The sequence below is a fragment of the Gadus macrocephalus genome, chromosome 7, assembly GCF_031168955.1.
Source record: "Gadus macrocephalus chromosome 7, ASM3116895v1".
Classification (NCBI taxonomy): Eukaryota; Metazoa; Chordata; class Actinopteri; order Gadiformes; family Gadidae; genus Gadus; species Gadus macrocephalus.
This window is the reverse complement of record NC_082388.1, coordinates 5670605-5742693: the sequence shown is the minus strand read 5'-3', so window position 1 is coordinate 5742693 and position 72089 is coordinate 5670605. Positions and strand designations below refer to the sequence as shown.

The 72089-nt window shown below is 40.9% G+C and overlaps 1 protein-coding gene, 3 long non-coding RNA genes and 1 pseudogene across 4 annotated transcripts; 3 read left to right on the top strand and 2 right to left on the bottom strand.

Annotated features, from left to right (window-relative positions):
- Positions 1-15695: 15695 nt before the first annotated feature.
- LOC132461279 (E3 SUMO-protein ligase ZBED1-like) lies at positions 15696-17181 on the bottom strand. Its single transcript, XM_060056325.1, has 2 exons — positions 16983-17181; positions 15696-16801 (listed from the first exon to the last, which is right to left on the bottom strand). The coding sequence occupies exons 1-2, from the start codon at positions 17172-17174 to the stop codon at positions 16265-16267; spliced, it is 729 nt and encodes a 242-aa protein (XP_059912308.1). The 5' UTR covers positions 17175-17181; the 3' UTR covers positions 15696-16264.
- A 4632-nt stretch (positions 17182-21813) lies between these two features.
- Positions 21814-23340, top strand: LOC132461161 (coiled-coil domain-containing protein 106-like; annotated as a pseudogene).
- Positions 23341-27575: 4235 nt separating this feature from the next.
- On the bottom strand, positions 27576-28549 carry LOC132461278 (uncharacterized). The gene is made up of 2 exons (XR_009526590.1): positions 28128-28549; positions 27576-27915 (listed from the first exon to the last, which is right to left on the bottom strand). It is a non-coding gene; the product is annotated as an uncharacterized LOC132461278 (long non-coding RNA).
- Positions 28550-45836: 17287 nt separating this feature from the next.
- LOC132461277 (uncharacterized) lies at positions 45837-53644 on the top strand. Its single transcript, XR_009526589.1, has 6 exons — positions 45837-46087; positions 51750-51960; positions 52308-52422; positions 52602-52759; positions 53033-53165; positions 53277-53644. It is a non-coding gene; the product is annotated as an uncharacterized LOC132461277 (long non-coding RNA).
- Positions 53645-69074: 15430 nt separating this feature from the next.
- Positions 69075-70258, top strand: LOC132461106 (uncharacterized). The gene is made up of 3 exons (XR_009526530.1): positions 69075-69305; positions 69488-69811; positions 69980-70258. It is a non-coding gene; the product is annotated as an uncharacterized LOC132461106 (long non-coding RNA).
- Positions 70259-72089: the final 1831 nt, after the last annotated feature.

Genomic DNA, 72089 nt, shown 5'->3' with positions numbered 1-72089 from the left:
CGGATCATCACCCGCACCAAATCATCTGACCACATCACCCCTGTCCTCATCCAACTTCACTGGCTCCCAGTACACTACCGTATCCAATACAAAACCCTACTCCTCACCTACAAAGCTCTCCACAACCTAGCCCCCAGTTACCTCTGCGACCTCCTCCAAGAATACACTCCCTCCCGCTCCCTCCGCTCAACCTCTGCTGGACTACTATGTATCCCCACATCACGACTCACTTCAATGGGTGCCCGGTCATTCAGCTGTTCAGCACCCAGGCTCTGGAACTCCCTCCCCCCACACATAAAACAGTCAGACACCATTACAACCTTCAAGTCACAACTCAAAACTCACCTGTTCAAACTCGCACACAACGTCTAGCTGATCACTGTTTTGATTGTTTTTTAGTTTTGTCCTGTTTTTGTTTTTATTTATTTCTTATTGCTTATGTTTATTTATTTATTTATTTATCTTTTTCCACAATGTCTTGTTTTTTAAAAAAAATTATGATGACTATATGCTCTGTAAGGTTACCTTGGGTGTTTTGAAAGGCGCCTCTAAATTAAATGTATTATTATTATTATTATTATTATGTTTGTAGGGGGGGGGGGCACGTTCGACAACGAGAGTTGGTTTTTATTGAACGCTCGACAACGAGAGTTGGTTTTTATTGAACGAGACTTCAACACGGAACAGCTGCACGAAACGATGGTCACGTCACTCTCGGTGACGGTGTCGACAACAATGAACACACGAACAATGTTAATAGAACAACACACAACCACATAACATCCCGAACCCATCAACCCCACTTAATCCTAACAACAAAACAAGTTAACAAAAGCCCCATTTGTCAACTGACAACCCCAATTCCCAGAATCCCCCGCGGCTCCGGAACACGGCGTAGTTTATATTAATCTTTATTATCCGAATGGGAAATGCAATATTTTAGGACAGATACACCATTAAACGCGTTTCTAATGACATTTCTAGCGAGAAATGTACATTTTCCTTACATAATCTTCAGTCAGTGAATGTGTATGATCTTTATTAATCTTTATTAACTGAATGGGAAATGCAATATTTTAGGACCGATTCACCGTTAAACGTGTTTCTAATAACATTTCTAGCGAGAAATATACTTTTTACTTGCATAATCTTCAGTCAGTGATTGTGTCTGATCTTTAGTTTTATAGTTATTAGGATTTGATCGGATCGCTCGCATGTTTCAACGTCAGGTTGTTAGGCTGCTTTCGCTAAACTAGCAGTTCACGTGCTTCCTGCGTTTGTGTTATCAAACTGTTACTTTATGTAACTTTTAATGATATCATCTTGTTAGAAACACGTATATCTGAGAGGCAACCCAGTCGCCAAAAGCATTCGTTGACAGTGTACGTTTCGTGAACACTGGATTACGTCGCATTTCAACATAAAATAGCGTGTTATACACACACACACACACACACACACGCACACGCACGCACAGACACACACACACACACACACACACACACACACACGCACACGGTGCATTTCGCTGCTAAAACAACAACAATAAAATATTCCCTCAAATATTATTACTAAAGAACCGTTTTCCAAAGAACGAAATGTAAACCAATGCATTCTGAATGGGAGTGTTTCTCCGATTTTTCCATGCTACACAGAACGAAATGTAAACCCATGCAAATAAAGACTTCATGGTCATAATAATTTAAATATCATTAATCTCCGTGTGTTGGGTGGTATTCTATTTTTTTCAACGGGGCTGCATCCAGTCACTTGACCGTCATGCTGCTATGGTGGTTGCTATCGACCGCCCCCTCTAATCCTTCCATGGCTCTAAAAACCACGCGGCAAAGGAGCTGCCGTAAATTGTGTTGTTTTTGTCGTAAACTGGGGTCCGACGGTTAAAAAATAGACAGATATTCCGAGGTATCCTTAAAAGGCAGCTTGGATGTTTTTATTTTCTGCAGTTTAGACTTCTTCTATAACCTATTTTTGAAAGCAAAACACCAAGTTCATTGATTTAACGAGGCAGGGTTATTTGAAACAATTTATTCAATAAATATTTGTGAGAGGTCATTCCTTCTCCTGAGTTTGCTTCCTATTTATGTCTAGTGTAGGCTACACCCCTACTGTCCAAAAGCATCCCCCCCCCCTCCCCATATGGATTTGGAGAGTTGTTGCCACGTCCCAGTGGTGGAAGTATCATATAATAGAGGCGAGAACATTTAAGTAAACTGTACCTTGGGGTCTCTTATATATCAAAGGGGGTTTCAAAGGACGCATACGCTTCAACCTGTGGCTCCAGCCCTACAGGAAATGACTCAGCAAGTGCTCCATCTCGTTGCACCTGCACCCAGCGGCTCGCTTGCAAGATTTTGGCCTGAAGTTCTTCCCAGACCTATACCCTAACAGTCCAACATGCATATCTGAGAATCAGGCCTCTCTTCAATAATGACAAAATGTTATGAGAGAAATACAGATTCACTTTTTGTTATCTCATAAGCGGCGTGGTGCCGGCTCCTTTTGACCTTTTGACCCCAGACTTCAAAGACGTGGCCACAGGCCAGCTGTGTCTACACACATTAAGCCACAAATGTACACCTCCATCCCGCAAAAAATGGGACCTAGAAACTAACCTCTGTCTTATGTACATTGACTGTACTGTTGGAGGTCACGCCCCTTTTCCGGCCTTTTCGAGATAGCTAGGGATGCTAAAATGTGTACACACATTTCCCGGGGCCCCGAGAACGACATATCCAAGATTTGTAGTTCTAGCCCATAGAGAAAAAAAGTTTTCCTAAATGGACTGTCATTTGGACAAAGCCCCTTCAGAAGTGTTGCCTGCGAGACCTAATGGTTCAGAATGTGGTGGAAAAACAGTTTTTGAGATAGGAAGGTCCTACCACCCTGAAATTTGAATACCATATTCTAGGGCCTAACTGGGACCCCCGCACCGAAACTTGGCCCGGTCGGACCCCGAGTGCAGGAAGGGGGGGCCTGGACTTTCATAATCTTCGCTCGGTGAATGTAAAGGATGTTTGGTCGGATGTTATGACGAAGAATCATAATGTGAATGGGAATATTCTATTAATGTCTTGATATCATCTTTCGTCTCAACACTTCTGCTGCAGCCGCTTAAAGTTTCACTCCGAGAACCTTAAAATATGAATCAATCCATTAGAAGTATGAAAATATCTTCCCGGTCGTGCAACAGGTGTCCTTTGACATCTACGTTTCGAGACGATTGCAACAGTGCCACACATGATCCTATTTGAATATGTTTCGGGGTAGTAATTAGCTGTCGATTTTGGAGGCCTTTATCAATAATGACCAGCTATAGATTTGCTTCCCGATGGAGATTTTTGACAAATTACATGTTAATTAGCATCTACACGTTAAGCTGAGTCCAATGAGATCAAGCTCGCCCTCTTGCTACACCGAGATCATGTCCTAGACCTAGGTGTACCATGTAAAATACATGTTACCATTAGCTAGAGTGTCATGCTTGGTGTCATTGGACTCAGCTCAACGTGTAGATGCTAAATAACATGTCATTTGTCACAATTTTTTATCGGGAAGCAAATCAATAGCTGCTCATTATTGATTAAGGCCTCCAATTTCGACAGCTAATTACTACCATTAAACATGTTCGAATATGCTCATGTGTGGCACCGTTGCAATCGCCTGGAAGTGTAGATGTTGAAGGACACCTTGTTCGTTCTCCTACACCACCGGGAAGATATTTACATGCTTCTGATTGACTAATGAATTGATTCAGCTATTCCCCCAGAAGTCTGGGGTCAAAAGGTCAAAAGGAGACGGCACCAGCCCCGTTGAAAAAAATTGAATACCACCCAACACACGGAGATTAATGATATTTAAATGATTATGACAATGAAGTCTTTATTTGCATGGGTTTACATTTCGTTCTGTGTAGCATGGAAAAATCGGAGAAACACTCCCATTCAGAATGCATTGGTTTACATTTCGTTCTTTGGAAAACGGTTCTTTAGTAATAATATTTGAGGGAATATTTTGTTGTTGTTTTAGCAGCGAAATGCACCGTGTGTGTGTGTGTGTGTGTGTGTGTGCGTGTGTGTGCGTGTGTGTGCGTGTGTGTGTGTGTGTGTGTGTGTGTGTGTGTGTATAACACGCTATTTTATGTTGAAATGCGACGTAATCCAGTGTTCACGAAACGTACACTGTCAACGAATGCTTTTGGCGACTGGGTTGCCTCTCAGATATACGTGTTTCTAACAAGATGATATCATTAAAAGTTACATAAAGTAACAGTTTAATAACACAAACGCAGGAAGCACGTGAGCTGCTAGTTTAGCGAAAGCAGCCTAACAACCTGACGTTGAAACATGCGAGCGATCCGATCAAATCCTAATAACTATAAAACTAAAGATCAGACACAATCACTGACTGAAGATTATGCAAGTAAAAAGTATATTTCTCGCTAGAAATGTTATTAGAAACACGTTTAACGGTGAATCGGTCCTAAAATATTGCATTTCCCATTCAGATAATAAAGATTAATAAAGATCATACACATTCATTGACTGAAGATTATGTAAGGAAAATGTACATTTCTCGCTAGAAATGTCATTAGAAACGCGTTTAATGGTGTATCTGTCCTAAAATATTGCATTTCCCATTCGGATAATAAAGATTAATATAAGCTACGCCGTGTTCCGGAGCCGCGGGGGATTCTGGGAATTGGGGTTGTCAGTTGACAAATGGGGCTTTTGTTAACTTGTTTTGTTGTTAGGATTAAGTGGGGTTGATGGGTTCGGGATGTTATGTGGTTGTGTGTTGTTCTATTAACATTGTTCGTGTGTTCATTGTTGTCGACACCGTCACCGAGAGTGACGTGACCATCGTTTCGTGCAGCTGTTCCGTGTTGAAGTCTCGTTCAATAAAAACCAACTCTCGTTGTCGAGCGTTCAATAAAAACCAACTCTCGTTGTCGAGCGTGCCCCCCCCCTACAATCGTGTCGTCCCCCCCCCCCCTCAACAAACGTGTCTCCCCCCCCCCCCTCCCCGGTCAACAACAGTCTACCTCCCCCCCCCCTAAACAATCGTGTCCACAATTTGCCGCGAAAGCCGTGAAACCCAAACCCCGAAACCCGCCTCCACAGCGGCACGCGTGGATACTGTAGGTATAACACGCTGTTTTTACGTTGTAATAGTACGTCTCCAGTGTTCATGGAAACGTACACCGTCGACGTTTTTTCTTGGCGACTGGGTTGCTGTCACTTATGAGTCATTATTTTTGTCGGCCGTTGGGGGGCCCCCTGGCGGCTCGGGGCCCCAAGCAGTTGCCTGTCTTGCCTGTTCACAAGCTCCGCGTCTGCCTGCGGGTTCTGGAGAGGTGACGTCGGAGCTCTTGGGGGTGCTCCGGGAGAGTGGGCGATTACGGGATTATACGGTGAGAATTCAGGCCAGTCAGGATTAGAAAGTTGAAATAATGCATCAATTTGATGTTGACCAACAAAAAACTAGATCAATATAATAATAAATACTGTTTGTGTAAATGGTATAGTCAGGTCAGGGACTTGCATAGCTAAAAATAACTGTGTTGGAAACAGTAATGAACATGTCCGGGACATGTACAGCTATAAATACGTAAAGATAAAACTGGGTTTTACTTTACTTTACTAAATCGTCTGCACGTTTGATGTGGTATGCAAAAGGGAGCGCAATAGGATGTTGTGCAGAGAATAAGTCGTATGCACGTTTGATGTGGTATGCATAAGGTAGCGCAATAGGATGTTGTGCAGAGAATAAGTCGTATGCATGTTTGATGTGGTAGGCATAGATAGAGCGAATAAGGACAACACAGAGGGACGTGTTGGGTACATAGGATTGAATTAAAGTGTGGACAACATCAAATGCGAGCAATCGGTAGAATAAATGAAGATTAGGTCATCCAATTTAAATAGTTAGCGTAGGACAATCGGGTAGAATAATGAAAGGATTGATATTATGAGATACGGTTAACACAGAAGTGATATTGAACATGCACATTTTAATATTGACATTTTTCTTTTTACATCTCTTTGGTTAAGGACAACAGATGGATTATTGCTACATCTGCTGGGAAGAGAACCTACATGCTAGGTTCTCAATTTAGATTCAGAGGTAGTGGGTTCACCTTTCAAATGCCACTGCTACTGCTGTAACGCTTTGATAAAAACGTTAGCATTTGATAGTATGATATTTTTAACTCTGATAGGTTGCGGTATATAGGTATAGAGTGGCGAAGTCACGCCCCTTCCGGTAGAGCTCATGGGACCTATGAGATCGAAAAATATGAATGGGTGTCAATGGAGAGAAAACAATAATTTTCTGGTCCCAGTCTTTTTATGCCCTGGATTACACATTGTTTGTGGATTTAAATGATAATTTTTCATGCAAAGAAAACAAAATCTTCGTGAAGAAGTTTGATAATTTTAGGTTTTATGTGAGGCCGCTTTGTGAACTACAGCTCTTCGCTGCTCTCGACGCACATGATTTACGTCACCACACCCGCACTTGGAACTCGGCACAGAGATGGCGATCTCTCTGCTCCACCTCACCACTTTTTTTTCAAGGCGAGGATAAAAGCATAGAAAGAGGTGAAAACCACTATAAGTCGGGGTATGTGGAGAGTTTTAGTTATGTCAATGGGGAGATTGTCGGTCTTTTCCACGCCAGTCGCAGGGAGCGGCGTTACAAGGCATCGGTGAGTAATAATAATAATAATACATTTTATTTGTACAGCACTTTTCATAAAAATAATCTCAAAGTGCTAGGACTCCATTAGCTAAGTAGCCTGCTAGCTAGCCAATTGCAAGTGCTGTAGTATAGTGTAAATTAAGCTAGATAAGATTGTATGCACCAAGAGTAAATATAGCCAATCGTGTTGTTTTAACAGATCTCCCTGCGTGACGATGGCAGCATTTTGAGGTCCTCTTGTGAATGCCCATTGGGGGGTTTTAAATGCAGCCATGCAGCAACAATTGCTATTTTTGCAATGCGGGAGCTCAGCGTGACCGACGTTGAGTGTCAGTGGAAGAAGACTTCCGGCCCCAAAGTCACACTGCCGGTGTCGGAGCTGTACCCCCAGGTGGAGGACACCTACAATCCTCTGGCCAGAGATATCAGCATGGAGGATGTGGCCTGGTTCAGGTCAGCGCTCCAGGGTACGCAGTGCGGGATGGCATGGCTGTTGTCACCAGAGCCCCAGCCCCAGCATCAGGCTCTTCCCACTGTGCCTGAGCTGGTGAGGGAGTTCAAAGGTCAGGGGCTAGAGAGTCTTCTTGCTGCATTGGAGCTCACTGAGGAGCAACGTCTGGCCACCCAGACAGCCACCGTGGGGCAACGGACAAATCCACAATGGCAGCGGCACAGACAGGGACGATTAACAGCGAGCAATTTTGGAGCTGTTCTTTCACGGCGGTCTGCTTCTACCTGTGAATTTGGATGGTGTGCTCTCTGTGAACTGGGGGGTTATGAATGAGCAAGAGGGGGTGAAAGCCTTTCAACAGGCTTGTCAGGTGGAGGAGCTTGACTGTGGACTCTCTGTGAGCAAATCAGGCATCCTGGGAGCGTCACCTGACGGTTTTGTTGGACCATCAGCCCTGCTTGAGGTGAAGTGCCCGTACAGCCAGCGCAACACCACCATCGCTGAGGCTGTCGAGGTCCCATCTTTTTGTCTGTTTGTGGAGGGGCAGGGTTATGCCCTCAAGAAAACCCATGCGTACTGGCACCAGGTCCAAGGTCAGCTTCACCTAACTGATCGGGACCTGTCCTACTTTGTGGTGTCGACCCCGAAGGAGGCATTGGTCATCCCAATCCCCAAAGACCCTGCGTGGGGACAACACCTCGTCGTTCTGGAGGAGTTCTACCAGCAGCACATCCTCCCAGTATTGTTCAGTAGAGAGGACTGAATCTGTAAATAATATGTAAATAGTTGTTTTTATATTCAATCAGTTATTTTGTTCAGTTCATTTTGGGAGACCGTGGATCAGCGTTCACGTCGCGTTTCCTGTCAGTACCTGTAATCAGGGAAGCCAATGATCCAGGGAAAAACTAGGTGTCGTAAACTAAAATATTTTGGAATATGTGGAAAAACTTTGAAAGAGTTATTAACGTTTGCATTACGTTATACCAACTAAATGTAACATAAAGTTACTGTAACCCAGGTTAACTGACCTAAACAAATAAAAGGTTAAACACAGTAATAAATGTATAGTGGGTATCTAATATAGCATGTTGTATTAAGCCAACTACAATTTAAAAACTATAAACATGGCTATAAAGTAAAAAACCTTTGTTGTTATTATATTGTACCTTTGTGATAATATAATTGGTGTATTGCCCTTTAGCGAGTGCAACCGTAGACAACCATTCAGAACGGTGTAGCGTCACTTGCGAGTGAGTGAGCGCGAAAAACCGGAACGGACCTGTTTGATGCGGTAAAGACTAGCGACAGACAGACAGAAAAACTTAGTAATAAGAGGAGAATAACAAGAGGTAAAAGAGAATAGAGAAAAGCGAAAACCAAGCAAGGTTTTAAAGAGCATTGAGCCTAATTTTTTCCCTTTGTTTTTGGATTACTTTATTTTAACGTTCTATTGGAGAATTCTGTGATACTTTTTTCTATGCCACGGGACTCTGTTGTTATTCGGTTGAGTTCTGTGTTATTTTTTTCTATGCCCCGGGACTTTGTGTTGTTATTCGTTTGAGGACTCAGACGTTTATTTTTATGAGGAGGAGATCGTTTGGTAGAACAGAACCGAAGAAAAAACAAGATGGCGAGCTACCCATAGAAGACGTCAATCGCGAGCTGTAGCACTCATGCTGCAGGACCACGCTCCTGTTCTTGGATAACTGAGGAGTGTGGTAAGACAAATTAACTTTCCAAAAGTGTCTGCAACATGCAGTGGAGCTTCAACTGAAGTGAAGGATTTGACAAAAGGACTGATTAGATATTATGTTCAAAATTGAAGTGTATTGATCCCAGATAATGCTAGTTTTATTTTCTTTCTTTTTTTTCTACTTGATGGAAAACTGACCCTTCATGGTCAGTGTGTTATCATTTGTAGTAAGTGGTGTCAGTCCTATTGTAGATTCTTGCGTATGTGTTTTGTTTTAATTTCCCCTTTACACTCCATTTAAGTGGTGTGTCTGAAGATGGCTCTGTAATGTATCCTATTCAGTGATTTTAGTTGCCATGCACAGCAGTTAAATCAGAGACCTTTATTAATGTTTCTTAAAGAATGCCGTCCATAGGCAGCTGTTTTTTAACAGGGTTATCATTGAAGATGGCTCTGAGGAGTTTTTTTTTTCTCTTCTTTGGACATCAGCAAACATCTCATAAGAGACATACCATGTGTGACATGGACAAGACATTTTGTTTTGCGAGTCGTTTGTCCTACACAGTAATTCAATCTAAACCAATTACGCTTTATATCATACTTAAGCCATTGAAACATCAGTAGGATTTAGGGCTGGCCCGAATGCCATTTTTCAGGCTTCGAATACTCGTTGGTTTTTCCAAACGAATGTTCGAATACTCGTTCCAGAAAAAAACACATAACTGATTGAATATAAAAACAACAAAAAAAAACAGTTCCTTAGTTTTTCCCCGTGAAAGCGAACAGCTGTTGCTCCGTTCCAAATCAGCTGTTCTCTGCCATCTCTGCCATCGTGCATCTTTTCAGGGAATTTGTACAATAAATCCATAACAAATACCGAATATTGATTGTCTTATGTGTCCATATTATATCCATTATATTGACCGGGTATTCCCAAGACGCTCACGCTCTGCAGCAAGCCAGTCACAGTTGATTGGCGCGGCGCTGTACAGCGAACGTAAACAAACAACAAAGGTTAGCATTTCGCTAAGTATTACTTTTCCTCCAGAGATCCCGCTAATGTTGTGTTATAAAGTAAAGGGAAACAAGATATTTCCTCCACCTCTCTCGCTTCTCTGCTTGGTGTCGCTGATGCTTATAGTTTGGCTCCCTCGCTCTGGTAACGTCATGTACGTGGAAAAAACAACGAAGCTCCGAATACTGATTTAAGCTTCGAATACTAATTTTCCGAACGAGTATTCGAAAAATTCAGGCCAGCCCTAGTAGGATTTTTACAATTGAGTGTGTGTGGTGATAAAATATAAAATCATAGCCCATACAATTTATCTGAAATGAATATTGAACTTGAAGATTTGAATAAAATCTAAGTTATAAATACTAACGCAGGTAAATGATTCATCTTTGCAGCATTCTTCAAAGAAAGTAGTCCAATCCGGATCGCATTTTAACTTACTTTATTTGTTAAAGTATTTCGGTATGGTAACTATGGAGCAAAAGGAGGGGAAGCGTGTCTAAAACGTGCTGAGTGACTCCCAGCTGATCAAAAACCATAACCCTTATGCCCCGTGCCCACTACCTCCGTCCGTTGACTGATCCCCATTGACTTTGAATGGGGACGAACGCGCAATGCATTGTGGATCCGTCCGTTCCGTTGGAGCCTTCGGCTCAGTCAAGAAGTTGAACATTTTTAAACTTTTTCGGCAGCGACGGATCCGTCATCCAATCAGATCACGTATGCAAATTTAAGCACTGTGACGCGACTCGGGCTCTGACGATACTGGAAAGTGGGAAAGCGGGTCATCTTGCATCGCAACAAGCAGGAAGAAGCGGGAAGAACCCGGCGAAGCGATTTGATTGCAAAGACGTCTTTGCAGATTCCTCTGCAAAGACTACTCCCCCATCAGTCAGCCACACCTTCCCACGTCCGTTGACTGACGGAGGTAGTGGGCATGTAGGGTTAGTCTGGCCTGCCGGAAGTTTCTGAGGTCCAACCTCTCTGTAGTCTGTTTTGTTCAAATCCACGCGGCCTTTGTGAAGTGGGCGAAGCCGGTGTGACGTATTAGCCTCGGCTTCCTCACTTGTCTGAGGTGGTGTCTTCTGTGGATTGAGCAGCTATTGCAGCCTTCAGTAAGGTCCTGCTCCCCTTGTGGCTATGTATAGTATTTACGGCTTATATGTTTGGTCCTGCTTCCTAGTGGTTCTGTGGTGGCAGCTTATATTCTTAAAATACGTAACATCTTTCATATTGGGAATAAAGTAAACTTGCATTCTGTTAAAGTCTGTCTAATTGTTTTTTAAATACAAACGTTTAACTCAAAGAAACACAGCTGAAGCTCATAATTACAGTCAACTTAATTTATTTGAAATGGTATACAAATCCAACACACTGGTGCTGAGGATAGAAGAAAATAGAAAACATAAACCTGACTGCGAGACTCATGGATTCTGCCCAGTTGGTCACCGTTAAGTTTTAAAAACTGCTGTGTAAGCTGACACTAACTGACTGCTAACTGATGCAGTAGAATTAATAAAACATGTCCTGAAAATGTCTGTGTCCGTCAGTCCTGGTTGGGGGCTTTAGCTGTTCCTGCGAAAAGAGAAAGGGAACATGAATTATTTAAAGGAAAGAGTAAATCCCTTTTATTGATTAAATATTTGAAGACTGATTCACAAACGGTTACAGTAATCATACAGACATGTGTATGTTATTGGACAAATTTACCCCTCAAAGCAACAAACAATCCAGAATAATTTCATGCAAGGCTGGCTGCTGATCCCTTTCGACTCTTTTGACTCTCCCTGATCTGTCTGATTTTGATTTTATTTTATTTAAAAGATTATATAAGATTACAAGAGTGGATTAAAAAGGAAAGAAATGCATGTTATCATTACATGTTGCTCACAACCTTTCTCCACCACCTTCATCACTACTCTGAAGTCAAGTTACTCTTACACAGTTGGATGAAACGTATGGCTATAAAACAATGTGCACCCTTTGGAATTGTGTGGTTTTCTGCACTGATTGGTCATAACATTGTGACCTGTGTGTATCTGATTGTCACCAGGATCGCTGGCTTGAGGGTTTCCAATGAAGACAATTTAAGCGGGACAATTTTTCTCTTGTGCTAACATGTCACCTTGAGCAATTAACATCTGCACCATCATACCATGCAGAAATCCACACAATTCCAGAAATCGTTAAAAACATATCTCTTTACCTGATCTGTTTGAGCCAGCGATTCCGAGTCTTCACATCGGACGGGAATCGAAAGAAAGAACAGCCGTACCTGCTGGAATGGGTACATTCAGGAACAAAACACACCGGCATCTTGATCTAATTGATTGGCACTGAATCGCTGTGAGGATGATTGAGTCTGATGACGTGACGTCACATACGCGACATCAGGCGATGTGTAGTCTCTCTCGTTGTGTTTTCTCTACAGCCTTTATCTGAACAATTGCACAATAAACGGTCAAACTCTTTGCATGAAAAATTATCATTTAAATCCACAAACAACATATGTGTAATCCAGGGCATATAAAGACTGGGACCAGAAAATAATTATTTTCTCTCCATTGACACCCATTCATATTTTTCGATCTCATAGGTCCCATGAGCTCTACCGGAAGGGGCGTGACTTCGCCACTCTATACTGACGCATGTAACGTTTTCGGTTTAGTGCATGACTTTGGGAACAGTGTGGTTTCAAGACGGCTATATCACCAATATCGACCTTTGGTTTTGGATATACTGGTTTTCATTTCTCTTCCCAATAGATTGGTTTTATTTACAGATAGTTAAGGAAAGGAACTTCAACTTGGTTGCACCAGCGACGTTGTTAGGTTTGGTTATCATTTAATGCGCATGGCTGAAGCAATGTGCAAGGAGGGAAGTAGTTAAAAATTAAATCAAGGTTGATACTGTAATCAAATATTTTGACTACAAATGTCATGCCAAGGTTGAAATTAGCTCAAAATATGGAACTCAAAACAAAAATCTAAAATCTGTGCAAGCACTAAATAGATTTTGTTAGATGCACTATCTATAGCACTACTGAGTTATCACATGCAAGCTAATAGAATGACACAGCTAACCTTGCACAAAATGCTTAGGGTTAGATTCATGCTTTCACTTACATTTCAAGGGTCCCATAAGGGACTTCCCATTAGAACAATTAAAAATAGAAGTAAGGATATATGTTTTGGAACAACTAACTGATGTACATGAGTTTGTATTCCAACAAGAGAAACACAAAGTTCCAGAGCCAGATGCAGACACACCTGGAGCCTACCAACTACTTCAGGATCAGATCCAGCCGAGCAAGGAGTAACAGCCACAGGATGAAATCAAATAACGGCAGGATTTGAATGGGTTCTGTTTTGGTGTTCCACCATTAGCAAAAATGTTGTTTGGATAAATTACATATATCATAATCAGCAACATCCACATGAAGCAATCGAATAACGGCAGGATTTGAATCGGTTCTGTTTTGGTGGTCCACCATTAGCAAAATGTTGTCTGGATAAATTACATATATCATAATCAGCAACAGTTTGTACAGTTTTCCACGATAAGGTTAAAGGAATATATAGATATGGATATGTTATTGACACAGCAAAGAGGGGTGTATGGGATGATAGGCACAACATGTACTTTTATCCCCAATAACACAGCTCCGGATGGGTTGGTGGCCAGGGTGCTGGCACGATGACAATCCCTCACGTTCGAATTGGCAGAGAACTCCGGCATTAATGACCCTTTCACAGGATGGATGGAGAATATGGCTGTGAGGTGGAGAGGCATGATCCAGTCAGTGCTCGTCGCGGGAATAATGGTAGTAGCCGAGTTAATTGTAGTCGGCTGCTGTTGTGTTCCCTGCGCACGAGGGCTGCTGCATCGGCTGATCACCACAGCAGTGGGTGCTACAGAAGCGCCAGGTGCCATTCAGGCTTACATGGGGATCAGATATGATCCGGTGAGAGTGAACGAGACATCACCTGAGGGGCCCGACCCTATCCAGCTGTAATATGTAGAATAGTCAACACCAGTAGTAGCGCCTGTATCTAAGATAATCAATATCCCGGATTTACTTGAATAACAAATTATTAAACAACCAATGCGGGTTATGTTTGTTATTGTGTAGTATTGTTTGGTTGCGAGTGCAACCTGTTATTTCTTTATCACTGCACTGATAATGGGACTGTTGATTTTCTTTGAGACAATTGTTTAAAGCAGGGATTCCCAAAGTGTGGTACTCGCACCCCCAGGGGTACTCGAGCTGCCACCAGGGGGTCCGCGAGATGAAAAATGTAATGGCGGTCTGGTGCAATATTACACAATTACAGTGTTGTTTTATTAAGTGGGATTTTTCGATACAATAAAAAAACATGAACAGTAAACATTTCCTTTGTAATCCCTTTTTATTTTAAATCAAAAAACTATATTTTAAATACGGCTGCGCACTGCTGTCTTCTACGGACTGCCATATGCGCGCCAACTCGTTTCATTCATTCCTATATAAATATGCTTAACTGGCTGAAATCAGGGAAACTGTCAAGTGGGACGTCTTATGATAATGTTGTTATTCACGAAGGAGGAGAGGGAGGAAAGAGAAGGGAAGGAGATGGCAAAAAATAGATCATGAGGGTGAAAACCAGACAGGGAAAAAAAGAAGGAAATATGATGACAATTCCCCTTATTCACCTCGAACGGAAGTAGGAGCCTGAGGGGTACACTTTCCACTTCCGGGAGTTTTCACAACGCGATGCAATGGCTCCTCACTGCTGTGTTCCCCAATGCATTTCATCACACAGGAAGAAATCTAACAGAGGACAAACTTTTCACCGTTTCCCCAATGATCTGGGACTACGTCGAGAATGGATTATTAAAATCAAAAGAGATACTGGCTGTCATTTTAAGGTACGTTTTATGATATGTCTGGTGCTGTAACCCGGTCTCCGTATCGCCAGCAGTTAGCCAGGCTAGCAAGAACTTGCCCGTTTTAGTAGATAGATTAAGCCAGAGAGCACAGTTGTTGAAATGTACATGTATAAAATTAAACATGTAATGTTTATATGATTACGTTTTATTTGCTGATGCAGATAAACACATACACAAAAGTGTGCTCGGAGCATTTCCTCCCAGACTGCCTTGTAAAAACCAAGACAAGCATCACCAAGCTGAAACAGGGAGCTGTGCCGACTGTGTTTGCATGGAGTTCTTTCAGACCAGAGAGAAGGAGTGTTGTTAGAACTGCAAGGTAGTATTATGAGTTAAGTTACTAGTTCGTAATGCATTTATTAACTGTGTATTGACAGTATTTCTCTGTTGGTGATTTCCAGCAATGTTTCCACGGATCATGGTGTGAATGTGTTGAGGTACGTAAAATGTGTAATTGGTTACATGCATTGAGCATTCCTTGTAAAAGACCTAATGTGTCCATCAATATGTTTCTCTCATACTTCCAGTGAAGAGACGCCCCCTCCGCACCCAGACCACGAATATGCTGCACTGCCTCCCTCCCTTCAAGATCAACTTGAGGAAGCCCGAAAGACCATCGCTGATCAAGAAATTTTAATTGCAGAGCTTCAACAACTGTTTGGGGTTTCAAATTTTCAAAGTGATTTTATACAGGGTTCCCTGTAGGGATGGGCATTTGAAGAAATTTCCTTGATCAAGCATCGCTAGAGTTATCGATCAATTATCGATTAATCATTAACTTTTTTCTATAGGCTATATTGAAATTCCCGTTGGTAGAAAAATACAAAATGCAGCATGTTTTTATCAATGAAATCTTTATTCCAACAATAATGTATGGGCCAACATTAATGCAATACAGTTAACTTGAAGACCTACAACTGTTTAACAGTTTTAAAATAATAAATACAGGCATTATAGGTTATAGGCCTATGCGGCGCTCGTAAAGTCCGAACAATGCGCCTACAGGCGCTCTTAAAGGTTTGGAAACGATTCAACAAGACTAAATCTGTAGCCTATTCCAATTACAATAAGTAGCCAACTTATCGGACAACAATAATCAAACAAAGGCAGTAGGCTAAAAGTGGGCATTAAACTGTATAACTGTTTTGAAAAAAAGGGGGAAAAAAGGCTGACATATAATGCCTATAGGCTGCAGCCGGCACGCGGAAAAGGCTCGCAACAAAAAGATGAGCCACCCATTTACAAACAATTGCATGAACTAATCTATCTAAAAGCAATACCTTATTGAACATATATAAGGCTGAACTTGTTGCTAAAATATCACAGTTTTGGCAAAATGTAACGACTCCAAGAGGCACCAAGCCGAAAGAAAAGCAGAGCGAGCACATTAAGAAAAAAAAGAGCGACTCACATACGGTGGTGACTGTCCCTACTGTCCATAGCATACAGTAACTCTAGCCTACATATTTTTGTTTAGGAATATAAGCATGTTAACATGCTCGGGGGTCAGACGCGAACGCAGCCTTGTAACTGTCAGTCCAGCAGCAGAAAACACCCGCTCTGACGGGACCGAAGTTGCGGGGATGCAGAGGTATTGTCGCGCTAACTTTGACAGCCTGGGGAACCTTCTTCCATTCCCTTTCCACCAGTCGGCAGGGTTGCAATCCAGGGGTGGGGGGGTATCCTTCAGAAAGTTATTAACCTCTGTGTCAATGCCAGTGTCCAGTATAATGGAGTACTGCTCCCAGAGGAGAAGTGCCATAGCGGATGCCTGTGTGGCGGCTGCGGCCGCTCCAGTGTTTGCGCTCCCTTCGTCCGCGTGCCCCCCAGCCTGCTCGATAGCCTCCTGGCCTGTCTCCACTGCCTCTCCCAGTTCAACTAATTTCGCATTAGCAACTACTGTCTGTGCAGGTGTCAGAAAGCTCAGGTGCTTGTGACGAGGGTCCAGCATTGCTGAAAGCATGGGGGCCGATGATACAAATTCAGCAGACTGAACCTGAAAATACATGATGCGGGGAAATCAATAATCAGAAATAATTGTGCATCTATAATGCTAAATGGAAAACGTATCTAGGCTATCCAATAAGAGGCATGTAAGTATAGGCTATGTTGTAATTCTTATTACTCGTAACATTTTTGCTATTGGGCATATTGAAACTTAACTAAATGTAGCTTACATTCATTCGGGTGCTGAGGGAGGACCGCACTTTAGTTTTGAACTCGATAACCTTGGGCCCGTCTCCTTCTTTGCGCATCAGATGGGCATTGATGAGGCCGAAGGTGATGGGATAAGTGTTGGAGATGGAGATGTCCTTCTCCGCAGACATGACGGTGGTGGCACACTTTAGTGCTCTCAGCACAGGCTGCATTTCCTCCATCAGCTGACAACGCTCAGGTAACACTTTATAATAACTATCCGTTATAACTAGTTAATAGATCATAAGTAAACTGTTAATTAATGAGTTATTAATGACTTGTTAAGTGTTGGTTAACAGTTTATTAAGGATTTATAATGATGCCTTGTAGATAGTTAATATATCATTAACAAACTGTTAGTTAATGAGTTATAAATGACTTGTTAAGTATTAGTTAATAGTTTATATATGTTATTCTAAAGTTGCAACTATTCCTCATTTCTTAACTGTTAGTAAATGAGGAATAGTTGCAACTTTAGAATAACGTCCCAATAACATATATAAAGTATCAGTTAATAGTTTATGTATGTTATTGGGACGTTATTCTAAAGTTGCAACTATTCCTCATTTATTAACTGTTAGTAAATGAGGAATAGTTGCAACTTTAGAATAACGTCCCAATAACCTACATAAGCTATTAACTAATACTTAACTAATATATTAACTCACACTTTACAGATCAGTTGTTAATAGTTTGTTAACCATCTACTAATACCAGTGAAACTTTGTAGAACAGCAAATGGGTGGAACAAGTTCAAGGTACAGAAATTTGATGTGATATTTAAAATATCTAATTTTTGTACCTCAACCTTGTTCCACCCATAGGCTTTTCTGTGTACTGTATTTGACCAAAGAAACACCACAGATGAAATGTTGAACATTGTGTTTAATGTATAGAAACATGCATACTGAGCCATCACATGGCAGAACAGCAGTATACAACAGTATACAAACACATGAGGTTTCTGCACTTTTTGTGCTAAACACTGGATAAACAGAATTTCAGAGGGACATTTAATGTCCATACATCACAGCAATGTCATGGATTGTCCGTCCTAACGGCCCTTTGCGATGCTTTCGGGCAAGCCACTCATGCCATTCAATAACTCTGAGATGGTCTACCAGTAACTCCTCTGTACGATTCCCCCTGAGTCTCCACACATTTTCCTTAACCGTTCTCCAGGCCCTCTCTATGTGCTGAGTATGTGCACCTGTTTGGGCATCGACATATGACACACTGTGATTGACAGTGAAATGGGTATAACCTAGCTGAGTTAAAGCATTGCGATAAGCCCGCCACTCATCACTTATTATTGTAGATCCCACTTTAACATGGTGAGCTAAAAGTGGCACCAGATCTCTCCTTCTTCTTCTCTCAACTAAGCGAAGAACAGGCTTTGCATGTCTTCTCCCTCTCCTGTTCACACCTAGCATACCAAACACCCACTTCTTCCTCTTCCAGCCACCAGCCATTCGTCCCCGTCCGTACTGATGAAAAAACATACAATATTAGGAATTCTTCTTCTTTAAACAAAATGAAGTCATTCAATGGTAATTTGCATTACTATCTTGATAAGATACTATCCTGCTTGCCTTTCTTTTGTGTCTGAAGTGGCTCTCATCAATGGTGACAAACTGCTGCCGCCCCCCAATGTGCTGGCCTCTTGCTTGCTGATATCTGTCCATCGCAGTAGTGCACACATCTCGCAGCTTTTGAGCCATCTTGGACAGGGTTGCTGAGCTTCCAGAAATGTCATCATTGATCATGTCCACTTGACGTAGACGCAGGCCTTGTGCAAATATGATGGAACAAGGCAAATAAATATTATACCACAGTTCTTTTGATCTTTTTGGTTTGATACACAAAGTTTGCATCTACTGCACCCCGGGATATGAAAATATGTCCACTACGGTGTAGACAAAAACAGCAATAATGATGGAAAATATGTTTTGTGGTATTTTCTACAGAGGTCAATATATTTGGAACTAATAATTCTGTAGGATATTTGTAAAATCCTATTTCTAATATTAATTGCCAGAGCCTATAGATTGAGAGAGCCAATTGCCATTGAGCTTCAAGAGGCAGTCATGTTGCTCCACCAGGCCTAATGCTGACCAACACAGCATCCCCTAAGTAACAGCAATTAAACATATTTCGATAATTGTTAAACTGTTAAGAATTCAAGCTGTGAATTACACTTTTTAGCTAAATAAATCACGAAAGTGAAATAACTTCAAGCACCTGTTATCATCATGAGCCTAGAGATGCTCCATAACATAATAATCACAAACTTTACTACATAGTCTCCAGTTATTGTTTATGACAGCATAGTTATACAGTATTTATATTGAAATAAACACCTTTCATCATAGACAGACAGGCTAAAATCATATACCTATGCCATAGCGTACCTGTACACAAAGCGCATCCAGTTGAAGAGGGAGACCTTTGAATTGCTGAATATAGATTTGTGTCTAATTGACCTCTTCAGTTTCCTCCCTCTGTGGTTATGGTGTTTGCAAACCCTGAAGATATATACAAATAAAGATAAGAATGACACAGGCCAGGGTAGAGGCTAGAGCAGTAATTCTCAAACATTTGCATGTCAAGGACCCCCAAAGTAATGTGTATTTGGCCATGGACCCCATCTGGAAATATTTTGTGCCAGGAACCCCCATAAAATTTGTGTAAATATGTTTAAAAAAAGTTTAACCCAATTTTTCAGTATTTCTGTCTGAAAATAGCAGATCTATGAGCTCACAACGTTTTGACGTGTTGGGATCTTGTAGATTAGTATTAAGTAGTGTAGTGTATAGTAATGTATTTCTAGAAATTAATGTTAACATGAATTAAGAAGATATATTGTGCACTCTTATCAGCTCACAATTAAATAGATTTAATTTTCACTAAAATTCTGAACCAAAATACCCATGCATGGGTAAAAAATAAATAAACTTACCATGCATAGTTGTCCACACAAACTGATTCCTTGAATTTCATCTTGTGTTTGCATTTTTGGCATCTCATCCATCTTCTTAGAAGCCTTTTCTTCTGCATCCATTTGATTATTTGTCTATGTCTTCTTTTAGATTTAGTTCTGCCTTCAATAAGCTCTCTTAGCTCAGTGGCTAAACCAGGCATTATTTGGCTTCGATGTGACTAGCTCCCGCCAGATTACGTTTGAATTGTATTCTAGGTCGGGGTGACGACAAGGGTGAAACAAGCCAATCATAAATGCATTCACAGGCTGAAGGAGGAGCCATCCGGCCTCCTCCATCATATTGACTGGTTGTCAACTTGTCAATCACCTCGCATCACCGCTGTACTTTGATGAGTGACAACCGGTGACTGACAACCTAGACAGACACGCTCACTCAGCAAGCCTGCATTGGCATTGATTTTAAGGAATGAATACACGGTCTGGTAAAATGTCCGATACCAGTGTTCCCAGCGGCGATGCGCAAAATACCGAGATAAACCCAGGTAGGCCTACTGTCGGGACTCGGGAGAAAGAAAAAGAAGTCAACAGCGGGTACTTCCAGTAAAAAGAAAACTACACCTGTGGACCATGCTGTTCACATTGACACCAACGGTGACGGTAAGCAAGACTGCGTGTTATCTTTTCATTAAAGATGTTTGATCAGGATAACACGGACTGATAGATTTGTGCTACATAAATCAACCAGATTGGTAGGGATGGGAATCGAGAACCCCCAGTGAACCAATTCCTTGGAATCGTTAGCATGCCTGCTTAACGATTCCGCTTATCGGTTCCAAACTCGGAACTTTGAATCATATTCGAAGTTTGTTTGTTTATTAATATTAATATTCGAATATTTATTAATAATATTTTGACCATTAAATGCCTTCAGCAAGACCTATATGGTATAAAGCTCGGCCAAAAGCCGAGCTCCGAGGGTTTGTTTACCAGCGTTGCTACGGTTACCGTATCACACCAAAAACTGGTGTGATTGTTTGCATCAAAACTTTAATTCAAGGCTTACTGTATGTTCACACCGCACATTGAAACGTGTCGCAGGGCGACAAGAGCCAATCAGTGTTCACTCCCTGTGGGTAACGTGGGTGAAGTAACGTAAAACAGCCAATCACCGACCAACCGGCTGGGCCAACCGTTCCCTGCACTCCGAGTGAACTGCAGCTTGGAGGAGAAAGTGATTGTTGCCGTTTGCGACTCCCGAAGCTCTAAATATAATATAATATGTTATAATATATATAATGCTCATGGCTCAGCTGCTCATTATTTTATTTTACCTTCACCTTGCTTTTATGATTAGAGCTTTTTTAATTCTCTACCCTATCATTCCAGATACTGCGGGAACTGTAGCTCCAACAGCATTTTTACATATCAGGAAGATGCAGCTTAAGCTCCGTGAGGCCAAGAAGAAGCTGCACACAGTCACAGAAAATCAGTGACCTGACTAAAGGAGAGAGACTCCCTCCGCCAACAAGTTGGTCAAAGTAAGTAGGCCTAACACTTTCTTGGGAAAACATGTTTGCACACCTGACAATGATACTGGGGTGCTTTGTAAAATATATATACAATTGAGTGGAAGAAAGGCCAACATTTCACGGTGACAAGACCATCAGAGCATGAGCGTGTTATTACCCAAACAATACACATGTACAGTTAATACCTGGAAGATAATATCTGTAGCATTGATTGACAGCAGACACATCTGTCCAACGGATGAGATCACGATTTGATGAATCAGTGAAACTGAAAGTCTTAATAAATGTAAATGTTGATAAAAATGTATGTGAGTTCAATTGTATCATCATAGTTAGTAATGCATTTGGTATTGTATTTTGTATTATGTTGTAGATACAGATGACGGTGGGACAATTGACACATCTTCCTCGGCAAACTCGTCTCCTGGTGCATCTTCTCTCTCTTCATCCTCCAGTCCATCCAACTCCTCTTCATCCTCTTCATCCAGCTCCTCATCCTCAACTGATTCTTCAGATTCAGACAATAAGAAAAGACGCAACAAGAAAAAGAAGCACCACCACTAGAGTCACAAGAAAAGAGACAAGAGGAAGAAAAAAGAGAAGAAAAAAAGGCAACATGGCAAGCAGAGAGGTAAGTGTAAAGAGAGGAAGGCAATAAGGCAGCTCCCCTCATGTGTGTCAGGCATGTAGACATCACAACGTCTCTCTCTCTCTCTCTCTCTCTCTCTGTCGTTTATTTTCCAAAATGAACTTCCTGGTGGGTATATTATCTTGGACCCTCCAATAATTGCTCTGTGCCCATGTAATCTTCATTACTTTTTGCAACCGCACTTTGCATCTATGTGTGTGTTTCCCTGTGTCGATTCAGTACTTCACTACTCCTATGTTTGTTATACTTAACTACATTTCTATCTGTTTCAGCACGTCATCCTGAGGAGGTCATCAAGAGATACAGGAAAGTCCTTAAAGCGTACAAGAAAGGAAGAAAGCTGAGTGTGGCATATCGAAAGGTCGGTGTCGACCGAAACACTGTCGTCGCCAATGCCCCGATCTGTGAGCTGGCTGTTGTGGCCCCGAAGAAATACAAGGAGTTGCTGGTTACTTATACACCACAGCAACGACTGCAGGACTTTGCAAAAAAATGTCTGGAAGTGTTGATTAATGATCCAAACCTTTTCAGGGATGTTGAGCATCAAAAGAAAAAGGTAAAACTGATTCCACTGTCTAAGAAAGCTTAGGTGTTTGTGTCACTGTGGGATGGTGCCCTAGAGCAGTTCGGTTGTAGCTCAGGTCTGGTTCACTAAGTATAGAGGCTCCAAGTTGTGCTCCAAGTTCATATCAATAATGCCAATGGCTTGATTTTGATTTATTTTGTTTTCTGCCATGTTTTCTGCCATGTGATGGCTCAGTATGTGTGTTTCTATACATTAAACACAATGTTCAACATTTCATCTGTGGTGTTTCTTTGGTCAAATACAGTACACAGAAAAGCCTATGGGTGGAACAAGGTTGAGGTACAAAAATTAGATATTTTAAATTTCACATCAAATTTCTATACCTTGAACTTGTTCCACCCATTTGCTGTTCTACAAAGTTTCACTGGTATTAGTAGATGGTTAACAAACTATTAACAACTGATCTGTAAAGTGTGAGTTAATATATTAGTTAAGTATTAGTTAATAGCTTATGTATGTTATTGGGACGTTATTCTAAAGTTGCAACTATTCCTCATTTACTAACAGTTAATAAATGACGAATAGTTGCAACTTTAGAATAACGTCCCAATAACATATATAAACTATTAACTGATACTTAACAAGTCATTTATAACTCATTAACTAACAGTTTATTAATGATATATTAACTATCTACAAGGCATCATTATAAATCCTTAATAAACTGTTAATAAACACTTAACAAGTCATTAATAACTCATTAATTAACAGTTTACTTATGATCTATTAACTAGTTATAACGGATAGTTATTATAAAGTGTTACCCAATGCCAAGGGCGTCAGTTTGTTTTTAGAAGTGGTGGGGACAATAACCATAAGCTTGAGTGTGGTTTGAAAAGTGCTGGGTACCCTTATGTAAGCTATTCATCCATTCAACGCTGCATTATATACAATATGCTCTACAGTGTATAGTCAGGTGTTGAAAATCCTATTCGAACAATAAGTTGAAAACACAGTTTGTGTTTTGGCTTGTTTTGCAAAACTGCGTTGGAAACACCATGGTATTGGCTCGGGATATGTAATACTAATACACACAGGACAAAGAACAGTGTTGGCAATTTAACACTTATCTTGACATCAACAAAGTTTACCAGACAAACAATGCCAGACTGTAAAGGGGGTACGAAATGAAACGAGGTACTGAGCATCAGCCTTTTGAAGACGAGCAAGGGCTGCTGGTAGCATATGTTATGCTGCATAAAAAAAAACAAAAAAAAACAAGCGCCCAGAGGAGAATTGCATCTGCCAAATCCTGACCACCAGTAAACACTTGCGAAGGACCAATGTAGACTTCACTCATTGCAACATCATTAGCAAATTGCCCGCAGATAAAATCCCCTACAGTTTAGGATAATCACACAGGTTATGCGAGAACATATTTATGTCAGGATAGGCCTACCAGGCTCCAAGTCGTCACATATCTCAATCAGACAAAACAACTATAACCACATTGGCATAGCAATCGCACCGTGTGTAGCTGCTACTAGCTGCAATCTATACAATGCATACTAGCTGGAGCCCCAACCAGAATCAGATCACAATTGCTTAGGACCGTGGGTAACCTTTGGCCAGGTCATCATGAGCAAACAGAACCAGCAGCAAAGTTTACGTAAACCAATTTCTTACCTTATGTGGCCCTCCACATGCAGGCTAAATGATGTATCCATATCGTGTCACAAACATGCTTTTTACAGGAAGCAAAAGGACCGGCTATTTTCTGAATAAAAATGTCAATTTTGGCTGTCTATCTTGAAACTTCTCCAGTGCGTTCACACCAAACGCGACGGGGCAACAAGATCCCATACAAAGTGAACGTATAGACGCGTATCGGGCGAATTTTTTGGATTTGTTTTGATTTGTCGCGTGTCCCCCCCGTCCCCCCCGTAATCGACGCCTATGCCCAATGCTCATCTTTCAGCTCCAGGATTCTGGCGTCCTGGAGCTTGGTCACGGTGCGGTCCGACAGGACAGCAGCAACAGCCCACCGTTGCTCCACCAGCCGATCGAACATTTCACAGACCGAGTTCCAACGTGTTTTACATGATTGAATAAGCCGGTGGCTTTGTTCTTGTTTTTTTTGCAGCGCTTTGCTGGCAACTGTGCTGTGGTTAAAGTGACCAACCAGTTTGCCAGCCGCGGAGACTACCCGATTCAGGTAAAGTGCAAAGCCGTCATTTATGGCCAGCTGGAGGGTGTGGGCAAAGCAGGCAGGGAAACCCAGCTGACTCTGGTTGGATGGTTAGCAGCGACTATATTGGCCGCGTTATCATGTACGCAGGCGATTACTCGGCCTTCAATTCCCCACTGCTCCACAGCCCCATTAAATTTCTCCGCGAGACAGTCGGCTGTGTGACGGCCTGGCAGGCTTTCTGTTAACAGGACAGCCGAGTTCATTTCCCAGTCATCGCCGATGTAGTGGCAAGTGATGGTAATATAGCTCTCAGCTGTTAAAGCTGTCCAGCAGTCTGTCGTGAGCGCAACACTCTCAGCTGTGGCCAACTTTTTAAACAACTCCTCTTTTCTTTCTTCATACTGCGTTTCAATGAGTCTGGTGACTGTGCGCCGTGATGGAATGTGATAGGCTGGTTCCATTATATCCATCAGATTCCTAAAACCTTTGCCTTCAACTACACTTATAGGCAGCATGTCTGTCTGAATGAACTTGCAGGTTCCTTTAGTAATTTTATCTGCCCGCTGTGAGTCGCAGCTCCTCCTAGCTAGGACCGAGGTGATGGTAGGTTGAGAGGAGGATGAACTGCCGGCCAACAAGGTCGGATGTGCGTTGTTCAAGTGATACATCATAGTAGTCGTCGCGGAATTATACTCGTACACGGCATCACAGTGTGTACAGTGAACGTCTCCGTTTTTTAAATCGAAGTGGTCCCACGCAACACTTCGCTTGGACCGCTTCATGTTTAGGCTAATCTTGCTTTGCTGGCAAGTTTCCAAATGAGCTGCGTCACAAGTCAACTGCCGCTCATTTGGCTGTTCCGTTTTTGTCCTTAGAAATAATAAAACATCGCGCCCTGGTGGTTAGATTTGTTATTTCTCCCACATAGTGATATTCAATTAAATGCTTCAAGACTCACAGTATGCAACACAACGTCCTTTTGATCGATAACAATATAAATTGATCAACGCATTTCTTAACGATCAATTATCGAGCATCGATTAATTATGCCCATCCCTAGTTCCCGGATTATGCTACATTTAAAGCTGTGTTTATGGCCCTGCAACCTACTGCAGAAAATATGGTGGGATGGAGTCAGGCTCAGCGATTTAAACATACTAGTGGGGAGGTATTTCGTCAAGGCTTTAGTGCCTCTAAATTGTCAACTATGGACCATTTTTTTCTTCTCCTTTGTAACAGACCTGCAAACTCCTCAGAGGAAAAAATGTGACTTTTTTTTATTGTAATATGCAAATGACACTAGTGAGCGTGACTTAACAAAACTCGGCATCCTTTATCAAAAATCAATGTCAAAACATCCTTGAGGCTCATAAAAAATGTTTTATTTACAACTGTATCAATTTTATTTTTTTGCCTCTTAAAGGCCCCATCCCCACGAAGCCGAAACGGGCGAAACCTTTCTGGTTTCGATATATCCGGTTTCGGAGTATCTCCGTAAAGACGGTCAAGCGAAACCGGGTAGATCTGTAGAAACGCTGTAGTACACATGCCAGGCCCATAAGGGGCGCTGCTTCTGCTACAGAAATCCAGAAGAAAATTCAATAAGAAGAAGAGGCGAGCATACCTGTCTGTCTGTCTGTCTGTCATCTCATCTGAACATTCCATGGCCGCAAAATCCGGCGGTTGTTTCCCTGGCGATGCCTTGGTTACCACGGAGACCGGCGGCCGGACAACCCTCCGCGACCTCCGACTCCAAGTGACTTTTGTCAGTGACTTGTATACAGGTTCAATATCTGACAAAGAAATTACCAAAAAATCCAATATCATCCGACTGCAGACACAAATGGGCGTTCTCGTTCAGGCAGACTAAAACGCCCCCCCCCCGGCGTTCTCGTGTGGTGGGCGTTCTCGTTTACGCAGGCTGGAACGCCCCGTTCTTCTTCGTCGATCTAGTAGTATGGGCAGCATAGAACTGACGTTAGCGCCCCCTTCTTCTTCGATCTCGTAATACGGGTACGTTAGCCAGCTAGGCCTACAGAATGTTAGCTTACATTTATGTGTCGGATCTCGGCCCACACTTTGCATCAAACTTGATGCAACACGATCATTACAGGGAGGCTCCATGATCTCATGTTCATTATCTTCTGGGTTAGTATAGGTAGGGTATTACCGTATTAGGTATAAGTGAGATGTTTGATATAGTTGTTTAAGAATATGCCCAAATTAAATAATGAATAGATTAAAATAACACTTGGGACATTATGCAGTTCAAATCCAGTTACCAGACACTATGAAGGCTCAAACAGTAGGCCATTTGACTCCAAGTGTTCACTTACTTTTCCCACTGAATGTTTTCAATAAAGACAAAATACAGTAATTGCTCTGTAACAATTAACCTTACAACATACATCGTAGGCACAAATGTATCTTATAAATCGTAGGCACAATGTATGTTATACATCGTAGGCACAAATGTATGTTATACATCGTATAGCATTTGTCACAAAAACAAAAAAGAAAGGAGTAATAAAATACCAGCATTTCTGGGCAGATACATTTACTACAGTAGTATGTACATTTACAAATGGAAGGGATTGCAAAAAAAGACGTCCCAAATAAAATGAAAAAGGAGTGATAAAAGAACATTATGCTAGGCAGACATCTTTTATGACAAACCTGCCACATGCAACGTTCCTCAGTACCAGGGGTGCGCTTGGCCAATTCTTTTTTGAGAAGCCTTTGAGGCGTAGCGCAAGGCCACTGCCACAGCCTGCATTGTTGTAAATCTTTCTAACCGTTATGTATATGAGATTGTCTTTATTAAGCTTAATGTCCCCTGCCAAACTGTCATTTATATATATGGAAGGATGGAGAGGCTTGATTAGTTCTCGGAATGTGTTTGAAACCCTGTTGAACACGCCAAGCATCGCCATGTCCAGTCTCAGCGTCTCTTGTACAATTTGCTGAAGGACTTCGGGTGGTAAGAATGGCCTGTCCTCTGTTGTGCCAGATTGGAGCGTGTGGCTGAGATGGGGAGATGCAGAGGGTGAGCTTGGTGTGCCAGCTAGTCCTGCAGGGCTAGAGAGAGCGAGAGCCGAAAAAGAGTGAAGGAGAGCGAGAGAGAGGGAGAGAAACAGGGATTATAATCAACCTTCAATTCAATCACACAAGCCCAGACCAACACTACCCACACCATTAAACAAAAAGGCAGTCACTGATCGATCAAAAGTCTGAGAAAGAGCAAGAGAGAATATATGTAAATAGAAAAGTATGGACATAGTATGTAATACCTTTCACTGCTTAGTGATTGGAAGGTGTGACTGAGATGGGGAGATGGAGAGGGTGAGAAGGAGCCAGCTAGTTCTGCAGGGCTAGAGACAGAGAGACAAGTGTATTGGCTACGATCTTCGTGAGCACCAAAAATAAGTAAATAGCAACATGGACACAGTATATAAACCTTTCAAGTATAAAGGTCTCCAACAGCTGTCCAACCACCACCTCCTGATAGAGAGCATGTCCCCCTGAAAAGTAAAGTTATGCTTTAAATGACTTCATAGCCTAATACAAATCCATGTTACAGTACTGTTTAGCAGTGTACTATGGCAGTGTAAATTATTGTGAAGATGTAGCCATCTCCTCCCGTAAGTGCAGTACCTGAAGACAAAGTAATGTGTATGACCTATGATGCATGTTAATTGTAGCCTCCAGTAAGGATGACTTATTATTAAAAAGCGAATTATTAAAAGCCTTATATTTCATGCTACACATCTGATTGAGATTTGAAAGAACTCACCTCACTGAAATCATATTGCTTTTGAGGGTAGAATACATTGCGTACTGAAATTAAAATACAAATGAGTTAGTTGTTTTACAAACTAGTCATCAGTCATAATTTCTGAAAATAATGCATCTCACCAGCAGCATAAACACCCCACAGCTGTTGCTCTGATACTGGTGAGGTGCGTCCTGTGGTGGTAAAAGGGGAATGTGATTTGTCAATGATTCTTATTAGTATATAATGCCTATAAACTATAAAGTGATATCCACCCTCATTTTGTAGCTACATACAAAAAGTGCACAATGCACTTTCAACAAGCATTTAGCAGCAACCAGGGCCCATCAGCGTCACATAGGAACACTTCATTAAATCATAATAAACAATCTAGAGGCCTGCCTGTCTACCAGTGAATGCTACTCTACGAGATGCAATGAATCGTGCGCCAGCCACACGTTTTACCTCGTCAGCCAAGTAAAGTCCCTTCCATGGTCCATTGGACAAAGCATGTGCCAGGGTACTGAAAAGGTTTGGAAGACGTGTAAGTTGCAATTCATATGCATCATCATCAACACGCATTCAGTACACACTACGCTTCGATTTCACCCAAGGGTGAATTAAAAGTACATGTTTTCCTAAACGTTGGTCATCAACGAGGAAATAAAGTAGTAACTCAGGGCACATCTGTCATCTGTTTTTCAGAGTGCTAACGATCTTTATTCATTCGTTGCGCAGCGACCGAACTGACAGAATTCTCTGATATGCCATGCTTGTAAACATACTAGTTAGTTTAGACATACCAGTACGTTTACATGCACAGTTTAATCCGATGCGTGTGTCACCACAACGAAGCAGAGTGGCCGCGATTTCATGCCTCTTACCATGCCAGCTGACACCTTAACATCCAACTTAACAATGTACTTTGGTAATGTTAACCTTACAGTAAAATAATCGGCAAAGCCTTCGCTGCGAACTTTACCCTCTACCTACAAACCGTCTTAAACGTTGCTGATTTCTGAATAGTGTATGCAACGTTTATGGACGATAGCATAGCATTCGCTGCTACCGAACCATGCTTGTCACGAGTATTTATATCGGATTCGAATTCGGATACAACGATACCACAGCTAAATCAGTGATTTAAATGAGAATACTTCACAGCCAATGTTGTCAAATAAACAATATCATACTTACTGACATAATCTCTCATCATAACCCTTTCGTTTTTCTGGAAAGCTACTACGAGGTAAAACCACCAAAAAAGGAAGGGTAGCATACCCAGCATGCCTTGCGAAACTCACTCACCTCTTCTTGATTGATCGATGAAACGCTACAGGAACGCCTGATGGGCGTTTTTGTGTCATCACGGGAACGCCCGATGGGCGTTTTTGTGTCATGACGGGAACGCACAAGCCTGCAGCTGGACCCTTCTCAAAAAATCAGGTATCCTTTCTTTGCTTGAAGAAGGAAATATGGTATTGGCCGATAAAGGCTTTCTCATCAAGGACCTTCTATCTGAAAGACAGGTCTCCCTTGTAATCCCTTCTTTTTTAGGCCCAAGTGGACACTTCACTGCAGAGGAAGTTCGAAAGACTCAAGCGATAGCAAGACTGCGAATTCATGTAGAAAGTGCTATTAGGCGGATTAAAGAGTACCATATTTTTGATAAAGTCTTACCCATGACACTGGTGGGTTCCGTTCAGTGGAGGCTTGTCCATTGAGGAGAGGGAGGAAGATCCTCCTTAACATTGTTGAGAATATAAAATGTAGATTGCCCAGACTACTGTAATGAATTAATGCCCTTAAATATGCCTTTGAATATATAATGTTCGTTTCCCCGGGTAAAGGGACATTAGCACCCCCTATCGCCTTTTGACAATTACTTCAGGGAGGAAGGTCCTCCCTCAGCCTCCTTTGACTCCCATTCATTTCCCAGAAAGTACTGGCGGCCGGTGAATAACATGGGTTTCAATGGGAGAGAGGAGGAAAGTCCTCCTCTGAGTGGGTGTGACCTTACAGGCGTCTGATTCGCGCAAAAATCTAGTCGCGCTGCGCTATGAACCAATCAGAAGGATCCCTGGCTGGTGAGCAGTGTTGCCAGATTGGGCAGATTTCCCACCCAATTGGGCTACTTTTAACCACTTTAGGCTGGTGACACAAAATTATCATTGGGCGGGAAATTTACCCAATCTGGCAACGCTGTCGATAACAAACAAACCCGCTCTGCCTGCATTGCAGCTCAGACAAAGCAGGTGAAATCATCTGAAGGATAACGAGATTCTAACATTTGCGAATAAAGTGTACAATGGAAACAGAGGACATTGTTCATGTTTAATTACACAAAGCATTCCATTCATTGAGTTACAGTGCTAAGTTAGCGACCAAAGTAAAAGGTAGAACACTTCGCAAAATCAAGATCACCAAAAGTAATGGCAACGTCAGTGTTGTGGGTACTACATGGTATGCTAGGTAGGGGAGAGCCGGGTCGATTGAAACACTTTTCAGTTAAACGTCTTTTTCAAAGTTGACGTTACGCATACAAATAATTTTAACATGTGATCAACAACTCACAGGTGTGTTCTCTTAATTACAAGTGAAATTTAATACATATGTTGGATGATCGAGCTGTTTTCTCATTCACTTTCAAAGTTTCAATAAATGATAATGTAAAATTATAGGATTAACAGTAGTTGCTCAACACCACAGGAACAGTTAAAAGAAAAAAAAAAAGTCTTAACTCACGACTCCAGAGGTTCACGGAACGAGAAGGGGGAGGAAGGATGGTGAACTTGCATGTTAGTAAAGGCAGGCGCAGGAAAAAAAACTGTTCAGTGTTCTGGGGACATCTTTAGGACTTTGGGAACACCTTTAGGACTCAAACCTCTTCACCAGCATCTGAATCAAATAAGGAAGAAAGATAAGAGACAGAATTAAAGCAACATTCATTTTTATGATAAGCTTCCAAATGGTTTTCCAGTATAGACAGAGGAGTGCAAACCCATCACCATCACAAGGTGACAACAATACAAAATGGTGCCAAGATACAATCCTATGCAAAACAATGACATATTTTGACCTAAAAGGCTACTGTTTCCTTAAAGTGACACATTTGCACATCAAACTTCATCTTAGACAAATGGGGTCTTACATAACTAGGTTTCTTACCTTCAGGTTTCTTCTTGAACTTGTATTTCTTGTTGGAGCGTGCAGCATTGAGAAGAACCTTCTCTTTCACTACATAAGTGTAGAAGTCCTTGCAACTGAATGTGAAGTTGGTCTTCACCTGGATTTCTGACTTGATGAGGTTTACCGAACATCTGTTCCTTGTGTCCTGTCATCAGTGAAAAGACCCTCTCCACTGAAGCATTGGTGATTGGTACACTCAAGAGGAAAGAAGCTAATGCTGTCATGTTTGGTGTGTGTGTGTGCTTGAGTAAGGTGGCCCACTTCTCCACGACTGGAGCTCCAGACTGCACGATGGCCTGTTGGTGTGGCAGAACGACACAATACTCATCATATAGCGCATCCATGTCCAACTTCTTGCTTAGCTGCAGGACCTCTACAGCTTCACAGAGATGGGAGAAGTTGAATGGGCTCTTCTTTAGTGCCAGGCTAGCCAATTTCTTCTGGTAGTTGGAGTCAGAGAAGTCATAGCGCTGCTCCAGGTAGGTGAGAGAGGACTGGTAGAAGTTGCACATGTCCTCTCTGAGCACAGCTGCCTGTCTGTCTGGAAACTGCTGGAGGAGTACATCCGTCTGGGCCCCAAAGAAACCATCACTGTCGTAGCTGTAGCTTGGTTTTTAGGGTGAACATCATATCGTAGAGCTCAAAGACAGTCCCATCTTCTCGCTCCAGCACCAGCACAGTGTCGTGGAAAATCTTCAGCGCATTGCTGAGGAAGGACAGGTAAACCTAAAAGACGTAAAGAGAGTCAATGATCCTGTGTGCTGGCACTGTTTGCATTATCATAATTTCTCTAATCCCTGTTTCATGTAATAATACTTGGATGAAAAAAAAAAGTTGAGTGCAATTAAAATGAATTACCTGTAGATCAAGGGGGTTGCCTAGACCATTCTGGTCATCCTTGAACAGCCGCCATAGTGACTTTGGGCACCCGTCCTCTCCCAATGAGAGAAAGTAGGTCTTGATAGGAGCCCAGCTGTCGTGAAGCCTCTTCACTGCAGGCCACAAGCTCAGCCATCTTGTGGGTACATTTCTAAGGAGGGACTGGTACTCTATCTCCACAAAGGTGTGAATTGACTTAAGTTCCTCAGTGCGTTTGGCAGATGAGGAGAAGTGGCTAAAGGTCTTGTTAACGACATTTTCAATATCAATATTTAGCCGATCTCCTGCGTGTTTTGCACTGTTGTGAACGATGTGGGCCACACAGTTTGCCTTCAAAATGCAATTGTTGCAATTGTCTGTCTTCCAGTTTCTGGAAGACAGAGTTGTATCTCCCGCAATTTACACTAGCATTGTCAGCGGAATACGCAGATATCATGTCTAGTCCCAGTCCGTTTTCCTCCAGCTTGGTGACTATCTGGTTGTGGATCGCGGCAGATGTTTCATCACTGTCATCATAGAAATCAGGGACCTTCGTCTGTACTCCCAAGTCTGGCGTCCAGTAACGCACTGATAGTGGGAAGAGCTTGGTGGTCCCATGATTGGAGGCGTCTGAAGCCACTGAGAAGAATGGCGTGTGGGCTGCAGAGACACACACAGATGGGGTGAACTTAAAAGAGATTCTCTAAAAACAGATTATTATAAAAAAAATACAAGATACTGCTTTACTGTTTTGATCATTATTGATTTTATATAAATATTATCTATAGAAATATTTATACCTTTTCAAAAATTATAGTTGTTTTGTTTGTTTATTTTGGGAGATAACGAATAGTGAAATGTTGCTCACAATCATGTAAGGATACACAGAGCCTGGTTTCACAAAGGCACGGATGAGCAGCATTATGTTAGCTTACGAATTTAATTTCAGTGAACTGAAGGAAAAGTTGACTTTTAACATACCAGCAGAAGAAGATGATTAGCTAACATTAGCTAGCTAACGTTACACAAATAGCTAACACACAACAATGTTGCATCCATGATCATAACTTTAACTTTACCTTTGGTTGTTGCTCATTCAGTGGTCTTCTGAGGACTTTTAAGCAATCTTCGACAGAGGCAGGGGCAAGTACATCCGTGACAATGGCTTCTGCCTTCGTCCGACCACAGGCCATCCTCTTGGCAATGTCCGAGTCTGGATAAATCGTTGTGGCTAGCTTTGCGCCACAATCTCCTGCTCGATATGATGTAGCGTGTTGGACAGTGTGATACACGCTCGTCACCTCTGCAGCAGTCACTTTGTCAGCTAGAAAGTCGTTTTTAGGTCGGAGGAAAGCATCCATAGATTTGGATGTCTCTTTCTGTTGGACACGTTTCTTGTGAGTCTCCGTGAGTCTGTGTCGTTTGACATCGTATTCCCCTCCATGTCCGATTGAGAAGGACGTTTTGCAAAGGTCACAAAAAGCCCTCTCGGTATCCCCCTCAACACCTTTCAGCCACAAATATTCATTCCCCCAGTCTTTCTTGTACCCACTTTAACCAAGTATCCTCCCCATTGAATATTTCACTTGCACAACAATCTTTCTTTTGGCACAAAGATGACATTATCGCCCTTGCAGTTGTGGAGATATACTCTATTTACTTTGGGTATGTTCTTTCCTGAAAAAAACGTTTCCCCTGATATCGAAAATGGTATAGAATATCGATATTTTTCCAGGTATAGTGTCAAAGTTAGAAAATCCAGTATCGTGACTGACAACACTACTAGAAACGCGATTGTGATTATTCAGTTAGAGCTACAAGAAACGTGAAAGTTAAAAAAGACATATCTTTGCTACTACCTCTGACATTTAAGTACATTTGCATGAAATCATGCAGGTCTACATATAACTTGGCGATAGCTTTAATAGGTTGCAACCGTGGACTGAAATCACTTCAAGGCACGATGTGAACGCTCGATAAATAAGTAAACAAAGGGAAGTTTCTTATTTTTTTAAAGCTAACATTCAGCTTCAGTCTGAGCTAGGATGATTTTTCTGAGCCCCCCCCAAAACCAGGCCGCGTGCCTGGCAAAAAGAGGCCTGTTCAAGATTCTGATTATAATTTGGGCAAGTGAACATCACATTCGGGCAAGTTGAACCTGACCTGTACTTGCCCGATGGGCAAGTGCTTTTGAAACCTTAATGTCAACCCCTGCAATAACATCCCCGACTAACAGGAATAATCAGATTAGTCCCGAAATAAAATGTTTGGCCACACTACGTTATTTAGCAACAGGGGAAATGCAACTTTGCAATGCCGACGATTTAAAATTATCGCAACCATCAGTCAGCCGTGCCATAAACTTTCCTTTGGACATTCAACAATTACACAGGATCAAAGCCAACTTCATGGCAATTGCAGGTATGCCCGGTGTGGTCGGTGCTATTGACGGGACGCACATAAAAATAATTGCGCCATCAAAAGACGAGGACGTGTTCGTCAATAGGAAGAAACTGCATTCCATCAACACGCAGGTTGTTTTTGATGCAAATTTTAACATAGCCTACTGGATGTTGTTGCAAAGTGGCCTGGATCTTCAGCTACCCATGATTCGCGCATTTTAATGGTGAGCGGTCTGAGGCAGCTTTTTGAGATGTACCAGTTGGGTGTCACTTGCTGGGTGACATGTGACTATCCATGCAAGACGTGGCTCTAGACACCCTACCTCAATCCAGGGCTGTTGAAGAACTCTGCTTTAAACACATCGTATTGGCTCTTTCACGCCTTTTATTTGTTGAATCCATAATTATTATTATTTACTGATTTCTTCCATATATGCTAGAGCACACAAACATACACGAAATGTTGTGGAGAGAGGAATTGGGCAGATGAAACGTCGGTTTCATGTCCTCCACGGCGAAATACGCCTCACCCCAGAGAGGGCAAGCACAGTAATCACTGTATGTGCCATTCTACACAACCTCTGCAAGCGGAGGAACATTCCACAGCCAGACGATGATGATGGCGATCAACATGACAAGGAATTTGGCCGTGTGGAACCGAGTGGACAGGCATTTAGGGATCACTTTGAAAACACATTTTAGGTAAACACCTTGGCACAAATCAGTCAACACTTGGGTAGTTCATAACATTTATTTTCTTTTAAAATTTACGCATTTTTATTGTTTGCTTTCTCTCTCTCTTGAACGTGCAGGCTACAACGTCATTATCGTGGTCTGCACAAAATTGTCATCATGCCTGTATTCTGCTAACTGCACTATAACTACTTAATAGGAATTAATTTCTAGCCTAGGCTATTTCCTTGTTTTTCGGTGATTCAGTGGGCTCGTCTGAACAACCAATCACCGAACTGACCGCTTCTAAACTCGTGCACGAGAATTGACGTAATCAATAGCAACGGCGCGTCACTCTTAGTTCACTCTTTGTGATTTATCCTTAGTAAGAGTAGGTCTCAGCGGCTTTGTGAATAACTTTTAAGAAAAAATGTTTTAGCGCGAGTTAGGAGCACTCCTAGCGGTAAGATAAAACCGCTTTGTGAATACGGCCTCAGTTGTCCAGGATTTGTAGATTGGTGTGAGCGGTCCTTCCTACAGATGAACGTTTCCAAAACAAAAAATATGTGTGTTGCTGAGTTCTTCGAAGAAAGTAGTCCAATCCGGATCGCTTTTAACTCACTTTATTTGTCAAAGTATTTTGGTATGGTAACTACGGAGCAAAAGGAGGGGAATTGTATCGAACACGTGCTGAGCGACTCCCAGCTGATCAAAACTCTAACCCGCAAGTCTGAGCTACCAAAAGTTTCTGACCTCCAACCTCTCTGTCGAGATTGATAGGGTCAAGTGGCCTATGTGAAGTGGGCGTGGCCGGTGTGACGTATTAGCCTCGGCTTCCTCACCTATCTAAAGGTGCTGCCTTCTGTGGATGGAGCAGCTATTGCAGCCTTCAGTAAGGTCCTGATCCCCTTGTGGCTATGTACAGTATTTACGGCTTATGGGTAGATGACAAATGGGGGTGAAACAGCATTTTTTAAAACAAAGTTCTAAATTTCTTGAGAATTGTATGAATTTGTAATGTTCAAATACTGTAGTTTTTGAAACTGCTAGAGGTTAGCAGATTTTTTACTCATTATGTAATTTATTAAGCTTTTCTCACAGCTCCAGACAAAATATGTCCTGCGGTGTGAAATGAAATTACAATACAATTCTAATATTTAAATATTGATTTCAAATACAAATCAGGTATGTTTTAAGGTTAAGAAGTTTTCTTAAGGAATGATCATTACAATTCTGCATATGTATTTTTTCACAGCTATTTTTGGATTCTATTCCTTACTTGTGCCATCTTTTATCACTCGCTCCCGTGGAAATATTGTGTAAAATGAGAAAAGATATTTGAAAATGTAGATTTTTTTTCTTTTGATAGTTATATTATGCAATGTTTTCAAATGAACATAATTGTTAAAGCTAGTTAGCATGGTAAATGTTATTTAATTGTGTTTGAAGTGATGTCACACCACAGGACGTGCCGTCACACCACAGGACGAAATGAGACACTCTATGAACATTTATGGTGAAATTTATTATATTTTTGTAACAAGAGAAATTGGACATTCTGGAGGCCTCACTTACAGAACAAATGATCAGACCATAATGACAAACTGTCAATCAGCCAATATTTAAAATAGGAGGTAGAAATTATTTAAAGGGACATATTATACCACCAGGTTTGACTGTGATTAGCAGTTTTGAAAATGTGCAGCTTCTGACATCACAGGTGGGCGTGTCCACCTAGATGTGTGCTGGATAGATCAGTCTACCAGCCTACCCAGTGGACTGTAGCAAACGTTGCTTATCTATCCGTCATACATCTAGGTGGACACACCCACCTGTGATGTCAGAAGCTGCACATTTTCAAAGCGGCTTGTAATGGCTAATCACACTCACACCTGGTAGTATAATAAGTCCCCTTTAATTATTTGAATGATTTAGGAGAAATGGCAAACTTATGTGTTAAACATGAGCCAGTCCAGTTTGGTTAATTTGGCAACTCGACCATAGGGCTCAGGCTCTGAAATTGTACCAAATATGTCACTCTGAGAGTAGTAAATGCTATCCTCTTTGTCAGGCCACTGAAAGGCATTCTTCTTTCCGTGTTGAACCATACAGTTTACCTGTATTTCCTCTCCCTGAATATTCAGCACTTGGCCCACATATTGCTTCTCATCATATTTCACAATGGTTGCAAAACTCTGAATGGCCGTTTTGGTGTAGGCAACCACTGTATGAATGGTTACTTGGTTTCTATTTCCACCAAAGTGGAAAGATTGAATTTCGGTATTCAGTTTGCATCCATCATTTTCAGAGAAATCGACATGCAACTCCAAATCATTTTCTTTCAATTTCTCTTTTAACTCCCTCATTTTGGCTGATTGGTGCATCCAATTGAATTGATGGGATGCAATTGACTCCAGATGATGCTGGAAGGTCTCTGCCAGCTTTCCCAGCGTTCCCTCAACCCCTTTCTTAGCCCAGTTGGTGAACACCTTTTCCCCTGCAGTCACCTTCACCCGCTCCCACTGCTCCCACCTAGCGAATTCAACAGGATCGTGAGTGTTGAGACGCACCTCATCAAAACAGCAGTTGGTGCACTGCCTGTGCATACATTCTTGTTCCTCTGTGTTACAAGTAATGGAAGAAAGAAGATTAGACAGACTTTTGGTTGAAATCATGCCTTTAAAAACCAAAGAGTCAATCAGCAGGCGCATGTTGTCATGCTGGTAGCATGCGCAGGTATTTCTATCTGTTGGCCTGGCCTCTGTTATGTGCTTGGGCCTGTAGCGAGCAAACTGCCGGTAAGACATTTGCTGTGTGACGCTAGATGCTTGGTTGTATTTGGAGTGTAGCTCACTCAAGGTTTTGGTTAAAACCCGCCGCTGCATTTTGTTATTTTTCCGGCCTATAGTATCCCTTTTTCCTGCCAAGAGCCTGCTATTTTCATCCCTGGAAAGAAAGTTGGTGACTTGCTGTTTTTTTTGTGTCGCGGATCTTTTCGGCGAAGGTCTGATGGTAGGTTGACGTACTTTCTTAGCTTTATTCCAGCGATGCTTTTTTCATGCCATCGAGCATTGCTTTTAGCTCCTTGTTTTCTCTTTCAAGCCTCTTCATTTTTGCTGTCAACTTGGATTGAAAAACCTTTTTGGGGGGACTTGGAATTGCGGTAAGATGAGCAGGAGAAAGATGAAATGGACTAAAGGACTCATCTTGTTCTTCGTGTGATGGCATGGTTCCCACGGGTCTTTCAAAAGTCTTAATTTGAAAAGTTCAGCATCCGTGGCTAGTACTTCACATCAGACGGCGTTAACCGGCCTTGTGTCACCACCAGAAACCCAGAAGGCGGAGGTATTGTGGGTTCTCCACACGGTGAGCAGACATAATTCCTTCAAATCGAACGAGGACATTAGGAACGTCTTGGCTGCTATGTTCCCAGATTCTGAGTTTGCGAAGTCGTTCACCTGCGGTGAAAACAAAACGGCCTATCTTGCCAAATACGGCATTGCATCTTTCATAAAAAGAGAGCTGTCATGCAGCGTAAACGATAAACAGTACGTCCTCATGTTCGATGAGTGAACAAAACCACTAAAAGCATGTGAGGTACTGGCCCACGGACGACACCGACAGCCATGTCTTATCGCGGTACTATGGATCACAGTTCATGCTGGATCATTTTAATGTAAGTATTCCAAACAGTAAATTAATTAAATTGTGTGACAGGCTTTGACTTTTGCCCAAAAATCATATTTGAAGTTTGTTTGTTTATCAATATTAATATTCAAATATTTATTAATAATATTTTGACCATTAAATTCCTTCAGTAAGACCTGGATTGGGCTTCGCGGGGTTTGTTTACCGGCGTTGCTTTGGTTACCGGTCCTGCGTGTTCCGACGGTTTATTAGGTATCTAATAAATCGCTGTCTAATCAATACTTCATACAATGCCTCTACCGTGGTCATTACAATATTATGAGTAGACTGCGTCGGGTTCTCCGACGCTCTCCCTCTTGGCCTGCCATAACAGGTTTGAATATTAAGGGCTGCCTAATATATATATATTTTTTTAAATTGTATTTATTAAATTTTCCAACTTGTACAACAACATACATGAAAATACATATGCTTAGCAACATAGAAGGAAAATACTTTTTGGATAAAAGACATCAACAACAAACAACAACAACAGAAACAAAACAACATTAAAGAAAGAGAAAGAAAGACAAAAAAAATAAAACTCTTACAATACTGTCAGAAAGTTAAAGTATACAGCCTATACATCTTGTACATCTTGTTGACTTTCCAAGAAGTCTGTAAATTGTTCCCATACTTTGTAGAAAATCTGTAGCTTCCCCCTTTTAGCATAAGTCATTTTTTCCATGGCCAGAGTATTGGACAGGGTCTTGAACCAAAAATTGACAGAAGGTGCCTCCATAGCTTTCCATGAAGTGGCAATACAGTATTTAGCTTGTAGTGAGCACATATATACCATCTTTTTATCTGTAATGGATAACCTTAAGTCTGTTGGGACAAGTCCAAGAATGAACAGTTTAGGACATACGGGCAATCTGGTGGAGCTTATGTCAGAGATTCGTTCTATTACCTCTTCCCAAAATTCCCTTATTTTAGGGCAGGTCCACAGGCAGTGATAAAGTGTGCCCTCTTCAAGACCACACTTAATGCAGAGGTCAGGGTTATTGTTATTGAAGCGGTGCAAAAGGGAAGGAGTTATATATGTGCGCATAATCCATTTATACTGTATAAGTTTAAACCTGGTGTTTATAGTTTGAGTCTGTGCTGTGTGACACACCTTTTCCCATTCGTCCTCAGAAATGTCTGTATCCATGTCACTGGACCACTTCATTCTCTTGTCATTTGAAGATTCATTGGAGTTTTCCACAATTAAGTTATAAGTCACCGAAACCTGACCACGACTATGCATATGATTTAGTATAACCTCTTCAAGACTGGACAGTGGTGGTTTGTTTATCTGTTGTTTGTATTTTTTCAAAATAAAACTCCTAATTTGCAAATATTTGAAGAAGTGGTTCCTGGGTATATTATAAGCACCATGTAATTCCTCAGAACTATACAATACCTTATCTGCATTATACATGTCCCTGATTTTACTAATACCTTTCATTGCCCATGATTTGAACCCTGAGTCGTTTCTTCCTGCTGGGAATTGGTGGTTTCCCCATATTGGGGTGAACCCTGATAGGTCTGAATCAATACCTAAATGTGATTGCACTTTGTGCCAGACTATGATGGAGTTTTTAACAAAGGGGTTGTGTGTGTTCTTTAACAGGTTCTTTAATGAATCAGAAAATAAATATAACTTTAATGGCAAGGGGGATGTGGTGTAATTTTATATTTCAACCCAGGAATTTTTAGGTTCATTTGAGAACCAGTGCATTATTGCCTTGATCTGGGCTGCCCAGTAATACCATAGAAAGTTTGGCACTTGTAGGCCCCCTCTATCATATGGCAGATAAAGTAAGGATATCCTAAGTCTTGAGCGCCTGTTATTCCAAATGAAATTAGTCATTAATTCCTTCAGTTTAGGAAATAGGGTAGGTGGGGGGCTAAATGGGATAGATTGAAAAAGATACAAGAATTTTGGTAAGATATTCATTTTAAGTATGTTTACACGACCAATCAGAGATATGGGAAGATCTGACCATCTCTTCAGAGTATTACTGGTAGATGATAGAATTGGGTTATAATTTTCTGAGATTATATCTTGAATTTTGGGGGTGATCTGTATCCCCAAGTACTTAAAGCCCTTGGATGCAATATGAAAATCGTTCCCTACTATTGGATTATCTCTCTCTTTGTCATTTAGGAACATAATATTAGACTTGGTTTTGTTGACTTTGTAGCCAGAGATTTTTCCAAAGGTTGCTATTATGTTAAGAAAGGCAGGAAGGGATTGTGTCAGATTTTTTAAAAAGAGTATGATGTCATCTGCAAACAGGCTTATTCTGTGTTCACAGCTTCCTATTGTTACTCCCCGTATCAGAGGGTGTGATCTAATTGTTAGGGCCAGTGGTTCTATGGACAATACAAACAAAAGGGGCGACAGTGGACATCCTTGGCGTGTTCCTCTGGTAAGTTTGAATGGTTTGGATGTCATGGAGTTTGTCAAGACTGCTGCAGTGGGTCCATTGTATAATAACGAAACCCATTTAATAATATTTTGTCCCAAGCCAAATCTAGGGAGTATATCAAATAGATATGGCCATTCCAACCTGTCAAAGGCCTTCTCACAGTCCAGGGAGAGTAGGGCCACATCGGGGGATCCATCTTCTATATTGATAATATTTAAGACTCTTCTAAGATTGTGAAAAGCTCGTCTTCCTACGACAAATCCATTTTGATCTTCGTGAATCAGACTAGGTAGGACTTTCTCTAATCTCCGTGCAATGACTTTAGCAATTAGTTTCGTATCTGAGTTTAGTAGGGATATGGGTCGGTAAGATTCACATTTAGTAGGTGGCTTGCCAGGTTTCAATATTGTAGTGATGAGGGCTGTAGAGAAGGAAGGTGGTAAGGAGTCTATTCTGAAGGCTTCTTCAAGCATAATGAATAATTGGGGTATCAACATATCTTTGAAGGTCTTATATATTTCAATGGGCAGCGAATCTGGGCCAGCAGTTTTTCCACTTTGCATAGACATAAGGGCACAATAAAACTCCTCTAGTTCTAATGGTCTCTCCAGAATTTCCATGTCTTCTTGAGAAAGAGTAGGGAAGTTCAGGGCATCAAGAAAGCCATTTAAAGATGTTTTATCAGCGGAGAATTCAGATTTATAAAGTGTTTCATAGAATTTCTGAAATGTTTCATTGATTTCTTTGGGGTCTGAAGTCATTGTTCCATTTGATTTTTCTATCTCATGTATTGATCTCTCATTTTGTATAGCTTTAATGCGCCAGGCAAGTAATTTGCCTGCCTTTTCCCCCTGATCATAGAATTGCTGTTTTAATTTATTTAGATTGTTTAAGGCCTTATTTACTGACATTTCATTATATTGGGCTCTAAGTGTGTTTAATCTTTGCTCTACAGATGGTGTCTTATTAGTTACAATTAGCTCTTCTAGTGTTTTAATTTCTTTTTCAATTTCTAACAGTTTCTTTTTAAATTCTTTAGATTTAAAACTGGTATAGCTTATTATTTGCCCTCTGATGTAAGCCTTAAAGGCATCCCATCTGATTAGCGATTACGTTTCATTTTTGTTGAGCTTGAAAAACACATCTATGTTTGCATTAAGGAACTGTACAAACTGAGGATCTTGGAGCCATTTGTTATCAAATCTCCATTTAGGAGGACCTTTGTATTCTTTATGAACCTTAAGCTCTAAAGATACTGCAGCATGATCAGATATTATTATGCCATTGTAATAACAACTCTTGATTTTGAATACTGAGGTGTTAGAAATTAGAAAATAATGAAGTCTGGAATAGGTATTGTATGTAGTAGAATGACATGAGAATTCTCTCTTATCTGGGTTATGTTTCCTAAATATATCACACAGCCCCAGCTCTGCCATGAAGTGGTGAATTACCTTTCTTGTATGACTATGAGATGAGTCTTGACCACCCTCACGGTCCATATTTGGTTTCAAAACACAATTGAAATCTCCCCCCATTATAACTTCCCCCCTTAAGGTTGAAATTGTTAGAAAAATATTCTTGTAGAAATCAGGATCATCCTTATTTGGCCCGTAGACATTTACTAAATTAAGGTAATTTCCAAGTAAACTACCGTGTAGAACTATATATCTTCCCCCAGGGTCCATAATAGTTGAGATTATTTGAATTGGAACAGATTTGTGAATTAAGATAGCTACTCCTCTAGCATGAGATGAGAAGTTAGCAGCAAACACTTGCCCCTGCCACCTTCTATGTATTCTGATGACTTCAGTGGAGACTAGGTGCGTTTCCTGTAGAAATATAATTCTAGAGCCCAAGTGTTTTAGTCTAGTCATTACCTGTTTTATTTTCACCAAACTGCCTAAGCCTCTTATGTTCCATGAGGTTAATTTGCATACCTGGTTATCTGCCATTAGGGGATGCTATGGGGAGCCTTAACAAAGAGCATGAGCTGTACTGAAGAGTTGGGTAATATGAGGGGAGACAGAGAAGAGGGAAATACAAAAAAAAAAAAAAAAGAATAAATAAAACGACAATACACGTGAAATAATGAAAACCTACACAAGAACCACACCAAAAACATTTTGCTAGAACATGCAAAATGTTTAACATATCCACCCACTGACTGCCTACTTTACAGTCTAAACTAAGTAAATCCACCTTCCAATAGCTCCTGATTAGGAGCAAAAGTAAGTCAAATAAACTAAATAAACCACCTTTAATCTCTGTGTATTCAAATAATATAAAATACCACCCCTTTATGGTAGAACAAAATGAACATTTTAGTATAAGCCATAGCCAATAACGTATAATCTTTAAGGTTCTGAAAGCAAATAGGTTACTGAGTGCAAGCATGACTCAATTATTTAGCGACACCCTTTAAAGTGAGAAATAACAGAATAATATTGGGCCCAATTAAATGAGCCATTTTGGCTGCCTAATATTAGTTTGAATTTTGATTTATTTTTTGATATTCACATTATATTCGAATAAGGAAGTTCGGCTTCGGAGCGTGTGTGTGTGTGTGTGTGTGTGTGTGTTTGTTTCCATGAAAAGTTGGGACAAATGTCTGGACAAACACCAACAAAGTCAGGACGTGTGGAAAAGTCAGGACAAAATCATGGTCCTGACTTTTCTGACCACGCTAAAGTGATCTGCAGTCTTAATTTCAACTGCAGATACAAAATATTTCCGGAAATCATGAACATTTAGGACAAGTGAGATTCTTACACTAGATGCATTATTTAAGACTCTTAAATAAGGCATCTAGAGTAAGAATCTCACTTGACCTAAATTTTCATGATTTCCGGAAATATTTGTGTAAGTGTGTGTAGGTTTTTGCTCAACTGTGTGAACGCCAACTAGCGGTGACATTTAGAACTTTCAAACACTTTGCGGTCACGTGACTTTATGTCCTGCCATTTCATGTTTTCCTGATCACACACTCCTTTTATAATAATAATAATAATAATAATAATAAATAGATTTATTATTATTATTTCATTTAATTTATTTATATATATATATATATATATATAAATTAAATGAAATAATATATTATACATAGATTATACAAATTATACAAAGGCTAAATATGCCTATTGGTCTATCCATCTATGTTTAATTAATTTTAAATTAACTTTGTAATACAGTGATGTGTACACATTTATATTGATTATATTGTCTATCAATATCTAAGCTATATATTATTGTGTGTACGTTATAGAGTGGCGAAGTCACGCCCCTTCCGGTAGGGCTCATGGGACCTATGAGATCGAAAAATATGAATGGGTGTCAATGGAGAGAAAATAATTATTTTCTGGTCCCGGTCTTTATATGCCCTGGATTACACATATGTTGTTTGTGGATTTAAATTATAATTTTTCATGCAAAGAAAACTAAAAATGTTCGTGAAGAAGTTTGATAATTTTAGGTTTTATGTGAGGCCGCTTTGTGAACTACAGCTCTTCGCTGCTCTCGACGCATATGATATACGTCACCACACCCGCCCTTGGAACTCGGCACAGAGATGGCGATCTCTCTGCCCCACTTCACCGCTTTTTCCAAGGGGAGGATAAAAGCATCGAAAGAGGTGAAAACCATTATAATCGGGGCACGTGCAGAGTTTCAGTTATGCCGATGGGAAGATTGTCGGTCTTCTCCACGCCAGTCGCAGGGAGCGTGACGTCACATACGAGCCATGTAGTCTTTCTCGTTGTGTTTTCTCTACAGCCTTTATCTGAACAATTGCACAATAAACGGTCGAACTCTTTGCATGAAAAATTATCCTTTAAATCCACAAACAACATATGTGTAATCCAGGGCATATAAAGACCGGGACCAGAAAATAATTATTTTCTCTCCATTGACACCCATTCATATTTTTCGATCTCATAGGTCCCATGAGCCCTACCGGAAGGGGCGTGACTTCGCCACTCTATATCGGCTGTTAAGTCGTGACGTAACACCCTTTCAAAATAAAACTTCCGGGTCCAACCGCTCCGTCGAACATAAAAACAAACCACAATGGCTGAACCAGTGAATCTTTTTACGATTACTTCTTTCTTCAGTGAGACACCTGAAAGAGTAAAGAAAGGGTTGAATTCGTTTCACTCCAACAGAGTGGGCAGTGTAGCTGTTTCGCCTCGGGGAGTTATCAAGGGTAGCGTCCGGTCCAGGCATCACAGAAAAAGAAAGTTTACGAGGTTGAGGTGAGTTGGAAGTTAGCCGTTGACATCTAGGCTAGTTGACATCTAAGTTAACGTTAAAGATTATACGTTATTCCATGTTCTAAATTAAGTAATGCTCAACAACATTACAGGACTGGTAAAACATTGAACTTAAATGAAGATGAAACTAAAAATATATGTCATGTTTTGCAATGTAATTTAGGAAAGTTGACATAAATCTGCCAGCCCCTGGTGATTCTCACGAAATGCAGATTTAAAAGGTGTCCAACATCAGAATTTTTAAAATGCATTTGAAGCAAATTTTCCTTTTGCACACATCAGATTAAGGTTTAAATTTACTAAAAACATTATTTTCAGGAGATTTTTTAAATATTTATTATATATTAATTTACATTTTAGAGACGAAGTCCATAAAAAATTCTCATTACCACAACACAACATTAAAATTATGGTTTAAAATGTGTACTTTTGGCTATTTTTAAAGTAGATTATTAAAATTAATGCTCAGAGCTATGTATAACTTTAGGAAAAATACTTTTTTATATTTATATTTTTTCATAATTGACTTAATATTTCTCATTACCGAAACACACAATTTGATTTGCAACGTACTTTTTCAATATTTTGCTGAAACGATTACATTTACCATTTTTATGAAGCATACCTGAAATAAGTATTGTTTTATATAATGTGTATATATATTTTTCAACAAAGTATGATTAACTCATAATTATGTAGTTTGTACAAAAAGCACATATTGCGGTAATGAGAATGCTGTTTCGGTAATGAGGTTCAATATTTCGGAAATGAGATTCAGTTCAGATTCATTGTTCACCAAGAGTCCTGATGCCTTACCTTCATATTTTACACATGTAACACATATAATTTTTAAAAGAATATTTATTTCATGAATAGAGCTTGATTTGCTCATTGAAAGTGGTCATAACAGTACCATGTCTTGTGTTAAACAAAACAACTTAAAAAAACATTTGCCATCTATGTAAACAACTAAAACAAATACATTTACCAATCATACACCTATCATGTCATCCTGAGAAACATTTCAATTTAACATACAATCATATGATCTTACAATTATTTTAGTTTAATATAAAAGCATTTGGTCCTGACCTTCAATCATGCAACCTTTTATCAGAATAATTTTTGAGAATAATGTGATAAAGTGAATCATGTGCGGATTTTGTGTTTTTCCCATAAATCAGGCAAAATGCAAAAATGTCTGGCAGAGGAGGTGGCAGGAAGTGGTTCTGGGATTATGTCCCGTATGTCCTGGCGGTAATACCAGACCATTTCTCCAGGAAATCTGATGCTTGGGACATAGAAGCGGTTTTCCCCTACACGCGTCATGGTGTCCACTTCATACTGGTCATCAGCAATCTGTTTTTGTTTTTTTAAAAGAAAGAAAACATTTTAGTCTCCCCAAAATTTTGGCTGAACAGCACATTGCTATAATGTAACTGGACAAAGTTCTATCCTAGTCTAATATGAATGTCATTACACTTTTTTTAGAGATGAAAACATTTTGAAATCAAGTTCACTTGTTTGACTGTGCCAGGAAACAAATCGCCGTCATATTCAACAAGGACCCACTGTCCAACCTCTATGGTGGCCTCGGTGCTGTCAGGTTCCTCGATGCTGTCAGGGCCCTCCTCCCCTCCCTCAGAGAAAGCGTGGCAAGTTGGTTGAAAGCACTGACAATCTTTGTCACAAAAGCAGGACACTGGCCTTGTGTTTATGACTCCAGGTTTTGTGGATGTCAGCTGTTGGGTGAAATTCAAAATTCAAAACATTACATTTTCACTTTACTCATTGAATTGAACATTGAAGCGTCTCATACTTAGTTGATGACAATTTTGTGGGATTATTTTGGATAATGTTGTGTATAGACTGCTTTCCAAGGCAAAAGCCTGGGAAATTCAACTTATTTAACTGCATTAACTTATTAAGCTGACTCACTTGGTGTATTTTCATTGTCCCGGGAACAGCTTTCAGGTGTGGGGGCACCAATTCAGAGCTTTCCTTGATTTTCTCCTCTGACACCTTGTACAGGGTCACGGAAGAATTTCTCTCCAGCTGCTCATACAGTGCATCCGCATCAGGTATGCTGGTCCCATAGGAAACTATTCGGTCGGCAAGGTTTTTTAGGGCCCCACCTACTCCATCCGGTGCACCTTTGCCATGTGAGGCCTCAGTGTAGTTCCAGGTCACCCATTGGAAACCATGGATAAAGGGCACAGTGGAGGCTAAATAGAAAAAGGTACGGTTTCTGTACTGTGATGTTGGGCCATCTGAAATGAAGTGGATGTGTTTTGCATCCGGATATTTCTCCCTGATGTTTCTGAGCACGGGATCAAGATGGGCCCATGTTGCCACAGCATCATGTTGTAGGCAGGCAGACAGGGAAGCAAAGGCTTCCACCCTGCCCCTACTTAGATAAGTCACCCCAGTGTGGAGAGTCACTTGTTCATTGCCCTTTCCAAAGTGTGTTTCCTTTATTTCTTTTGAGTATTTGCAGCTGTAGTTCTCAGAGTAGTCAACGTGCTAGTCAATATTGGTGCCTGATGTTAAATAAATGAATTTGGAATCTTGGCAGATGTTCCGTGGATAGAGTCATCAACTTCTCAATCGATGTGTTTCCTTTTCTCAAGGAAGGTGTTCTTCACCTCCTTCTCTACCTTAGCCCCATCCTTGCTGGTCTTGGAGACATTGACTGACCTCGTGACCCACTCTTGCCAGGTGACAATGTTTCCCTGAGTGAGAGGATCCAAGGTGGTGGGAAACATCTTGTCCATGCACGTTGGACATATGCCATACATGCAGGACATGTTGTTTAGGCCTAAAAAAAAAAAATGTTTGGTTCCTGTTGGTTGTCAGTTGAGGTCATGGGTAGGTAGGGAATTTATTTTATTTTTTTATTTTATTTTTTCCAGCGGCAGCGAATGATAGGTAGGTTGTTTTCATTTAAAAACGAGAAAATTCGCTCATCCTTGTACAGAATGAAGAGGTGCTGTACCAAAACGTAATTATAGTTTGCATCCAAATTATTTTATTTTTTTATTTTTTATAAAGCTCATAAAATAATTTGGGTCGCACATAAATTGACAGGGTCGGTCGGAAACCGGAACCAAACAAAAAATTTTTTTAGGCCTTATGTCACATACACAGGATTGCACAAGGTTTTCTGGGCTTGATGTTAAAATGATCCCCAGTTGTTGCAACTTGCTTATTTTCAGGGCTATATTTTCATGCATTTTGCAAGCACAAGTTTCTCTGTCCTTCAGTTTAGGCCTCACAATCCAAAATGGTCTCAATCTAAAAAACTGAGCTTTAGACAAAATCTTTCCAGGGTGTTCAGCACAGAACCTTTGATGGAGATGGGCTAGGGTGTCTGTCAGGGCTCTTTTTCTGAAGATTTGTCCCTTACGGCGTATCTCTCCAAACTTGCCATTCAAAACTGTTGAGACATCATCCTGATGTAGGAAAATGCTCACAACCTTGCCCAGTTGCCTCCTCTTGCTGGTGCTCGGCAGTCCCATTTTAGCCTTCCTGACTCTCTGTCTTTCTACTGGTAGCCTGGCCATTGCTCTTTGTGGCCTTCTAGCCTCCAGCCTTTTAATTTTCCGGCTGAGTTTCAGCAGTTATTTGGCCTTTGCTGCAACTTTCTCTTCAGCGAATCTCAATTTTGCTCTTAATTATAATACAGAATTTGATGACCGCTCTCTTTTTTTCAGTACTTGCTTGGGTTTCTGAGGGGTAGATGACTCCATTGGCCCTGTCAGGTCTAAACTTACCTCTGCTGGTGGTGGCGTTTCATTTAATTGTATTGAATTGTCAGCCTCACTTACTGAGGATTCTGGGGTTAGATTGAGAACTACTTGTTCTTGTTTTTTTGTCCTATAATATTTGGCCGAATTCTTTCTCCATTGCATTTTTTGCCTCTCACGCTGTTTATTTGACAGATCTTGTGTTGTTCTTATTTTGCCATTTTTCTTGCGTTTGTGATACCTGAAAAAAAATGAATACATTTTAAATAAGAATGAAAGGTGAACTGCATTAAGCATGGACTTCATACAAATAGTGAATGAAACTTGAACTCTGAACAATTGTCGTTTCTCCATTTATGAACGTGTGTGTGTGTGTGTGTGTGTGTGTGTGTGTGTGTGTGTGTGTGTGTGTGTGTGTGTGTGTGTGTGTTTGGTATGTTTGTCAAAGTTATGATTCTTTCCTATGATCACCCTGTCCCCTAACCTCTCTCTCTCCTTTCTTCTGTACTCCTCAAGTAATTCTGGATTGCTGTATATTTTTTTTGTTTGTGTGTGTGCGTATGGTATGTTTGTCAAAGTTATGATTCTTTCCTATGATCACCCTGTCCCCTAACCTCTCTCTCTCCTTTCTTCTGTACTCCTCAAGTAATTCTGGATTGCTGTATATTTTTTCCCTATGCTTTGCCAGCCTGTCTTTTGCTGATGCCCTTTTCCTTTCCACTGAAGTTTGCCTGTAACAAAATATTATATTTTAAATCATACATGAAAGTAACATTTCATAAAAATATATAGAAATACATAATTACTACAAAACATTAAATGGACAGAATATATTAGGTGGCCTTTACTGCATTTACTTGAGTTAGAAACTATGCAAGCGCTAGATAAAAATGGAAAATTAGGGACCCCTGCTGGAGGGTTGTAATAGCTATGTTGTTTATGGCAGTGTTTATTGCAAATATCAGGTTATATTAGGAAATGAACAAGACTTGTGGGCATGTTCTTACTTCATTAGTCTGTTTCTCATTACCGAAACACTGAGTCTCTCCACCGCAACAGGCCATTATTTGTTGCGGTGGGTGATAATGGTGTTTCGGAGGATGAGTGACCTTGACCCTTTTTGCTAACTGTGGAAGCACCATGAGGGCTAGCTTAACTTGACCTCACTATATTTATTAAGACCATAAGAAGGTATATAATGATCAAAATAAAAATAAAAAATAAACATTTAAAAGCTCAAAACTTTATATATCGGTAATGAGAACTAAAACGTTGTGTAGGTACTATGACAGACAAACTTTTTACTTTTTGTCTGGAGAGATAAAGTAACAACTGCTTACCTGGTAGCCATCTTGAGTGTCACAGTCAATACGGTCTCTCCAACAAAATTCCTTGAAAAATGTTAGTTCCTTGTGGACTTGGACAATGATTGAAAATTGTTGCGGAGGATGGGAAAAACGGTGTTGGACACATTTATTTTCTTTATTATTTTCACTACTTTTATCAAATTTTAGCAAATGTCTAATACCTCTTCACTGTATATGATTGGAGTATAACATTCACTGAAAAAAAATCTTTTATATACATTTTAATTAATAATATTTACATCTTAAAGAATAAAAATTCAGTGATGACATGTTGCGGTAATGAGAAATGTACCCTTAAATGTGAAAAAAATATATATATATATATTTGTGATGTTCAGGTGAAAACATGTGCTAAGTGGACCATGGAAAGATGTTTACAGATGTGTCATTGTTATTTTGATTGCATCTACTTTGGTCATCAAAATGCTTCATGACACCCCATATGTCTGATCTCGCGAGAATCACCCTGTTAGGCTAACATTAGTATCTTTGAGATGAGTTAGTGTGAGGAGCGAATTGTGTTCAATATAGGTTCATGCTGAGGGACAGACAGTGAAGTACAGCAGCTGCCAGTGCCCGATCGGTCGGGACAAGTGCCACCATATGGCGGCAGTGCTCATATGGGTGGAGAAAAATGTGTCCCGCACCGACGTAGAGTGTGCTTGGAAGAGGGCGAAGACACCGAGCACCGACCAGATAGCAGCAAAGAGAGTGTCTGAGATGACACCATCCACAACACAAGGTTAGTCATTCATTTGCAAGTGATGCTTTCTGTTACGTTATGCGGTGTAATATTAATAATAATGTGTGTAGCACTTTTCAAACCAGAGAGCAGAAAGAAACTGATAAATAAGTAAATAAAACAATTAAAACAATGAGAAGGTAAATGTCAGTCAAACAAGGTAATTATATTTATCAAATTAAAAGCAGCAGAGAACATTTCAAAGCTATTTAAATGCTAGGCTAAAGATGTACGTTTTAAGTTTTCCTTTAAAAATATCTGTCGAACTGGCTTCTCTGATGCAATGAATCATATTTATCAAACAGTGCCACACACTCATGCTTTATCATGTCATGTTCTAATTTCAGCTGGAATCAAAAGTCCTGTTACTCAGGAAGACAAAGACTGGGTGCAAGCAACCCTGTCCCAGCTTGGACGTTTAACGGGATTGGATGGATTCCAAGAAACTCAGAAACTCCTCGGGTAAGACTTATGTGTTAGGTGGTTTGTTTAGGGATGGAATGATACACTGAACTCACAATTTAATTCGATTCGCGATATAGAGTTCACAATCCATTTGTCCACCTTACTGAAAGGTAATTGTCTAGAAAGGAATTAAAGTATGTGCATTCCTAAAACTGTTTACTTTACTTTGAATCTAGACTCTCCCTATCAAGACATTTGAGGGGCTAGTGACCAACCCCGACTACGCTGAAGCTGAGGACAAGGCTCTTCATTTGCTGTCATAATTTGTGGTCACCAATAGGGAGAAGCAGCAGATCGAAAGAGCCACTGTTGGGCAAGCAAAGAATGCATTATGGTATGAAACTGCATTAACAAAAACAAGAGATACAACCTGAAACAATACAAAACTAGTTATTTACAACTCACTGTTCTGACACTTCCTTCATTCACTCTTCACATTAAGATGAAAACATACTCAGAGTATGTTGAAGCAAACCTGCCAGCGAGCAGGTTAGGTTTGCTGAGTCTGTTGCTGCAGTAACTGACTCAGAGTTTCCACATAACCTGCTTTCTGAAACAGACCCCAGTCTACATGAACTATCTCTTATTTTGTTTTTCTTTATAACAGGTCAGCATATCGGCAAAAAAGGATCACAGCAAGCAACTTTGGTTTGGTGTTGGCAGCAGTCAAGCGGAAGTCCTACCCTCCATCCTTATTTAAAACACTGCTTGGCCAGTACAACCTCAAACAAGGATCGAAAGTAAGTTTTAGGTAGTTTAAATTGACAGCATCTGTGTTCCTAAGAATACACTTAATAAAACAGCAGGTTTGGTGACTATATAATAGTTTTTTTTGTTTCTTCTTTTCCAAGGCATGTGATTGGGGAATTCTCCATGAGCCAAGAGCAAAGCAGCAGTATACGGAGAGCACTGGTGTCGTTATCCAGGAGAGCGGTTTGTTCCTTTCGGACAGTGGTATGCTTGGTGGATCTCCAGATGGGGCAGTGTCTGACAACTGCATTGTGGAAGTGAAATGTCCATGGTCAGCCAGAACAAAGACTATCCGACAGGCAGCAGAGAGTAGGGACTTTTATCTTTACTTGGACGAAGTAACTGATACCCTGACACTAAAACCGACACAACTATTGGCATCAAATCCAGGGCAACCTACATCTGACTGGAACTAGCAGCTGTCACCTAATTGTATGGACTCCTTTGGATCTTGTCATCCTTCCCATCCTCAAAGACCTATTATGGGTTATCAACACTCTGGAGACATTTTATAAAGAGTGTTTCCTTCCATATGTTCTGTCAAGTCAACCATCACATATAGAGCAATGACGGGTTCATTAATGATTTGTAGTTCTAAATTTGTATAGAGATTAATTAATAATTTGTAAATAGTACGTACATTTTATCTACATTTTCACTACTGAAGCTTAATTTGATGCTTATGTACAGTTATGATAAATTAAGTAACACAATATGTTTGACAAATAAAATGTTTATTTATACAAACAGTAAAAAATGTATACTGTATTACTTTTGATATGTTTGAAGGGGAACACACTAGCAAAAATCAAGAACAGGAGGATTTTTTCAGTTGAGACATTGATATATTTAACTCAACCTAAAACATTCAGTGCAGTAGCAGGGTTTGACACCCATACAGCATAGTCATCCACATTTTCTTTTTAACACATTGACTCATTCAATTTCACAGAGAATGGGTGTTTGCAGGTTAGTAAGACACACACATACTTTCAGTACCTTGTTGATGTTTGGTCTGAACTGGTGTGGAATGGGTCGCAAAATGTTAAACAGTTTCAGTCTCTGGATAGAACGCTCCACATGTATCCTTGCACAGGAGATTAGTCGGTTGTTCTTCGCTTCCTCATGTGTGAACTGTCCGTTGACAAGGAAAGATGGGATGTTCAGCAGAACTCCCTCCGGCAAAATGTCTTGTATGGTGAAGCCCTTGTCTGCCATAACCATGTCACCTGGCTGTAGATGTTGGAGAAGTCCACAATCAGCTGTTATTGCCTTGTCTGAGGCACTCCCACCATACAGGTCACTGGTGAAGGTAATGAATCCATTGGGAGCAACACCAATCAAGGCTTTCAGTGTGGTCCGCCCTTTGTACTGGCTGTACTGATGACTTTGTGTGTCAAGTCTCTCTGTGTTGGAGACAGCAAACTCTGTGCAGTCAAGCACTATTCTGCAATTTGGGAAGGGTCTGAAGCAGACTGGCATTGATGTTTGATTTTTTTGCTGTGGAGGGGATGTTGTTCTCAAGCATACCGACATACAGAATTTGATAAAGCGCACTAACAATGGTGGTAAAGATATTCGTTACTGTGGCTGTGCTACAATTGAATCTTGTTGCAAGGTCTTCATGGCCAGAATTAAGTCAAAGTTTTATTAAGGTCAGGAACAACTGATCAATTAGGGGCATAAATTGGACAGTCCAATCAGAATGATATTGAAGCTCAAATTTAGAAAGAAGTGCTTCCAAAAACAGAACAGTGGCAGCATCGGGCAATCCGGTGAAATACTGAACTCTGGGGGTTGGATGAAATCTGATGGAAGGAGAAAGTTTGCTTTTGTATGTCCAATTGTTTTTTCAGTTTCTCATTCTCTTTTCTCAGCATATAATTTTCTATTTCAAGCACAACAATACTTGTGCTAGGGGTCTGTGCAGTTGTAATTTTAGCATTGTGTGGCTGATCTGTGGCTTCAGTTTCATCACTGGTGGGAACCATTTGTTTCTTATGTTTGCGGGTATTGATGAGGTTGTCTGTTTGGAAAGTCTTCCCCTCGTTCCAAGCAAATCGTGATGGCCCAGCAGCTTTGCCATATTGGAAATGCCAACTGCAAACCCTGGAGTTGCAGTTTGGGGTGAAGTTCTTGCGCCTATTTTACAAAAGGAAAGAGAAAATGATCATCATTACCTAAGTTCTTCATAAGACATGTGCACAATCAGAATATAATACAATGGTAAAAATATAAAAGCCTAGGCCTACTGTAGTAGCATGTGAGTAGTGATAACAAACCACAATATAAGCAGGTTATGTCCATTGAGGACAAGATAAATGAGGCCACGGAGAGCATAAAGATTCACGACCCATGTGTGCATAATGAGAAACGGTATGGAACTGCGGTAACCTGAGCCGCCGAGTGTAATGTACACAGGTGAAGTTAACTGGCTGGCTGTAGACAGTAATAGGCGATCAACTGTGATCTTGGGTGGTTAGGACAAAAACACAGTATAAATATAAACCCCTATATGTCATCGGGTTTAACTTTTGCGAGTAATTCCAGTTAACTTTAACAGCCAACAGTAAGCCGTTAACGTTAAATAAGATAGCGCTAAAAGTTTTTCATTTGTTTAGGAAGTGTAACTTACCGTATCAACTGCAGCAATTTCCTCTTCTCCTTTTCATCCATGGGAAAGCGGTAAAAAGACAATTCTGTCGTTTTTTTGGAATCACTTCACTAAATACCGGCATTCATAAATATAGACTTCTCCACTCACTACTACTTCAATTAATTTTGGTTATGGCGATTTTGGTTAACTGTAGGCTACTTGTCAGAACTGCCTACGGTTTGAAATCGTGTATTTGTCCGAATCAATCACGCAGCATGATTCGCTGAACATTGCCAGGACTGCAATGTTGTAGAAGTCTTGCATATAATATTAATACAATGCATATTTGTTATCAGCCGGCTATCGCTTCGGAGTTAGATGGTAGGAGACGGAGTAGCCGCGTTAACATGGACACATCTATTCCGCATAGATTTCTATGTGGAAGAGAAAATGATCATGTATACGCCTCATTCGGAACACAATTATCTGTTCGGCATAGATTCTATGCCGAATAGAAGATGTGGTGTAGTCCGTTTTAATCGCCATGTATAGGCCTACACTTATTCCGAATAGATTGGGGTTTAAATAGAGCAGCCGCAGTAGTTCGCAATTGGTCCACTGAGCTCCGTCGGTACTTTTAAGCACACCGAACTTCACCGCTGTCAAGGAAAGTCAAGAGAGTCTAGCTGCAGACATCCACCCACACGCTCCGGATATCCACCCACAGGCACTTCCGCTGCAGACAGAAACATCCACCCACACGCCGGAAATCGGATAATAAAAAATAAAAATCTGAAAATAAAATAAAAATCGGGCGTTACGATGTGTTTACATAAATGAAAGGGCGTTAAGTAATGTGTTTACATAAATGAACGAAATATATTAAGTTATAAAATCGGATAAACGCTTCCGGTTTTGGACAGAAGACCTGACACTCGCTGTTTACTTTAAGCTGGAGCTTATGGCTCTTCTCTTTCTGTAAATACACACACCTTATTCAGATTCCCTCTGTGTTATACTGCAATCATCTCAATTTAATATTTGATCGGACACAAACTGATACTCGTATTGTAAAGCTGAAGGGCATCAGAGATTGAGGCTAATAATTATTTTAAATACTATGTATGAGTGGACAGGAATAGTTAGAACAATTCCCCTTTAGCTTCACCTTTTCTGACATATTTATATTAGGTCTAGCTATGTTACATTCTGTTGTCTTAATATCATAAGGTTCGACTGCATTCCAACATAATTTATCATGTTATTAGCACTTTTGCATTCCTAAATTCTTACTCTGAACCATCATTCATTTAATATCTGGCTCTAATTGTCTATAATATTGTCTTACCTTGTGCTGCTGGACCACCTTATTTGCCCATATTTAAATCCGACAAACTCAAGTCTGTGTTTTAACTTAGCTCTGTGTGTAACCAAAGTGAATAAGTAAAGTCATACAAAAAATCAATACATTGTAAACGTTATAACACTTTATTAAGAACACTCAACAGATAACTGAACTCAGAACCTCAACACACACACACACACACACACACACACACACACACACACACACACACACACACACACACACACACACACACACACACACACACACACACACACACACACACACACACACACACACGTGTGTGTGTGTGTGTGTGTGTGTGTGTGTGTGTGTTTTTCTATGTTTTTCTTATAGAAAGTTAATTTACAGTGCGGGCATTTTCCTTTTTTCAAACCGGTTGTACTTTTACTCTGGGCAGCAGAGACGGCAGAGGAAGACACAACAGTTGAAGCTTGGGGAGAAGGAGCAGTCGGAGCTGGAGAGGTGGTGGCTGTCTTGACTGTGATGGGGTTTTGATTGGATGTATGGACGGCAGCGGAGGTGGAGGGACTGTCTTGCGTGTTTGTGCAGGACTTCAGGTGTAGATCCATAACTGACTTCCTGATGATCGTTTTGCCACAAAGGGGGCAATGATAATGTCCCCCATCCCTGCAGCTGAGGTTGCACCTGCATATCTTTTTGTCTAAGATCAATGCAGGCAAAAGATAGAGGAAAATGAGTCAGTGACTTATAAAAGTAAGCAGACACACATTCATAAATATTGTCTACAGACATATACACATATATTCTTATATTCTTTCTACACACATACATATATCACCTTTAAATCTAATGGAATGTTTTATGTGGGATTCCAGGTGGCACTGAAGCTTCGTGTTGATGGTTGGTTTGAAAGTTGGGCATAGGGGGCAGTGGAAAAGTGTGCAGCAAGTTGTGCAGCGTTTGACTTCTGGCTTTGAATCATCCGTAAAAATCGAGTGATGCATCTACAAAAGACAGAAAAAAAATGTTAAAATTTATGTTTTAATTGTAGAAAAAATTAAGATCAAAGACGATGAATTCTCACAGCACAGCAAACTATTTAAAGGGCGGTAATTCAGTAGTGGTTGTAGTCTAGACAAATTAGTCCCATCAGAGCATCAACTTTAACTATTATTGGCATATAATTAATGATGAGATATATTTCTACCTCATACTGAACTTTACATCTGTTTCTCTCTCTCATTATATGTTTTATGAACTGTCTGAGCCCCAGCACCCTATTGACTGGGGGACATTGAGCATTTAGAATCTGAGAGAGGATAGTAGGCTATTACATAACAGTAATTCATTAACTTTTATCCGTTTTATTACATTTTTGATCTCTTTTACCCCTTTTAACTGAACTAAGTGCTATGATCTCTTAGTTATAAACAGATTGTATGAACTAAACAGGCAGATCGAATATTTAACGATCGATTTTGTCTGTAGAATGATATCACACTTCTCAGCCACCGCTGCGGAGATGAACAGCTGATAGGTGCAACTCTAGTTAAAGCGAAACGAGCTGCGTCAATTCAATTTGTGGTAATTATTTTATTACAACTTAACTCTGTTACGACGGAGTATTAGGGCCACACGTGAAGAAAAAAAATATTTTTGCCGTGACGAGATTAAAATCGACACGTCGACTTTAATGTCCACATGTCGACATTAAACTCAAAACGTCGAGAATCAAGTTGAAGCATCATATCGACTTTAATCTCGACGTGTCCATTTTCCGTTCCTCTGTCAGCACGCAGACGCTCCGGGCATCCTCCCAAGCGTTCAGCGGATGACAAGAAGTAGCCTGGAATAACCCTGGGGTCATTGTTTGTGGTGTAGGCCTCCATCCAAACAATATAGCGACTAAAACCGTCAATGCAACCACTGATGGCAATGCCGCACTACTACAGCGGATGACTACGTGTCATCCGCTGCTGAAGAGATTAAAGTCGGCATGAAAATTCAACTTTATTCTGGACATTTCGAGTTTAATGTCGACGTGTCGATTTTAATCTCGTCGCAGCAAAATATTTTTTTTCTTCGTGGGGCCCTAATACTCCGTCGTAGTTTTGGACTACAGATGACTGTCAAAAGTCCAAATCTTAAAATCGTTTATGCTCCCAACACATCGACAAATCTCTAAAATCGTTTAATAAGACCGACTATAGGCTACACAACGTTTGCAAAAAACATTTGCCTATTTTACAAAAATGACACCTAGCTAGCGTTTGCCACCGTCAGTGTGGATTAAAACCACAAATGCTTCATATTGGTGTAACGTTCTGTTATTTGTTTGATGAAAAAATCTAAACTTAATGAAACTAATAGATCGGAAAAGAAATGCAAGTCTCGTGCATTTATAATTGTATCGCTGTGTTTTGAATAGTCACCTACCATAACCTCCAAGTGCAGCTGAGCCGAACATCACATCTTCGAGCAGTGAGTCCCGTTGTTACACCGAATTCTGCGACCCACCGAAAAGTGTGACCCGAGGGGGCGCTGTTGAATAATGTGCAAATCGCGCTCCAGACATCCACCAGCACGCAATTTCCGGCGTGTGGGTGGATGTTTCTGTCTGCAGCGGAAGTGCCTGTGGGTGGATGTCTGCAGCCAGACCCCTCTCAGGAAAGTGGATTTATTGCCTGATTCACGTCTTTGTTATCACTCCGTAAAAGTAGTCCGGTAAGTCCTCGAGGGTCCAATTGCGCACTACTGCAGCTGCCATCTCTCTAAGTTAAGAAGTATTTGAACGTTCAGCCTGCAAAAGTACTAGTAGTAGTCGACTCATTTACAGTTATCTCGGACGCGCGCGGACACGTCATTAATAAACACCCATGTCCCGTCGCTTAGCAACCGGACACGCTTACCGGACTACTTTTACGGAGTGATAACAAAGACGTGAATCAGGCAATAAATCCACTTTCCTTGACAGCGGTGAAGTTCGGTGTGCTTAAAAGTACCGACGGAGCTCAGTGGACCAATTGCGAACTACTGCGGCTGCTCTAAGTTAAACCCCAATCTATTCGGAATAAGTGTAGGCCTATACATGGCGATTAAAACGGACTACACCACATCTTCTATTCGGCATAGAATCTATGCCGAACAGATAATTGTGTTCCGAATGAGGCGTATACATGATCATTTTCTCTTCCGCATAGAAATCTATGCGGAATAGATGTGTCCATGTTAACGCGGCTACTCCGTCTCCTACCATCTAACTCCGAAGCGATAGCCGGCTGATAAAAAATATGCATTGTATTAATATTATATGCAAGACTTCTACAACATTGCAGTCCTGGCAATGTTCAGCGAATCATGCTGCGTGATTGATTCGGACAAATACACGATTTCAAACCGTAGGCAGTTCTGACAAGTAGCCTACAGTTAACCAAAATCGCCATAACCAAAATTAATTGAAGTAGTAGTGAGTGGAGAAGTCTATATTTATGAATGCCGGTATTTAGTGAAGTTATGTTTCTTTAGACACCGGCAACTCTTCAAAGTACAATTCGGTGGACCACCATCATTCTATCACCATCAACCTAGCCCCCAGTTACCTCTGCGACCTCCTCCAAGAATACACTCCCTCCCGCTCCCTCCGCTCAACCTCTGCTGGACTACTATGTATCCCCACATCACGACTATACAATGGGTGCCCGGTCATTCAGCTGTTCAGCACCCAGGCTCTGGAACTCCCTCCCCCACACATAAAACAGACACCATTACAACCTTCAAGTCACAACTCAAAACCCACCTGTTCAAACTCGCACACAACATCTAACTGATTTTTTTAGTCTTGTTTTTGTTTTATTTATTTATTATTCTTTTTTTCCAGAATGTCTTGTTTTTAAACGATTTATGATGACTTAATGCTCTGTAAGGTGACCTTGGGTGCCTTGAAAGGCGCCTCTAAATTAAATGTATTATTATTATTATTATTCTGTTTGATTCCCGCGCATAGGCGTCTTGCATTTTCACATTTGCGCGAGGCTGATTTTAGGAAAATTCCCCGGGAATATGTTCGCGGGGAAATTGACTTGCCTTACATTTCCCGGGCCGCATAGACGACAAGACTAGCATCCTTGACTTTGCCTTAGGGGAGAAGCAGACACCAGAACAAGTGGAGGTATGTAAGGTGACTTTGGGTGCCTTGAAAGGCGCCTCTAAATTAAATGTATTATTATTATTATTATTATTATCATTATACTTGTGTTGATGTAACTATGCAAGCAATACGTTGGTCCAATATTTCGTCACCTCAACCGCAATTTGTATGTATTACCGCGTTGTCTGATTACAGTTTAATTATTCTTTCACAATGTACCAGCTCTCGTTGTGAAGTATAGTCACCGCGCCATTCGTTTCAATGGGAATCTCGACGTTTTATAGGCCTACTTTCAACATAAAGTGTAGGCCTACATTATAGCCTAATACGAAATTCGTCCCAGCTGTTATACCGCAGATGGGTCGATAGCATATAACCGCGTCTTCTGATTACAGTTTAATGTAATTAAAACCGCAACTGCAAATTAACCACACAGAGATAATACGACGGAGTATTAGGGCCACTGAAGAACTTTTTTTTTTTTTGCCGTGACGAGATTAAAGTCGACCCGTCGACTTTAAAGTCAACATGTCGACATTAAACTCGAAATGTCGACAATAAAGTCGAAATATTATGTTGACTTTAATCTTGATTTGTCGATTTTAAAGTCGACATTAAACTCGAAATGTCTCTCTGTAAGGTGACCTTGGGTGCCTTGAAAGGCGCCTCTAAATTAAATGTATTATTATTCTGTTTGATTCCCGCGCATAGGCGTCTTGCATTTTCACATTTGCGCGAGGCTGATTTTAGGAAAATTCCCCGGGAATTTGTTCGCGGGGAAATTGACTTGCCTTACATTTCCCGTGCCGCATAGACGACAAGACTACACCTTGACCTTGCCTTAGGGGAGAAGCAGACGCCAGAACAAGTGGAGGTATGTAAGGTGACTTTGGGTGCCTTGAAAGGCGCCTCTAAATTAAATGTATTATTATTATTATTATTATCATTATACTTGTGTTGATGTAACTATGCAAGCAATACGTTGGTCCAATATTTCGTCACCTCAACCGCAATTTGTAGCCTATGTATTAGCCTACCGCGTTGTCTGATTACAGTTTAATTATTTTTTCACAATGTAGGCTACCAGCTCTCGTTGTGAAGTAGCCTATAGTCACCGCGCCATTCGTTTCAATGGGAATCTCGACGTTCTATACTTTCAACATAAAGTGTAGGCCTACATTATAGCCTAATTCGAAATTCGTCCCAGCTGTTATACCGCAGATGGGTCTATAGCATATAACCGCGTTTTCTGATGACAGTTTAATGTAATTAAAACCGCAACTGCAAATTAACCACACGGAGATAATACGACGGAGTATTAGGGCCACACATGAAGAATTTTTATTTTTTTGCCGTGACGAGATTAAAGTCGACCCGTCGACTTTAAAGTCAACATGTCGACATTAAACTCGAAATGTCAACAATAAAGTCGAAATATTATGTCGACTTTAATCTTGATTTGTCGACTTAAAAGTCGACATTAAACTCGAAATGTCTCTCTGTAAGGTGACCTTGGGTGCCTTGAAAGGCGCCTCTAAATTAAATGTATTATTATTATTATTATTATTATTCTGTTTGATTCCCGCGCATAGGCGTCTTGCATTTTCACATTTGCGCGAGGCTGATTTTAGGAAAATTCCCCGGGAATATGTTCGCGGGGAAATTGACTTGCCTTACATTTCCCGGGCCGCATAGACGACAAGACTACACCTTGACCTTGCCTTAGGGGAGAAGCAGACGCCAGATCAAAGTCGACATTAAACTCGAAATGTTCAGGATACAGTTGAAATCAGTTGGGAGAGATAGCAACCGCTCCACAGGGCATGCACTGAATCCTATGGCTGGTGTGGATAATTTGGTAAAATTGTATTTCAGAATCGGGTTTAACAATAAAGAGATCCTCGCTGTTTTGGCGCAGAGCCACATTGTGGTGGTTAGTGTAAGGACGCTGAAAAGGTGCGGAAAAATTCGTCTGTTCAGGAGGAGGACCTGAACAGACGTGATAATTAACTAGTCGACGTGTCGATATTAATCTCGTCACGGCAAAAATATATTTTTTCATGTGTGGCTCTAATACTCCGTACTCCGTCGTAGAGATAACCATGGCAACCGGTCAAACAAACAATGTTGACGGTCCAAATGTCAAAAATCGATTTTGACTCGGGAACGAATAATCTAATATACGACGTATGAACTGTGACATGCCGCCGGGGGGGGGCGCGCTCCGCGCGTAGATTTGATATTACTATTTCTACCGTTCGGAATTGAATTCAGTTTGATGGTTGAATAAACCGTGGACTAGACAGTGCCTCCGTCTCGTATTTGAGAACATTATAACATATAACATCACGGCCAAAAGCTTTGTGCGCCTCCGAAATATTATGAACCGTAATGACTGCGTTCGGGGGGGCGTTGCATGTCATGTCCCATGACATACTATTTTATGTATTCTTTAATATAGGTATTAGTGGGCAACTAACACAGTATTCAAAGACGTTCCCGAAATTCGGCCGTGGTGCAGAGTTACAGCCACTCCGAGCCAGTCGCACATTGAGCTTTCCCCAAATGCGCTGTTTTGGTGTCTATAATGCAAATGAGGAGGAGCGAGGCGGGTGGCGGTGTGGCCCTGAGCAGCTTGCAGCCACGGTACCATGCGCTCTGTTTACAGTGGATGTATCGCAATGGCGAGGCGCACACAGCCTTTAGCCGTGTTCTGTAAACACACGGGAGGCATGTCGCAGTTCATGTAGCCTACTTCAGCGAGTCAAAGCCAAAGTTCCTTTCCCCCAATTCCTTCTCAACCATGGCTCAGATAACCCCCACTACAGTCTCGTTGTGGAAATACAAGAGACGTCAAAGAACCGACAAGAAACACTTGCGTTACAGTGTGTGTATTCACACACACATGTGGTGCTCGCACGGTCGTGTCTCATTGGTGGGCCAACGTCTCTGGGCGGGCCAGGCAGAGTAAGGGGAGGAGCTTAGATGCTTTGTGACTAACCTAAAGACATTCCAAATCAGCGCGCTTGAGCCTCCGTTTTTTCAAAGGCGTGCAGAACAGCTATAGGGCTCGTTTTACACCAAACGGAAGTTTTAGCCACTGGGGTACCATAGGCACATTGTATTCCGCTGTGTCTCTCTGTAAGGTTACAGAGAGCTGTAACCGCTGCGCGTCGGGGCCGGACAACGCCCCTTAACAGTGGTATAATGAGCACATACCACAGCCTGGCGTGATCTATTGCTTAAATATAGGGTGCTCGCCATTTTGTAGTGAGTTCGAATTCTCAGTGGTTAATTTCATGGACAATATAATGCACTTGAAATACCCAATGAATAGTGAACGATTTCGAACACTGCTCATGTTTCGCGATTTCAAAAAGTGACGTGAGTCAGTGGAGGGGGGGGGGGGGCAGGCAGAGACTGTGTGTGGGAGCCGGAGGCAGAGCGGGAGAGACATATAAAGCAGAGTAACGAAATAGCAGGCGGCAGGCGCGGTTCGAAACTGGTGTTATTTGGAACAAATGTGCTGTAATTTGAGGTGGGTCTGTCTGCGTCCTGCAAGACGGAGGCGTAACTTGTAGTAGGAGGCGTAACATGTAGTCGGAGGAGGCGTAACTTGCACTAGGAGGCGTAACATGTAGTCGGAGGCGTAACTTGTAGTCGGAGGCGTGTCTAGTAGTACTTTTCTAAATCGCGGAAGTGATCTGTATGTAGCAGTGGTGCGCGGGTACATAAATGACCGCAACTGGGACCTAAAATATTAGGCCTTAAATTTACTTACCGTCATGAATATCGGAAGACCCGACTTCAATGAAGATCTCGTGTGAACCATGATTTACAACGCTTTTTGTTTACCGCGATTTAGAAAATAACAAGTTACGCCTCCTAGTACAAGTTACGCCTCCTACTACAAGTTACCCCACACAGCAGTAGACTCCTATGCGGATCCGCATAGGAGTCACCAAACCCGCGTTACTGTCACATCCGTTTTGGCGCCGCCCAGAGGACCCGTGTCGGATCCGCGAACGCGGATCCGACGCGCAAGACTCCTATGCGGATCCGCATAGGAGTCACCAAACCCGCGTTACTGTCACATCCGTTTTGGCGCCGCCTAGAGGACCCGTGTCGGATCCGCGAACGCGGACGCGCCATAACGTTTGAAAGCCTATCACCAAGAGCCGAGACGATCATATCATTTGAGATTTTCTTTGCTGGAACACGGTTGCGTAAGTATGATTTATTATTGATTTATTATTATTATTTGATTTATTTGTTGATATATTGTGGATCCTGAGCGGACCCGTGTCGGACCCGTGTCTAATCCGTGAACGCGGACGCGCCAACACGTTGAAAGCCTATAAAGAGCAGATCGATCAGTTGAGACTTTCTTTCTTTGCTGGAACACGGTTGCGTTACGTAAGCATGATTTATTATTGATTTTGATTTATTTATGTAGGCCTAATTATTTATTGATAGGCCTATATTGCGACATTCACAGTAAACATTGGCCTTTGTGTTTTTGTAATCATCATTTAGACTACGTATGATTGTAATGACGTTGTTTGATATTAGGACTAGCAGTAGGCCTAAATAATTTTTCAGTTAGGCTATCATTTTTTGCACCAGGCTATTGTTAGCTGAGAGGCGATAATCATGTCAGTCTGTAGCCTATTTGATTTAAAATGGAATAGCAATTTCGGCAGAATATGTTATGGTAGTTAAGTTAAGTTATCCTTCATTGGGTTAGGGTTAGGGTTGGTCTGTTCTGTTTTAATGTGTCGCTGTTATGTATAAAACGCCGGTCATCGGGAAAATAAGACCGGACAGGGTGAACCGGCTTGCTTCACCCTGAAGGTGGTGCTTGTGGCTTATTTTTTCGATAATGACCGGTGACGTTCTATACATTATCCCGCTTATTACATGCCAAAACGAAAAAAATAACTTCACACGGTGTCTTTTTACAATTTATCTGTTACCAGCATTCGTAGTGTTGATTAGAAGAGTCCGCCAAAGACCAACGTCTTTGGCGTCGCCTAGCAACCGAGTACGCTGGGATAAAAAAAAAATATATCCCCTGTCCTTGACAGCGGTCAATTATACTTAAGATCGTAAGCGTTTATGAATAAAATAGCTTTTGAGTAGCTTAGCTCTTTTATTGACCAAGTAGGCCTAATGCGGTATCTCCATAAAAGTTACATTTTTTCAAGCATTTCTGAACAAATAAAACTGCTTGTCCCCCAGTGTTGATAGATTGGGCCGGAATCTTGCAACACTGGCGACCCCCATGACGGCAGAGGGAGAGTTATTATCATTTTGAAATAATGTTAATTATGTGTAATTAAAAAATATATATTACTTAATTCAAATTCTAATCTTATAGACAATAATACAGTTTTAACATTTAACAAAATTAAACAAATTCAACTCTTTTTCCTTTCGAAAAAGATTTGAAGAATTATCACAAAAGTGCTCTTCAAGATGCAGAAGTGTTAGACTGTTAACAAGGCATTAATGCTTTGAGAAATGCATTTGTCTATTAGTGAAATCAAAATCATGTTATGGCCTTGATGCCCTGGCATGTGGCCTTTGTGCCCTCAAAAAAATTGCCCCGCTGTAGGCCAAGTGGCCTTGCCCCTCATATCACGAAATTCCAGGCATGCGTACCATACAAATAGATCGCAGCAAGTTAACATTTTGGCAAGTTTGGTTTCATATGTAGTGGTTATCTGCCATCCTCTTTATAATGAAAATTTGCCATTTTAATCACTGTTTAAGTCGGTTCAGACAACTAATGGGTATTTGCGCCTGTTTCTGATTTCCTATGCTACGGTATGGAACTTGGTCCCCATCTTCTATTTTGTGTGTTCTGCAGCATCTGAATTTGACTGTTGCCCATTGACTGTTCGCTTAATCAAGTAAGATACTTTCTGGTTTCTTAAAATGTAATGTTGCAGACACATTTTCTAGCAGTTGGAGCATTTCTTGCAGAAAATGCGGTTAAATGGCTTAAATCAAGTGAAGGGATTCGGTTCATACAACTAATGGGTATTTGCGCCCGTTTCTGATTTCTTATGCTACTGTATGGAACTTGGTCCCCATCTTCTATTTTGTGTGTTCTGCAGCATCTGGATTTGACTGTTGCCCGTCCCCTACAATTGCCTCTGCTGGGTTTGCTTCATTAAGTAAGATACTTTCTGGTTTCTTGAAATGTAATGTTGCAGACACATTTTCTAGCAGTTGGAGCATTTCTTGCAGAAAATGCGGTTAAATGGCTTAAATCAAGTGAAGGGATTCGGTTCATATAACTAATGGGTATTTGCGCCCGTTTCTGATTTCTTATGCTACTGTATGGAACTTGGTCCCCATCTTCTATTTTGTGTGTTCTGCAGCATCTGGATTTGACTGTTGCCCGTCCCCTACAATTGCCTTTTGCTGGGTTCGCTTCATCAAGTAAGATACTTTTTGGTTTGTTAAAATGTAATGTTGCTTACATATTTTCTAGCAGTTGGAGCGCTTGGCCATAGAACAAATAATGATACTACTACGACTACTAATAATAACTACACAATGCATTTCCTGCAGAAAATGGCAACAAATAGCTAATGTGATCAAGTTTGAATACATTTGAAATAAAATATAGAATAGTTGTGCTGTTCTGTTGGCAATTTCCAGCTGAACTATAGACTGAAAACCTTTCAATCAACCAAAAACCCACCCAAAACGTATATCGCCTGACATCGGATAAATCATATACTTAAGCTTGACTAATGCATCATGAATCAACTCTCTATTTCTATGTTCTTGTCTAGTTTGTAGCAATGAAACAGACAACACCATCATTCAACAATGTGTTTATTTAAATACAACAGTAGAAACAATGATCAATAAAAAAAATAAAATAATAATAATACTTTATTTTTTTATTTTTTTACTTTACTTGCTTATTTGTAAACACTGTACACTTGTGCATGCTTTATTTTTTTTATTTCTTTGACGATGAATAAATACCCCTTTTCTTTCTTTCTGCATTAAGGATGCCTTTTCATCTCATTAAATTCCAAATAAACGGGGACATTGCTGTTGTCCCAAATGAATGGTACGATGACGGGATGGCGTACTGGCCCAGCTATAAAAGCACTGAAAGGGTGAAAAGGGCAGCTCTTAATGAGGAGAAACCAGAGCCAAACTGGCTAAGATACGACGTCAATGTTGCCCGAACTTGTGGTATGCCAATTCATAAAATTCTTGTTTAAATATAATTTCATGGTTGCTTCTCCTTCTGCTTGGGATAACCTACTCTGTATATGTTCTGAAAAAATGCACTTGAAATTGTCTTTGCCTTGCATTGTTTCATTTATACTATTCTTGGCCAGGTCTCTCTTATAAGAGAGAGACCTGAGACATCATCATCATCATCATCATCATCATCATCATCAATAATAATAATATTCTGTGCAGCTCTACAGCTAATTTGAAACTCATGTTCATTTTAACATAATTTAAATTCTAGACAACTACAAAGATGCCATGAGAATCTTGAAGCAGTATCAGAATGGCTGCAACACCTCAGATCTGCAATCTGAGGCAGAGCTTGAGCATGAGGTTGAGCTGCCAGATAAAAGGAACAGGAAGCCAGTGTAAGTGTGTTCTGTCTTGTTTTTGTCATGTTTCTACAGTAATAGAAAGGTTTTTTCCCGTAGCATTCAAAAATAGACCAGAGATGCTTGACCTACATGTATATTTGGCAATTTTGAGATTGCAATAACCCTAATGATACGGTTACTTAACAGCCATCGTTTCGGAGACTCTGACCAGAGCGAAGAAGTGGAAAATGGTGAAGTAGTGTCTCAGTTCGAAGCACTACCAGTTCGAAGCCCAAGCCAATTGCAGAGTAAGGAATAATCTCTTAACATCTTAATAACAAATATATTAGAGATATGGTTAACATTCGTAGTACTAAAGATATTCCCCTCACCGTGCATCCATTCCTCCAGCTCCACCATCTCGCCGAGTGCCAGGCAGATTCACTGCTCCTCAACCTGGAGAAAACTGTCTAGGTAAATTACTGATAATAATTTTGAATACAGTGGCCCCATCTATCGTAACACAGCAATGGTCATTCATCTCAGATTTGCTGCATTTGAAATTGCAACTTTCAAAATCTCAGCCAAATATTTTGTAGCTCGCAGCCTACCATGGTTAACAGATCAAACATTTAATACCAATTTATCTCCCTTAGCATCTCAGCATAGGGCAGGACTGCATCACCCTATATCCTCTCAACTCCCTGCACCCGCATTTAACATGCAGAGAGTTACTCAAGGTAGGGACTGATATATTGAAAACTGAAATATTAATGAATAGAAAGGCCCTATTGGTATTATCAGTCATGGTTAACAGATGACTCTCGCACACCGCCCACCTCACTATGGGCCAGGAACTGCAGTCCCTCCTCAACTCCCTCCACCCCCGGCACCAGCCCTCAACATGGAGCCTTCTTCAAGCCTGGCCTACAGACCAACATGGCGAGGGGGAAGGATGGCCGATACCATTCCCTGCTCTGGTGAGTAATAACAACCATCACATATTTTCCTCAAACTTTGTCTATAACTTTTGTCATTAATTAATAATGTCAATAGCTAATGTCAGTATTATGAGTAATGAGGATAAACACTGAAACGTGATATATTTGATACACTACATTTTAGCTATATTTCATGTTTGTCAACAGCGGCCGAGTTCCAAATCCTTAGCTTGCTGGAAACCATCAAACAGCAAAACGACCAGCTTGTGGCTAAGGTGAACCTGCTCACCAGTAGGATGAACAGCACCCCGGGGCCAGATGCGGAGATGCCAGACAGCTTTCAGTTTCCCCTGGAACAATTGGAGACAGTGGAGGCATTTGAAATGTTTTTAAAGGAACCGTCAAATGGCCCAGCTCGACAGAGAGTGGTGAGTTTTCTTACTTAATCTGAATGGTGCCATTAGGTTTATTGATTGCCCGTGATTATTGCAAATATTCTATTTAAGCAGCTCTGAACAGGCCTGTCCTGAACCGCCTTTTCCGAGTGGACAGTCAGTGAGTGACAATCTCCCTGGTTTGACATTGTGTGTAAAGGTGGCACAGGTCCATGAGGATGTGAGCCAAGTACATGTTTAGATTTTTTTCAGTTTTTCTACATTTCTGGAAGCTTTCAACAGAAACAAAAACATTTTAAATGCAACTAACCTCAGGAATGTTTACCTACCTGTCTATTTAAAAAAGATGTCTTTGCCTTTTAGATTTCATCTTTGGCCACCATTGGAGGCCAGGATGTGAAGAGGGTGACCTGGAACATCCTGGGCAGGCTGTTCACAGATGAGGTCTCCCATCAGATCAATTGGAAGGGTGTCAACAACAAAAAGCCTTTTAGTAGGATGGCAACAAAGACCTTGCTTTTCAGTAAGTATATAATTCACAGTAATATTAAATACGCTCCAAGTCACGTTTGTTGGGGTAGCCTTAACAATCTTAGCAACCTTCATACCAATATGACCGTGTAGCCTTTTTTAAACTAGGCTACTATACCAGGCATAGACCTTTTTTTTTTACTCGAAATCAAACATAGTATGACCATGACACCCTGAGCAGCTGATGGCTACTTTGCCTAAGCACATTTTCAGTCAGGTAGGCCTATGCCTGATGTTATGTTTAACACAATGCAATAGCTAGCGCGTCAGTGAAAACCTGACACGGTCACTTATTTAGTAGGGACAATATGCTAGTGAAAATGTTCCTGTTTACTATCAGACAATGCAATAATGAATGATAATAACAAAAATCCTACCTTTCTGACATGCACTCTGCTGTGAGACTTCCTCTTTTTGATTCCTTCAGTTTCCTTCGGCGTTGACCATGGGTGCGATTCTAGAAAGTGGGTATGCCATTGCCAATACTAGCCTGGGTATACCCATGCTGCCTTGCGCGCGATTTAATTTCCAGCTTTACTTTCTTTCACGCAATCCACCCAACCCGTGGATTATCCACGGTGTCCTTGGGTATGCCAACCGCGCATCTCTACTAGTCTTTACTTTAGGCTACTAGTTTCTTTACTAGTTAGTAACACTTGATGCCCGTGAGCTCCAGCTGTTCACGGGATTCCCTCAAAGTCAACAATGGATACGTCATGCGATTCCCCCAAATTTCTGGCATGACAAACTTTCGTCGTGGGGGTTTCGAACGTTGCAGACGAAAAAATCGCAGATCGCAAGCAAGCATGTCACATTACAAGACCCATGTGCCATGGCAACGCTATTGCTGTAGAAGGCCTACTCTCATTGGTTGAATCGTTGAGAAAACGTTTTAGACTCAATCAATATAAGGTCGCGGGGAGCCGAAGCTCTGTTCGTTTGTATAGTAACAATGTAAGGCCAAAGAAGAAACGAAATAGTTCATCAATACAGGCTAAAAAAAATCATTATTATAATTTATTTATTTCCCATGAAAAGTGGGGTGGCCATTGGCCCCGCGGCCTCATAGGTTCCGGCGCCTATGAGTGGATTATCAATTATCATGTCAAGAGAAACGCACCCCAGGTGTGGGCAACAGGCCCATCATGTTATCGAAGTAAACGCACGCAAACGTATTGGCTGCCTGGTGGTTGCGATATATTTCAATAATAATTCTCTGCCGTATCGATACACAAATACCAGCTGCGCTTTCTCGCTCTCTTCTCTCGGACAGAGTTAACAGACACACATCAGCGCCAACATAGCCCCGCCTCCCCTCACTCCGGTCTCTGGCAGTAATTACTAGTCTCAATGCTGTGTGTTAGCTAAAGGTTAGCCAACAGAGCTAGCAT

What these genes read in the sequence shown, in the direction of transcription:
- LOC132461279 (XM_060056325.1), bottom strand. Translation starts at nt 17,174, where the DNA reads ATGCAGCCTGTGCTGAGAGCACTAAAGTGTGCCACCACCGTCATGTCT. An exon ending in CCCTCAGCACCCGAATGAAT is followed by an intron (nt 16,802 to 16,982) that starts GTAAGCTACATT and finishes ATGTATTTTCAG; the next exon opens with GTTCAGTCTGCTGAATTTGT.